This window comes from Miscanthus floridulus, chromosome 6 (assembly GCF_019320115.1).
Source record: "Miscanthus floridulus cultivar M001 chromosome 6, ASM1932011v1, whole genome shotgun sequence".
Classification (NCBI taxonomy): domain Eukaryota; kingdom Viridiplantae; phylum Streptophyta; class Magnoliopsida; order Poales; family Poaceae; genus Miscanthus; species Miscanthus floridulus.
This window is the reverse complement of record NC_089585.1, coordinates 118,045,394-118,117,482: the sequence shown is the minus strand read 5'-3', so window position 1 is coordinate 118,117,482 and position 72,089 is coordinate 118,045,394. Positions and strand designations below refer to the sequence as shown.

The 72,089-nt window shown below is 43.8% G+C and overlaps 4 protein-coding genes across 4 annotated transcripts; 3 read left to right on the top strand and 1 right to left on the bottom strand.

Annotated features, from left to right (window-relative positions):
* Positions 1-28,714: 28,714 nt before the first annotated feature.
* Positions 28,715-30,644, top strand: LOC136459277 (probable sugar phosphate/phosphate translocator At2g25520). Its single transcript, XM_066459149.1, has 2 exons — positions 28,715-30,004; positions 30,437-30,644. Exon 1 carries the CDS (start codon positions 28,875-28,877, stop codon positions 29,958-29,960), a length of 1,086 nt encoding a protein of 361 aa, XP_066315246.1. The 5' UTR covers positions 28,715-28,874; the 3' UTR covers positions 29,961-30,004; positions 30,437-30,644.
* Positions 30,645-39,080: 8,436 nt separating this feature from the next.
* Positions 39,081-42,222, top strand: LOC136459276 (probable auxin efflux carrier component 9). The gene is made up of 5 exons (XM_066459148.1): positions 39,081-40,179; positions 40,317-40,402; positions 40,684-40,841; positions 41,600-41,676; positions 41,822-42,222. The coding sequence occupies exons 1-5, from the start codon at positions 39,242-39,244 to the stop codon at positions 41,886-41,888; spliced, it is 1,326 nt and encodes a 441-aa protein (XP_066315245.1). The 5' UTR covers positions 39,081-39,241; the 3' UTR covers positions 41,889-42,222.
* A 6,195-nt stretch (positions 42,223-48,417) lies between these two features.
* Positions 48,418-50,939, top strand: LOC136459274 (probable auxin efflux carrier component 9). The gene is made up of 5 exons (XM_066459147.1): positions 48,418-49,343; positions 49,481-49,566; positions 49,827-49,984; positions 50,629-50,705; positions 50,850-50,939. The coding sequence occupies exons 1-5, from the start codon at positions 48,418-48,420 to the stop codon at positions 50,914-50,916; spliced, it is 1,314 nt and encodes a 437-aa protein (XP_066315244.1). The 3' UTR covers positions 50,917-50,939.
* A 7,041-nt stretch (positions 50,940-57,980) lies between these two features.
* Positions 57,981-59,587, bottom strand: LOC136461096 (early nodulin-like protein 4). The gene is made up of 3 exons (XM_066460544.1): positions 59,326-59,587; positions 58,116-58,207; positions 57,981-58,025 (listed from the first exon to the last, which is right to left on the bottom strand). Exons 1-3 carry the CDS (start codon positions 59,585-59,587, stop codon positions 57,981-57,983), a joined length of 399 nt encoding a protein of 132 aa, XP_066316641.1.
* Positions 59,588-72,089: the final 12,502 nt, after the last annotated feature.

Here is a 72,089-nt window from a genome sequence, read left to right as displayed (position 1 = left end):
GTCTATCTCCTACTAGAACGTAGTTTTTGCTTCTGCGAACAACTTGGGTGGCTTCTGCTTTTTCTACTAGCAATTTATTTTCTTTGATATAGTCGATGAAAACTTAGCTCCATGAAGTGTTGATTACCAAGATCTGAACGCCTTTAGCCTGAATTTCAGGGGTTGTCTCACCGGGTTGTTTGATAGAGGGAACTGATAGCTCTTCTATGAATACGTTGGGTGGAACCTTCGCTCTGTCTGATCCAAGCTTGGCGAGGACATCTACTGCAATGTTGGAATCACGCAGGACGTGTAAAATTTCTAATCCTTGGAAATGTTTTTCAAGTTTCCATATTTTAGCACAGTAAGCACCCATGTTTTCTTTGGTGCAATCCCAATCTTTGTTGACTTGGTTGATGACTACTGCTGAATCACCGTATATGAGTAATCTCTTTATTCCGAGGGTAATTGCCACTCGTAGCCCATGGATGAGGGCTTCATATTCTGCTTCGTTATTTGTAGCTTGCCATAATATCTGAAGGACGTACTTGAGTTGTTTTCCTTCTAGAGAAATGAGGAGAACACCTGCACCGGCTCCGCCTAGTTTGAGTGACCCATCAAAGTACATCTTCCAGTAGTCAAGGATTGTATCTGATAAAGGCTGTTGAATCTCTGTCCACTCATCCACAAAATCGGCAAGGGCTTGAGATTTGATTGCTTTCCGTGGGGTGAAATCGATGTTAAGAGCTCCGAGTTCGACTACACACTTTGATATGCGTCCCGTCGCATCTCTGTTGTGTAAGATGTCTCCGAGCGGGAAGTCTGTCACCACTGTGATCTGGTGGCTTTCAAAATAGTGGCGAAGCTTGCGTGAAGTGATTAATAGGGCGTAGAGTAGTTTTTGTACATGTGGGTACCGTATTTTTGATTCATATAATACTTCGCTGATGTAGTATACGGGTCGTTGTACTTTATACACGCGTTCTTCTTCTTCTCTTTCTACGACTATTGTCGTGCTGACCACAACAGTAGTCGCCGCAATGTATAGCATCATATCTTCATCTTTCCTTGGGGGTGTGAGAATTGGTGAGGATGTGAGGTATGCCTTAAGTTTCTTAAAGGCTTCGTCGGCCTCCTTTGTCCACTTAAACTTATCTGTCTTCTTTAGTAGTTTAAAGAAAGGTAACCCCTTTTCGCCGAGTCTTGATATGAAATGGTTGAGGACCGCCATGCATCCTGTTAGTTTCTGCACATCTTTGATACTTCTAGGTGGGCCCATTTCTGTTATAGCTCGAATTTGCTTGGTGCTGGCTTCAATCCCGCGCTGACTGACCAAAAATCTGAGTAGTTGTCCTAAAGGAACTCCGAATACACATTTATTTGGGTTCAACTTCCATCTCCATCTCTTCAAGTTTTCGAATGTTTGCTTTAAATCTTCAATCATAGTGTATGGGTTCTTTGTTTTCACCACTACATCATCCACGTATGCCTCCACATTTTCACCGATTTGATCCCCAAGGCAAGTTTGGATAGCTCTTTGGTATGTGGCACCGGCGTTCTTTAGTACAAATGACATGGTCTTGTAACAGTAAGCACCGAATGGAGTAATGAAAGACGTCTTGCTCTAGTCTTGTTCTATTAATGTGATCTGGTGATACCCTGAATAGCAATCGAGAAAGGATAATAGTGCAGACCCTGCTGTTGAGTCGACTATCTGGTCAATGCGTGGTAGCCCGAACAGATCTTTTGGGCAATGTTTGTTGAGATCTGTGTAGTCAACGCACATGCGCCACTCGTCCGTGTTCTTCTTCTGCACAAGGACCGGGTTTGCTAGCCAGTCTGGATGAAGGATTTCTCTGATGAATCCGGCTGCCATCAGTTTTGTGATTTCCTTTTTAATCGTTGCCTTTTTATTGGGTGAGAATCATCGTAGCCATTGCTTTACAGGCTTGGAGCTTTTATTAACATCAATTCTGTGCTCAGCCAACTCTCTTGGGATACCTGGCATGTCGGCTGGCTTTCAAGCGAAGATATCTTTGTTGTCCTAAAGAAAGTTGGTGAGCGTGAGTTCCTATTTTGTCGAGAGGTGAGCACTGATGGTTGCTGTCTTGGAGGTATCGCCAGTGCCCAAGTCGATTTGCTTGACGTCAGCTTCTTTTAGTGGTGTGATGATCCTGGGCTTTTTAGCCGGTATTTCTAATTCTTGTGGCAGAACCTCCTAAGTTATAGGGCCCACATGCACCTGTCACTGTCCGACGACCTTTGACATTTATGCATATGTTTCCAATAACTTAAAAAGACTATCGGGTGTCCTCGGGGAACCCCGAATCATCCATGATTTCCGAGCAGGATCATGTTACAGAGTCATTGCAGTATTACAACATTTATTCAAATATCAAAACCAGAGTAAAAACAGCGGAAGTCTTACGATAACATAGTTTACAAACCAGTTGTTTCAAACCTTACAAACTAAGTTCGATGATTATTACAAACCATAGTAGTAGTGGAGTGGCATAAATAATATAGACATATCACACAAAATAAACATCCTGCCCAAGGATCACACATTTACTTCTCATCGTTAGAACGAACGATAGTCATGCAGCACGATCCAAAATAGATCTGCTCATGAAGCTCACCTGCAACAAGGGGTCAACGAACCCTGAGTACAAAAGTACTCAACAAGACTTAACCGAAATATTAACTGATAAACTCAGTAATACAGGCTTAGGGATTCAAGGTATAGCTTTAACAATGATCAAAGTTCTTTTGCGTAAAAGCTCTTTTAACAACATTCTTTATATAGAAAACTTCTCAAGAATTATATACAAAGCTGACACGATCTGCACTGAGATCATGAAACTTCATATCCAACACCTTCACAAGCCTTATTCAAGTTCCGGTTATTAATTCTACGATGATGAACAGTGAGTTGAGTCTCCTTAACCGAGGAGCAACGACGATTCGAACCGATTAAACCCAGCTGGGGATTCCAGACCACACGACATATGCAGGTCCCCGACTCACATATATCAACCTACCCTCGGATCCTCTAAAACAAGAACGGGTCCGCGCCACCCGAGAATACAGCACACCTTAAATCCGGCCACATTCCAGCCACGAGGGTACATGCTATTCCTGCTATCTCTCCACTCCCAGTGCGCGAGTAGCTATTCTCGTAATAGAATTGCCAAGTTTAGGCTTACCGGAGTATGTGGTTAGTACTACAAATTCTCACCTCATGCAATTCAACAACGGACGTGCCTTAATCGACACAGGCGAAAAGACTTCGCTCACAAGACCTCCATGTCTTGTGGCTCACACACACCGAGTCCGCCCGGTCTAGATTTATTACTCCACATTTCTATATCACATGCTAACAATATTGACCAATGTCCCATTTAAAACTTGCAGGTGGCAGGGGGTCACCTGACTTTCATCGTTCTACGCATAGCTAAGCAAAACTAGGCATATACGAGTTTAAAACTGGTAATATGGTAAATATGGAATAACAAGGGTGGTAATGCACCAATTAGGCTCTTACTTAACTCCTAATCACTTAATGCAGTAACAGAAAGCAAAAGCGAAATTAATTTGTAAAACACAAGGTAGGGTTGTATGCATCTAGGGCTTGCCTTCGTTGATGGAAAAGTCCGGTTCCTGCGACGTTTCACAAGGATTCGATCCGACCTCAACAGATGGATTAACCTCCTCAACAGCTTGATTAACTACCACGTTTTCACCTTCGTTCACTACACGTAATAACAATGCCATGTTTAACATGATGTGGAATATGAAACATGATGCTCTATGATGGATGCAAAATTAATAATTTGAATACAACTTTCCTTCGTGGTATAGTTGCAAGTCAACCAACTAAATCCTTTTTCATAACACATACATCAATTGCCAAGGATCATCATCAACTAAGGACCCAAGGTCATCACTCAATCCAAAAGTCCAAACAAAAACCTAAATCATTAAAGGTTACTATTTGCTTTTATGAATTAATTATTTAATTCAAAATTATGAAATAAATCAACTTATTCTAATTGAGCTCAAAATTTTAGTACATGTTCATTACATGTTAACTAAGTGGCAAAACAAATTTCATAATTTTTGGATAAATAAATAAGCCTAGAAAAATCATGGAAATCCATTTATGAATTAATTGAGCAATTTTTACCACATTTAAAAATTACTGAAAAACATTATTTCATATTTTTCTTAAATACTATACATCACAGAGAAGTCACTAAAAATTTTTCATAATTTTTGGAGTTCTAAATAAATCTACACAAAAATAACAAAAATAGACACTATTTATTCAAATCTGAAAATAGAAAAAATACATTTGAACGCTAAGTCACTAACAACGGGTCCCACATGTCATCTTCAACCTCCGACGTTGACTACGGCAACGACGGCTCTGACCAGCGATTTCTCGCCGACGGTGAGATCAACGGCGATGGCCAACGTACCAAAATGATCACCAAGTCTAGGCGCATCGATTGGCGTCCCTATCAGCACGGATTACGGCCCTACACTAGCTCGTCATCGGCCATGGCGGACGCGGTGACACGGCAGTGCTACGCCAGCGAAACGAAGCTGAAAACGGGGAAACAGAGGGCATGGAATGGTCCAGTAGCTCACCACGAACACGTTGGAGCAAAGAATGGGACCTGATGAGCTACGATGACACGGGTCGACGTTGACAGGGTTCATGGCGGAGCGATCTTCAACGATGGCGATGCTCCGGTAGCTGTGGTGGTCAAAATGAGAAACCAATGGGTCACAAAGCACTACATCATTGCAGCGAAGCCGAAGCAAGACTCGGCAAGGGCAGGGACTCACCTTAGCGCGCTGGCCACAGCGACGCGGGCTCGACGGCGGGGCTGCCGGTCGTGGAGAAGAAACACGACGAGCGGTGGTTCCCAGCGAAATTAAGCTGAATTGATGGGTTGGCTGAGCGCGTAAGGCTAAAGCGGAGCTGGGACTAGCTTATCAGCGACGGTGGAGCACGACAACGACGGCACGGGCTCGTCGGAGTGGAGCAGCGGCGACGGGAAAACAGAGCAAGGAAGAAGGGCAACGACGATGGTGGCTCAGGCTTAAAAGGATGGCCAGGAAGCTCAAGGAAGCCACGACGAAGCCTTCAGCATGCCAACGCGACGCCCAGACGGCCACGCGCGCGACTGGAAGCAAGCCGAAGCTCGCCAGCGGTGTAGCGCAAGCGGTGAACACTGTTCATCGAAATTACAAGTTTGCCATTCGCCAAAATTCACAAATTACTCCCAAATTTTCATAACAACTCAAAAATCTCCAAAAATAAAAGTTGTTCAAAATCAAAAGTTCTACAACTTTGCTTTTATAACCATTTCCTAATTCGGTCTAGATTTTGAAATGAACTTTTGAATTCAAATAGGGAAATTTAACGAATTACGCCTTTTTGAATTACTCAAAATTTTTCTAAACAACTTGAAAAACTCCAAAAATAAACTTTGTATAACTTGTCAAGCTCTACACTTTTGCTTTTGGGCCCAACCCCAAAATATGCTTAGATTTTGAAATGGATTTTCAGGGTAGGATTTAAATGTTGAAAAGCGGGGTTTTCTCGAAAAATTCAAAATCCAAACAAACATTGAACTTGAGTCAAATAATACATTGCAACACATACCACATAAATATAAACTTGTATTAGTGTATGCATCTCAAAGTTTTTACCAAATGCCAAATGTTTTGCAATGCATATGATGACATGTTAGATTTTAATGTTTAAACACCCGAGGTGTTACAATCCTTCCCCCTAAAAGAAATCTCGCCCCGAGATTCAAAGCCATAGGGTAAGTAATGGAAAAGGAAATGTGTCGCGAGAACACATACAAACTCTATTCATAAAACAGCTGAGGTCCCTTTACAAAACACAATTTGTACTACCGAACTCAACTTACATTACTCTATTCTATATTGACGCTAGAAATTCTGGAAACTTTTCTAACAAGTAATCTTCTGATTCCCAAGTAGCTTCCTCTTCTGAATATTGATTCCATTGTATCTTATAGAACTTGATTGTCCGTCTTCAAGTAATACGATCTTTCTGATCTAACACTCGGATAGGATATTCGGAATAAGTTAAATCCGGTTCTAGTTCCACTCCTTCAACTTTAACATGCTGTTCCGGCACTCGGAGACACTTCTTCAATTGAGAAACATGGAACACATCATGCACAGCTGTAAGATGTTCAGGTAATTTCAAGCGATATGCCACTTTTCCATACCTCTCCAAAATTTGATATGGTCCAATGTATCGGGGTGCCAACTTTCCTTTAACACCAAAACGGTTAACTCCCTTCATTGGTGATACTTTTAGATATACAAAATCTCCTTTGTTGAATACCAATGGTCTCCGTTGTCTATCCGCATAACTCTTTTGGTGGGACTGAGCTATCTTCAGATTACTCTGTATTTGTCTAACCTTGTCTTCTGTTTCTTTCACAAGGTCAACTCCAAAGAATCTTCTCTCTCCTGGCTCAGACCAACTCAACGATGTTCTGCACCTACGACCATAGAGTGCTTCAAATGGAGCTATTCTAATGCTTTCCTGATAACTATTGTTGTATGAGAACTCGGCCAAAGGTAAGCATTCGTCCCACTTATTGGAATAGTTAAGGACACAACACCTTAACATGTCTTCAAGTACTTGATTAACCCTTTCAGTCTGTCCATCAGTCTGCGGATGATAAGCTGTACTATACAGAAGTTTGGTACCCAATGAAGAATGCAATTGTTTCCAAAAGTTGGAGACAAACTGTGTACCCCTATCTGACACAATAGTCTTGGGTACTCCATGGAGACTCATGATTCTTGCTAAATACATCTTGGCATATTGGATCGTAGGATATATTGTCTTGACTGAAAGAAAATGTGCTGACTTAGTGAGTCGATCTACAATAACCCATACTGAGTCAAATCCCTTTGATGTCTTGGGTAGACCAACAATAAAGTCCATACTTATGTCCTCCCACTTCCAAGATGGAATAGGTAATGGTTGTAACTCACCAGCAGACCTCAAATGTATAGCTTTCACCTTTTGACAAGTATCACACTTTGCTATGTATCTAGCAATCTCTATTTTCATTTTAGTCCACCAGAATCTTTGCTTCAAGTCATGGTACATCTTGTTACTTCCTGGATGGATTGATAACCTAGTAGCATGTGCCTCATCTAGAATTGACTGCCACAACTCAAGAACTTTTGGTACCACCAGGCGATCCTTGAACCACAACACATCTTTATTGTCAATACTAAAGCATTCCGCTTTTCCATTCTTGACTCTTTCCTTGATATGGGCTATACCCTTGTTTTCCTTCTGAGCAGCAATAACTTGATCTCGAATAGTGGCTTCAACAATTATGTTGGTCAAACTTCCTTGTTGAATTACTTCTACATTCAGCTTTTCCATTTCTTGACATAAATTCAAACCCATTGTTCTCACTGTTAGACAATTGCAATAACTTTTGCGACTGAGGGCATCTGCAACCACATTTGCTTTACCGGGGTGATAATGTACTTCCAAATCATAATCCTTAATCAGTTCTAACCATCTTCTTTGTCGCATGTTCAACTCTGACTGAGTAAAGATATACTTTAAGCTCTTGTGGTCTGTATACATATGACACGTATTACCAAGCAGGTAATGCCGCCAAATCTTCAGAGCATGAACCACAGCTGCTAACTCCAAATCATGAGTCGGATAGTGTTCTTCATGTTGCTTAAGTTGCCGGGACGCATAAGCAATGACTCGGCCTTCTTGCATCAACACACATCCAATACTAATACCTGAAGCATCACAATAAACATCAAACGGCTTCTCGATGTCAGGTTGGGCTAATACTGGTGCAGTGGTTAACAGTCTCTTCAAAGTCTGGAAAGCCTCCTCACAATCTGATGACCAGACAAACTTAACTTGGTTCTTCAATAATTCAGTTATAGACTTTGATATCTTCGAGAAATCTGGAATAAACCGACGGTAATACCCCGTCAAACCCAGAAAACTCCGAACTTGATGAACTATGGTTGGCGGTTTCCAATCAAGCACATCCTTCACTTTGCTTGGATCAACTGCAACTCCTTCGGCTGACAAGACATGTCCAAGAAATTGCACTTCCTTAAGCCAAAAATCACACTTGCTGAACTTGGCATATAGTTGATGTTCTCTCAAGCGGGTCAGAACAATTCTGAGATGTTCCGCATGTTCTTTCTTATTCTTGGAATATACTAAAATATCATCAATAAACACCACTACAAACTTGTCTAGCTCAGGCATGAATACTGAGTTCATTAGATACATGAAATGAGCTGGAGCATTTGTCAAACCAAAAGACATTACTAAGTATTCATATAATCCATATCTTGTGGTAAATGCCGTTTTGGGAATATCTTCAGGCTTTATCTTGATTTAGTGATATCCTGACCTTAAATCTATCTTGGAGAAAACTTTAGCTCCGGCCAATTGATCAAAAAGCAGATCTATCCGAGGTAATGGATACTTATTCTTGATGGTCACTTCATTCAATGGACGATAGTCGACACATAACCTCAAAGTCTCATCTTTCTTTTTGACAAAAATTGCCGGACATCCCCAAGGTGAAGAACTAGGTTGGATAAACCCTTTCTCAATCAATTCTTGTAACTGAGTCTTCAACTCGGCCAATTCCTTAGGTGGCATCCTATAAGCTCTCTGAGAAATCGGAGCTATTCCAGGTTGTAACTCTATATTGAACTATACATCCCTATCAGGTGGTAGACCGGGTAAATCTTCAGGAAACACATCCAGAAATTCACACACTACCGGAATATCTCTAATCTCTTTGACAGCAGTTGCACAAATCTTGCCCACTGATCTTCTTAGGGTTGGAAGTTGGATAAGAAGTTGAGAATTACTATCAGGCAAACTTACTCTTAAAGTCCTATTCAAAATATCTATAAGAGCCTTATGCTGATACATCCAATTCATTCCCAAGATTACATCTATATCCTGATCCTTAAGGATAATCATGGTAGTGGGAAAAATATACCCACCTAGGTTTACGAGTACCTGGTATACCATTTCCTTAGTACATAGACGTCTCCCGGGTGACTCTATAAAGAAACTTTCCTTTGTTGCCCCAATTGAAATTTCATGCTTCACGACAAATGTTCTATTGATGAATGAATGCGATGCGCCAGAATCAAAAAGTATAACTGCAGGGTGATTGGCAACAGGAAACATACCCATCATCACTGGCTCCCCTTCCAGAATTTCTCTAGCTTGAATATAGAACATCCGTCCTGTCTTCCTCTCATCTTTGCCCTTCTGAGCATTCTGATTGGGGTTCTTGTTTGGTGCCTAACCCTGTTGTTGATTAGCAGGGGCCTTCTGATAATTTTGATTAGCCTGCCTAGGATATGGACATTCCCTGGAGAAATGACCAGTCCTTCCACAATTATAGCACGGATAGTTGTGACCTTGGGATGTTGGAGCATTGCCACCAGGAGTATTGGTTGACTGTGAACTCGAATAGGTTATAGCAAGATGAACATTTAACTGTTGCCCGGCTTGGAACTGTGGCGGACGATAAGGAGGACGATTATGCTATACTGGATGATAAATCACCCTCTGCCTCTTCTGATTTCCCCCAAAAGATCCAGACGGCACATTCTTTTTCTTTTTGAGCTCCTTATGCTGCTGATACTTTGATTCTGAAGCAATTGCAATATTTACTACCTCATGGTAAGTGACATTGGTGCAAGTGGTCATCATAGTCTGCAACTTGGTATTCAGGCCTCTCATAAACCACCTCTTCTTCTTGGCATCGGTATTGACATGTTCGGATGCATATTGGGACAGATGATTAGATCTCCCCACATACTACATCATGCTTAGATCTCCTTATTTCAAATCAAGGAATTCATCTAGCTTCATAGCCATCACTCCTTCGGGAATATAATGGGCTCTGAAGGCTGTACGGAACTCAGCCCAAGTTATTGGAATGCCAGCTGGTTGTATAGCCACTAAGTTTGCCCACCAAGCACTTGCTGCTCCTCTAAGTTGTTGGGTGGCAAACGTAGGTTTCTGATACTCCATGCATGGGATAAGGTCAAATTTCTATTCCATGGTTCGAAGCCAGTCATCAGCCTCCAATGGTTCATCTGCCTTGGTGAACACCGGGGGTCTTGTGTCTGTAAAATCAACATATGTAGCCTCCTGTCGGTTATGGTGGCGTCCACGGTTTCCATACATCTGATTCTGATTACTCTGAGCCATCTCATGAAGCAAACGAGAATTTTCAACCGTCACATTGACAAGTGCAGTTATAGCATCAGCTAAATTGGTTGGAACTGGTGGCAGATCTGGAATATTGTCCCCATCTTGTGAAGTTCCTGGAATAAACGAACCTCGTGTACGACGCATCTGCTCATAACAAACCAAACTTTATTCACATATCTTTATTGAATTGTACCAAAGCTTACTCTAGACACCTTACATAGAGTTTACTAATGTACAAACAAACCCACGAGTACAAAAACAGAACTACATAACTTAGCTAGAGCTACTATTATACAACTCTACTCTTTTCCTCAATTTCTTCAAACTTCAGGCTCGATATCCATTCCGGAATTATTACCGCCTTCATCATCACTTTCATCAATCATTACTAATTCTTCAGGATCTTCTTCTTCTTCCTCTCTTGATTCATCATCATCGGTAAGGATGACACCGGGGTCCATGGCATCCGCTTGAGGCTCATGATTTGGATTTAGTAGATTGCTAAGCCTATGAACCTCCTCATGTAGATACGTATTATGTTCTTCTAAATCTTCTACATAGAATTCTAGCTCATGAGTTCTAGCTCTAGCTACATTTTCCCTGTGCCAAGCTTCATTTCTTCCTTCCACCATACGAACTAACATGCTTTCGTAGTTCCTATGCGCGGTGGTGAGCTGCCTCAATTGACCTTGTAATTCTCCTATTTGTATAACATCCAAAGCCCTATCTCTCGTAGATTATGCTAACTCCATAGAAACCCTCAGTATCTCTGCCTAGGGATCAGGCCTAGAGCTGCTACTGCTAGCACCATCATTTCTAGGGGCAAGTTGGTGACGAGGAACTCCTTTGGGTCCGGTGGACTTACGGGGCGTCATCTTGGCACGAGCCATACTGTAGGAAGCCAATTTAATCCAAGTAAGACCATTTGATCAAAATCCAAAAAGTAGCTAAGATAGATTACATTCCTCCAACCAGACTCACTACTTAATTCCAGACTAAGAGGTGAAGGAAGTAACGAGTGAATTATTCCTGATGCATGAATCGTTCTTACGAACAAAAACAACAAAGTTTATAATACACATAAACAACATTTGTTTTTATATAGGGCATAGTATGATTACTACTCCACCACACAAAACCTTTTTAATCCAATAGGGAATGGTGAGAAAGAAATAAGATAAGTCAGAAGCAATTTGGACCAAATTAACAAGTTAAATTTAGTCATCCAAATCATTTTAAAGTTTTTGTAAAACAATACAACAAAAACCTTGTAACGATCGCTCTGATACCATTCTGTGGTAGAACCTCCTAAGTTATAGGGCCCACATGCACCTATCACTGTCCGACGACCTTTGACATTTATGCAAATGTTTCCAATAACTTAAAAAGACTGTTGGGTGTCCTCGAGGAACCCCGAATCATCCACGATTTCTGAGCAGGATCACGTTACAGAGTCATTGCAGTATTACAACATTTATTCAAATATCAAAACCAGAGTAAAAACAGCGGAAGTCTTACGATAACATAGTTTACAAACCAGTTGTTTCAAACCTTACAAACTAAGTTCGATGATTATTACAAACCATAGTAGTAGTGGAGTGGCATAAATAATATAGACATATCACACAAAATAAACATCCTGCCCAAGGATCACACATTTACTTCTCATCGTCAGAACGAATGATAGTCATGCAGCACGATCTAAAACAGATCTGCTCATGAAGCTCACCTGCAACAAGGGGTCAACGAACCCTGAGTACAAAAGTACTCAACAAGACTTAACCAAAATATTAACTGATAAACTCAGTAGTACAGGCTCAGGGATTCAAGGTATAGCTTTAACAATGATCAAAGTTCTTTTGCGTAAAAGCTCTTTTAACAACATTCTTTATATAGAAAACTTCTCAAGAATTATATACAAAGCTGACACGATCCGCACTGAGATCATGAAACTTCATATCCAACACCTTCACAAGCCTTATTCAAGTTCCGGTTATTAATTCTATGATAATGAATAGTGAGTTGAGTCTCCTTAACCGAGGAGCAACGACGATTCGAACCGATTAAACCCAGCTGGGGATTCCAGACCACACGACATATGCAGGTCCCCGACTCACATATATCAACCTACCCTCGGATCCTCTAAAACAAGAACGGGTCCGCGCCACCCGAGAATACAGCACACCTCAAATCTGGCCACATTCCAGCCACGAGGGTACACGCTATTCCCGCCATCTCTCCACTCCCAGTGCGCGAGTAGCCATTCTCGTAATAGAATTGCCAAGTTCAGGCTTACCGGAGTATGTGGTTAGTACTACAAATTCTCACCTCATGCAATTCAACAACGGACGTGCCTTAATCGACACAGGCGGAAAGACCTCGCTCATAAGACCTCCATGTCTTGTGGCTCACACACACCGAGTCCGCCCGGTCTAGATTTATTACTCCACATTCCCATATCACATGCTAACAATATTGACCAATGTCCCATTTAAAACTTACAGGTGGCAGGGGGTCACCCGACTTTCATTGTTCTACGCATAGCTAAGCAAAACTAGGCATATACGAGTTTAAAACTGGTAATATGGTAAATATGGAATAACAAGGGTGGTAATGCACCAATTAGGCTCTTACTTAACTCCTAATCACTTAATGCAGTAACGGAAAGCAAAAACGAAATTAATTTGTAAAACACAAGGTAGGGTTGTATGCATCCGGGGCTTGCCTTCGTTGACGGAAAAGTCCGGTTCCTGCGACGTTTCACAAGGATTCGATCTGACCTCAACAGACGGATTAACCTCCTCAATAGCTTGATTAACTACCACGTTTTCACCTTCGTTCACTACACGTAATAACAATGCCATATTTAACATGATGTGGAATATAAAACATGATGCTCTATGATGGATGCAAAATTAATAATTTGAATACAACTTTCCTTCGCGGTATAGTTGCAAGTCAACCAACTAAATCCTTTTTCATAACACATACATCAATTGCTAAGGATCATCATCAACTAAGGACCCAAGGTCATCACTCAATCCAAAAGTCCAAACAAAAACCTAAATCATTAAAGGTTACTATTTGCTTTTATGAATTAATTATTTAATTCAAAATTATGAAATAAATCAACTTATTCTAATTGAGCTCAAAATTTTAGTACATGTTCATTACATGTTAACTAAGTGGCAAAACAAATTTCATAATTTTTGGATAAATAAATAAGCCTAGAAAAATCATGGAAATCCATTTATGAATTAATTGAGCAATTTTTACCACATTTAAAAATTACTGAAAAACATTATTTCATATTTTTCTTAAATACTATACATCACAGAGAAGTCACTAAAATTTTTTTATAATTTTTGGAGTTCTAAATAAATCTACACAAAAATAACAAAAATAGACACTATTCATTCAAATCTGAAAATAGAAAAAATTCATTTGAACGCTGAGTCACTGACAACGGGTCCCACATGTCATCTTCAACCTCCGACGTTGACTACGGCAGCGACGGCTCTGACCAGCGATTTCTCGCCGATGGTGAGATCAACGGCGATGACCAACGTACCAAAATGATCACCAAGTCTAGGCGCATCGATTGACGTCCCTATCAGCACGGATTACGGCCCTACACTAGCTCGTCGTCGGCCATGGCGGACGCGGTGACACGGCAGTGCTACGCCGGCGAAACGAAGCCGAAAACGGGGAAACAGAGGGTATGGGAAGGTCCAGTAGCTCACCACGAACACGTTGGAGCAAAGAATGGGACCGGATGAGCTACGATGACACGGGTCGACGTTGATAGGGTTCACGGTGGAGCGATCTTCAACGACGGCGATGCTCCGGTAGCTGTGGTGGTCAAAATGAGAAACCAATGGGTCACAAAGCACTACATCATTGCAGCGAAGCCGAAGCAAGACTCGGCAAGGGCAGGGACTCACCGTAGCGCGCTAGCCACGGCGACGCGGGCTCGACGGCGGGGCTGCCGGCCGTGGAGAAGAAACACGACGAGCGGTGGTTCCCAGCGAAATTAAGCTGAATTGATGGGTTGGCTGAGCGCGTAAGGCTAAAGTGGAGCTGGGACTAGCTTATCAGCGATGGTGGAGCACGACAACGACGACACGGGCTCGCCGGAGTGGAGCAGCGGCGACGGGAAAACAGAGCAAGGAAGAAGGGCAACGACGATGGCGGCTCAGGCTTAAAAGGATGGCCAGGAAGCTCAAGAAAGCCACGATGAAGCCTTCAGCGCGCCAACACAATGCCCAGACAGCCATGCGCGCGACTGGAAGCAAGCCGAAGCTCGCCGGCGGTGTAGCGCAAGCGGTGAACACTGTTCATCGAAATTACAAGTTTGCCATTCGCCAAAATTCACAAATTACTCCAAAATTTTCATAACAACTCAAAAATCTCCAAAAATAAAAGTTGTTCAAAATCAAAAGTTCTACAACTTTGCTTTTATAACCATTTCCTAATTCGGTCTAGATTTTGAAATGAACTTTTGAATTCAAATAGGGAAATTTAATGAATTACGCCTTTTTGAATTACTCAAAATTTTTCTAAACAACTTGAAAAACTCCAAAAATAAACTTTGTATAACTTGCCAAGCTCTACACTTTTGCTTTTGGGCCCAACCCCAAAATATGCTTAGATTTTGAAATGGATTTTCAGGGTAGGATTTAAATGTTGAAAAGCGGGGTTTTCTCGAAAAATTCAAAATCCAAACAAACATTGAACTTGAGTCAAACAATACATTGTAACACATACCACATAAATATAAACTTGTATTAGTGTATGCATCTCAAAATTTTTACCAAATGCCAAATGCTTTGCAATGCATATGATGACATGTCAGATTTTAATGTTTAAACACCCGAGGTGTTACAATTCTTCTTGGCTCATCTCTGTAGCAATTGTGGCTATTTCTTTTCTTCCATTGTCGGCTTGTGCTTTGGCTACAATTTGGATTGCCTGAACGTCGTAGTCAAAAGCACGCTTCAAATCACTTCGAAGAGAAAGGATACCGTTGGGTCCTGGCATCTTAAGCAGCAAATACGGGTAATGTGGTATCACCATGAATTTTGCTAGTGTCGGTCGTCCGAGAATTGCGTGGTATGATGACTTAAAGTCCGCCACCTCAAATTTGATGAATTCTGTATGGTAGTTTGAGGGTGTTCCAAAAGTGACTGGTAGAGTAATTTGTCTGAGCGGCATGGCTGCTTTGCCGGGCACTATTCCGTAAAAAGGTGTGCTTGTTGGTGTGATCATCCCGACGAGTTATAGTCCCATCTTCCTTAATGTTTCTGAAAAGATGATGTTGAGTCCAGCTCCCCCATTGATTAGTACTTTGGTGACGGTCATATCAGCAATAGTTGGGTCTAGAACTAGTGGGTAATGGCCTGCATTCCCCACGCTAGTCCATTGGTCTTCTCTTGAAAATTGGATTGGATATTGTGAACAATTGAGATATCTTGGTGTAGCCGGTTCTGCTGTCATGATAGTCCATAGTGCTAGTTTTTCTTGATGTTTGCTTCTGCAGTCTGGAGCCCCTGAGAAGATCACTGCTACCGTTCCCCTGGGTTTTTGAAATCCTTTGTCCTCGTGGTTGTCTTCGTCTTTTTTTTATTATCCTCTTTGGTGTTCTCCTTACTATCCTTTCTTGTGTATCGATCATTGAAAGTGTAGCAATTTCTAATGGTGTGTCTCCCATTGGGATGCAATGGGCAATGTATGTTTTCAATGTCATCATATCTTCTGGGTTTGGAAAATTTCTTTGATTTGTTGGCCATTGCTACGGTATTGTCTGGTCTACGTTTTCTTTCTTGATGTCTGCTATTTTGATGATTTTGCTTGTCCGGGTTGTCCTAGTTGCTTCTATCAAGGAACCTCTCTCGTGTTTTTTCTTCTGCAGTAATCATCTTTTCTACTGTTCGTCTGAATTCTTCATTGTTTCTTGGATTTTCTTTGCAGAAGTCTTGAAATTGCCACCTAGCCATTATTCCATGAGAGAAAGCATCAATTACTTCTCGTTCGGTGATGTCGTGCACTTGAGCCCGTAGTTCGCCGAATCATCGATAGTAATTTCTGAGACTTTCGCCTCCCTTTTGCTTGAGTCCTTTTAGTTCTGCATGAGTGATCGGGTGTATGATGATACCCACGAAATTTTCACAGAAAGCTCTTTGCAAGTTCTCCCAATTTCTGATCGATCCTGGGTTCAATTTATCGAACCATTGGAGGGGCATAGTTTCTAGTGCCATGGGAAAGAACAGGGTTTTGATATCGTCGTCTCCTCCGGCTAGTTCAATTGATTGTGAATATATTCTGAGCCATTGCCTTGGTTTAGTTTTGCCATCATACTTGGAGTGGTTAGACGGTTTGAACTTATGAGGTAATCGTATTGATGCAAGCTTGTTCGCGAAACAAGGGAATCTGTCGTGCGTTCCGGCTTCTTTGAATTCGGATTCGGCACCTCCTTCTGGCCAACTGTTGTTTTGATGGGAATAGTTCTATGAGGCTGTCTGGGTAGGCACCCTACTCCTGGTCTTTCTCGGTTGTTCAAATTGGTGGCCCTGATTATGTTCCTTCCTACTTTCTCTATTATGGCTTCTACCTGGCCCAAGTCTTTCAAAAGCGGACTTTCTTTGATTTTGATCTTCTTGCCTATGGGTTGTTGATCTGGCGGGTAGTCTCGATTGGTCTCTCTCTTCATGCGTTCTCGGGATCGCTGACCGGAGCAAGTCTTGGAGCTGTTCATACTTCTCACCAGGATGTGAAGTTGCTCTGAGTTCTTCTAATGCTTCTCGAATCTTATCGTAAGGCATATTTGTCATGCGTCTTCCTTCGACTTCTCATTGTGATTTTCTTCTATCGTATTTAGCCAACTCTAACTCATATCTGATCTAGGCTTCCCTATGCTGCCTAGCACGGTGTTGGCGCCCTTGCTTCAACTTGTTTTTCCTTTCTTTAGCTTGTTTCTGACTCTCGGTTTCTCCATTGTAGCCCTAGGCAAAGGGTGATATGTTGGATTCTGATTCATCTGATGACCTGACATCGGGTGCTTCTGGGGGATTTAATAGTGACCGAGGACGTTGAACCATGAGTACTTCCCATGCGTGAGCCGTTCTGTTATTGGTGCTAGTTTTCATACTGTCGGAGTTGCTGATGACTTTAGTAGATGCCTCGATGTCGCAGATCGAGTCCCCTTCTTGGTAGGGTAGGATTGCTGTTGTTGTTGTGCCGACTAGTTGGGTTCCGCTATCTTTAGGGATGGAACCTGGCCAGTGGATGATACAGTCTTGCGATGTTATCGTTAGCACGAGACCCTCCTGGGCTCCTATCAGTGGTATCCCAAGCATTGGATTGAAGGATCTTCCAAATAGTCCCTGATAGGATTTTGCTATGTTGTCGAGCTCAAATGGAAAAGAATTCGACTTCTTGAAAGAACTCTGAGTGTAATTCGAGTTATTTTGGGTTGTGCTCTAGAATCCTACCGAAAAAACTCGATTTCTTGAAAGAACTCGAATGAAACTTCACCTTGGACACAGAACTTAAATTCGAGTCGGATGCGCGTAGCCGTGAAATCTGATTTGAATCGGATATTATGAGCTGCGCGAATCTTCTGGTGAGCTAATCCGTCGTAGTTGTCGAAATAGGAAATTCTTTATGATGATCCGGATCTTTGAGGAGATGGCCTTGAAGCTTACCGTAGTTGTCCGCCTCGCAGATCCATAAGCCGAAGATGAAAGTTGGTCCCGTCGGGAAGATCATGTTATCGAGGTCCATCGAGCTCTCGGATGCAAAGTCGTTGAAAGTCCCCTACCTGGCGCGCCAGCTGTCGATGTTTTACCACCGATAGCCTGCCACGGGGATACCCGGGGCAGTATGTTCGGGCTTCGGCGTATGCTGAACTCGATGGTTAACGCAAGAGATAGTCGATTTATCCTGGTTCAGGCCCTCGATCGTAGATCGAGTAATAACCCTACGTCCAGTCGGCGTTAGCCTTTACGTTGGATTGATCGTGAAGTGTTGTGTTGTACAATTGCTGTTCTGTTCTCTGTCTTCTTTTCCCCAGGAGCCCTGTCCTCCTTTATATAGTCAGGAGGCCAGAGTCCTAGTCGGTTTATAATGAAAGTTGCTAGTAGGATTACTGAATAGTACTACTACTAAGATTACATGGGAAGAATCCTAGTTGGACTAGATCTTCTCTCTCTCTTGCGGGGTATCCTGTGGGTCCCGCATCGACAGACATCAGCAGCAGATACTGTGGATAGCGTGTCTGTCATGTTGCAGCTGCTGCCTGCCTGCAGCAGTGTATCACTATCACACACAGCAACAACTGCAAAAACTTTTCACGCCGCCTGCGCGCAGGACCCGTAGTCACACAAGAGGCTTTCTTTCCCTCACAGTCACAGGCACTCCCTCCCTTGCAGCTCTGGAAGAAGTCAATGTCACTGGACGATCCACGCTCCTCAGCTACAGTCCTGCGCCGCTCACACTCCTCGTCTTTGAGCTCTCACACTCACTGGCACTGCACATCACTGCCACTGTGGATAGCATGTATGTACATCACTGCACATCTATGGCGTGCCACTGTGTAGCGTGGCACTGCACATCTACGACGCCGAGCTCGACGCCACAGTGACTGGCGCCGAGCTCGGCGGCACAATGACTGGCGCCAAGCCTTCTGGTAGGTCATCCACCGTGCCCAGCAGCTCAGCGCCAGAGACGCTGGCACCTAGCTCGATGTCAGCTCGACGCCACAGTGACTGGCGCCGAGCTCGGCGCCACAATGACTGGCGCCGAGCCTCCTGGTAGGTCATCCACCGTGCCCAGTAGCTCGGCGCCAGAGACGCTGGCGCCTAGCTCGACGTCAGCATCGATGGCGCCGAGCTAAGGGTCTATTTTCTAAATTCTTTCCGTTAGAGATCTATTTGTGAGAAACTAAAAAAAAGGCTAAAAAAGTAAAAAAGACGGGGTGCCCGGACAGTCCAGCAGTTCCAAATGACCAAATCCATTGCACTGTGCGTAGGTCAAGACGATGCATTGATCGTGTGCTGACACGTCACGAGATTCACGAACGCCCCTGCTGGCCTCTTGTAGCTTACTCGTAGATTATTATTATCTTCTTGGTTCGCAATCAGGCGTCGTCAAGTGCTTGGCTGGCTCAGGACCATCACGTACCACATCACTGCACTGTGTCATCTTCTGCTGGCGACTGTGTGAGTTTTTTTTTTTTTTTGATAGTACGTACGTATGACAAGGAAAACGTACAGACACGTTGTGTCAGCACTCGGCAGCATCAATATCAGCATGTGAGGAAGGGGAATACTCCCTTCGGTCCAGAAAAAAAACGCAGTTCTAGAGCAGCGTTAGCAAAGTGCCAAACACATGAAAAGTGTGGCCCAAAGCGCCCAGCTGACAGGTCCACCTCCACAGACAGCCCAAGTAGCTGATGACTGATGTATTTCGCCGAAAGGGCCAGCACCGAGGCGAGCCCACCATCTGTCCTGTCTCCACAACAACAACTACGGTGGCGTTTTGACATCGACGTCCTTCAAAATGCAGGACTTTTTTCTTCTATTTTCTATGTTTTCTGGTAAAATGAATTGATTCTTTTGACATTTTTTTATGACTAATTACTATGAAATTTCTACGTTTCAAGTAGACCCTAATTGAAATGGGAAAGGATCTGAATATAGGTTTTGGATTGGACATCGTTTCACATTCCATCGTTTGGCATCTATGGGCATGGGTTAGGGAAAGGAAATAGAAGGAAAACAACAAAACCATCCTTTCCTAGATGGAATATTCTTTTGCGTAGGAGCATTTTATTCATTTTACAAATCATAATCTGATAGGGTCATGTCTATGCATTGCAATTGAAACAGGAACAAAAAATAACATCATGACACAATTGTTTTTTGCACAAATGTTGTACCATAATAAAAAAAACGATGTTTCGAGTGTGACAGTGACACCCATCCAGATTATATAAATCTTATTCGAATAAAGATCAATTACAACAATAGGTTACGGATTTGATCCTAAACTCCAGATCCCTCGCCATCACCCCTCCTTGGAGCGACGCTCCTGTTGTCTTGTTAGGAAATCTCAGTTGGTAAGGACATATTTAATATTATCATGCAATCTCGGTGGTAGTTCTATCATCGTCCCTACTCCCTAGCCCGCTCCTCTCGGTCTCTAGGTCATGGAAGCAGTAGCCTCAAGATCAGGGTTAGGGATCACCTTGTTGCGGTTTTGGCGGCAATAGTGTCTCGACTCTTGACATATTGGCAACGGTGAGCATGGGGAAAAAATTCTATGCGACATCGTCACACAGCGCCTCCGCGCGACACGACATAATTGTGTGACACGTGTGCCACTTGCTCGATCTGATGATTTGTTTCTCCAGAAAATGGAAATCTAACTACTCGCTTGAAACACGGATCAGCTGACCACATGAGGACCTGTAGACTGCGTGAGGAAACTGGTGATCGTGGCACTGCCTAGTGAGACCCGTAGACCACACGAGACTCTAAGGTGAGGCGTCACATGCGATGCGCTATGCGACGGTGAAGCATAGAATTTTTTCCGTAAGCGACTGGGCGGGCCAATTCATAGTGGGAAGAATGTGTCGCAGTCTTCGGCTCGCTCATGGTCACAAACCAGTCGGTGACAGTTTGTTTGTGGCGGCGTCGTGAGAGGGCAAAGGCGAGAAAAACGAAAACCAGAGCCAGGTCTGGATAATTTGGTTTTCCTCCTCAAATTAGTTTCTCCCTTGAAAAACCAGAGCTAAGACTTTTTTTCCTTTTTTTTGTTCACACGAAGCAATGATATACGTGATTGTCGGGTCCTTGGCCTTCCATTTTTTCTTTTTTATTCGGTTTCCATTATACATGGTTCCCGGGTCCATTTCCTTGTGTTTATTTTCTGGAGAAAATCCAGGTTGCATGGAAGGAATGGATGTGACTGCGGTTTCCAAAATTGTGCGGAAGGTTTCGCCACGGTCAGGTAGACGAATCCATTTGAATCTTTTTAGTTGTAGAGATTTCACCCTCACACTCTAGCCCTAGTGGTGGGATAGAAACAACGAAAACCGATAAGCTTATATCCCTATCCTAAACGAATATCTTTTCCATACCTACAATCCAAACACCGCAAATAAACATAAAAATGAGACCATAGAATATTCAAATATATGTCCAAGTTGTGCGCCTGAAGATAATGAGGTTTTAAATATAATCTGAAACTGATTTCATATTTGTGGGGGTGGGGGGTAACACAAAGTTTATAAGGTTTGGATTGTAAGATATTTACTTGCTTAATTTAAATTGAAACAATATTTGGATATTTTTTTTATAAAAAAATCTGTAGTCTGATTTAGGTTTCTGATAGTCCGATTTATCCCTGCATGGCTGATATGGTGCCACGTAGGAACAAAAATGCTGTCTAAACCGTTTTGGGTGTAAAACAAACGGTTCTAAAAGTTGAAGAAAGGCCAAATTCCTGTTTAAAAATGACGGGGAAAAAATAAAATGACTTTGTTTATCCCACCACCTTCTTAGCGAGGCCCTCACACCTGCGGCCTGCCACGGAAACATCCCCAGCCCAGCCCAGAGTAGCAGGCACGAGCGCCCGGATTAGCCCAGTACCTAGATGTAGCCCGTGGGCACGCACGACACCCGAACCCAGCAGTTGGGCTCGTGTGTTTCCTGGGCTGCTGCAATACGTTCCATCGTAGTTGGGCCATGAATTTGCTGCCAGCTGAATTAGAAGAACACCGGTCGCTGGCTGAGGCTGAATAAAAACGCAGGCTTGGACGTGCGCTCGCCAGTCGCCGCCACCACCCGTCGGGCACCTCCCCACCGGCCGCCGGCGTCAGAGAAGACGCCTGCACTGCACGCCTGAAGGAAGACACCGCCTCATGAATCAAAGTTCTATTCCAGGTCGAAAAGAAAATTTGTTCCGGACAGAAGATGGCAGATGTTCCATACAAAGAAATAAAATGTTCCACCCCATGCAAGGAACACGGCCGGCTTCGGCGAGTGAACTCTAGCCGTGCGCGCACGGTTGAGCTGTCTTGCTCTGTTAGATTCTACTCTACTCGATTTATTTCCTCCACAAACAGGCTTGGATTTGTAGTCAGCGATCACAACAGAGTTGTAGCTTTTGTAGGGTTGTGATGACTGATGAGCATTGACCTGATGGCTGAGGCTGTTGTATGCACTGTGCAGCTTAGCTCGGTGGCACAAACAGAGTTGAGATGACTGATGAGCATTGATCCGTTCGGCTGGCTGGCCAGCCCACTCACGGAAGCACTGTTTATGTGAACAGTATTTTCAGGCAGAACTGTATTCCCTTCCTACGATAATCAGCCGGAACAGTATTTTAGATTATTTTTCAGTTCTGTCGAACAGGCTGTACGGTATCCCAAGCTGCCGCTAGTCTGCTACACTAGATTGACTGACGATGCGCCATCACTTGTTACCTACGCTGCACGGCATAAGGAGGGGGGCTCACTTTTCCTAACAATTCTCGAAAAATTCGGAGAAGAGATAGTAGGACCGATCGCTTTCGTTATGGTTCCATCGTCCCTTTCAGCTCTGTGGACTCAAGAGTCAAGCATCTGACAAATCCACCTAGCTAGTGCGTGCGTGTGTGTCCTTCGGTGAAGGGAAACGATGGGGCAGCGCCATGTTGGTTGCCCCCGTCCTGACGGAAAAATTACTCCCTCGTCGTGGACGTGCGATGTGCATCAGGCAACAGAAACAGGGCATGCGAACTGTTGAGGGAAACTTGCATTGAGTGTTGCAGTTGCAGCGAATCAGCATCAGCAGCAGGTTCTGGGTGGTGGTACACTGGCCTCGTCAAGGCGAAACTGAAAAGAGCTCGGCTGCCCCCCAGGTCTCCATGAAGCTTTGTTATTAATGGATCCATCCATACATAAGCCGGTGGCTGGAACATAACAAAAAGCTCCATCTTGGTGCTCAGCTGCTGTCGACAATTTCATTTCCCTCCTGCGCACGTTACATATCTCGGGCCTTACCACTCACCAGAGACAGACAACGCTTCCTTAACCACACACAGCCTACCGTGCGATTGATCCCTGCATGCCATTTCTCAACACGCACGTCATCTTGTAGTAGTGTTGGATACTTGGATTGGCTGTCCAATGCTAGAAGTGAAGACAAAACAAAAGCTTTCGATCTGTTCACTGCAGCTCCGAATTGAAGCTTCCGACGAAGGACGAACGGGACGGCAGAAAGGTGCAGCTGCCTGGCATCTCTTTTCCAGGGATCGGATTCGGGAAAAGTCTCACTGTCTCACCCAATAATCATGGAAGGGTACCTGGTTCACGTGGGAATATGCCAGCACAAGTGCACAAGCGCCGGAGAAAAAAAGAAAAAACAAGCAGAGAACGATGCCCCGCCCGGGGGTCGTCCGTATGGTCCACCACATGCAATGCAGATCCGCTGAGCTCACCAAACTCGCCACAGGGTCAGTGTCGGTCACCGCCAACCTCGCTCGCCCTACTCAATTCCATCGTTTTCCTGCGCCCAGCTGCGCTGCACCCGCACTGCGCTACGGTCTCGCGGTGGCGGTAGCGGTAGCCGCCAAGGCCGTCGGCGTCACTGTCGCAAGCTCGCCGAACCGCACCAAACAGGGCTCTGTTTTTCCACGCGGACGCGGGCAAGCTCGCTCGGCGCCTTGCCAACACCGCGCGCGTGTCAGTGTGGCTCGTTCTCGTTCGTCGCTGGATGGTCCACTTCCTTGGGTTCGGCACGGTGGGGAGAACGGAGGAGGGATCGTCGTCGTTCGGTCCGGTTTGGTGAGGCGGATCCATGAGGTCCACGCTTAGTGAACGCTTTGGGTGGAAGAAGGGTTCCCGTCTGGAATTAGGCGAGACTGTGAGAGGCGCACACATTTTTTGGAGATCCTGGAAGGTCGGAAGCCTGTCAGCTAATCACATTGGACAGGAGAGGCGTTTGAAGGGCCCATGCTGCTGTTGCGATTCCTACATCCGACTTGCCTCGGCCGGCAGGGCGGGCCCCTGTATTATGGTCTGGACTCTGGAGTCTGGACGGGGGTTTCTGGTTCTCACCGGAAGTTCAATTACCCCTGCGCGGCTGCGCGTCAAGTCAGACCAGGCCAACCAAGGACGTCTGGACGCCAGTTTCGACCGCATGCGCTGAGGAGCCTGTTCGCTGGTTGGTAGAGTTGATAAGTGTGATTAGTGCTGGTTTGTTGTAAGAGAAAAATACTGTTAGTTAGTTGATAAGCTGGCCGAAACTAACAAACGGACCGGCTGAGGGTCGTCTGGTGCGTCATGATTTTGGCGGCATCCATTCTGACCTTCCCATTCCCAAGAGGGCCGGCCAGGGCACACGTACTCCACGCGTGCTGTAGCCCGGTTTCGGTGGCAGGCATCTTGAGTCGACTCCGGCGCTGGGGCTGCCGCACAAACTCTCATGGACGTTGTATGTTCTTGGGCCACGTTTAGTTCGGCGGAGTCAGCGCCGCCCGAATCACTGTAACTATACTGTAGCTGCAGTGACATTTTGTTTTTATTTGGTACTAATTGTCTAATCGTTGACTAATTAGGCTCAAAACGTTCGTCTCGCAAAGTACAACCAAACTGTGCAATTAGTTTTTGATTTCGTCAACATTTAGTACTCCATGCATGTACCGCAAGTTTGATGTGACGAGAAATCTTCTTTTTACGTAGTGCCAAATTCTGGAATTTGGGGAACTAAACACCCTTGGTTGCTCTTGCAATGCCAGCGGGTAGCATGACAGGGTTGCTGATTCACACTGCGAGCGATTGTAATTCCCTGTAAAGAACTTGTGCAAGCATGTTAGTGCCACCGAGGCACTGAGCCGAATTTTGGAAAACTTTTTTTTTTTTAGGAAATACTTCCTCCGTTCCAAATTATAAGTCGCTTTAACTTTTTGATATATCCATTTTGCTATGCATCTAAATTCTATGGGCTTGTTCGCTGGTCCGAGGAAACCAGCCAGCCGGCTGGTTCTCCCTCGCGCGACACTGTTCATCCATCAGTTTCAGCCAAGATTCTGCTAGCCGAACGGGGCCTATGTACCCAAAAAAGTCAAAGCGACTTATAGTCTGGAACGGAGGGAATAGAATACTACACCTAAGTTAACTGGTGTTCAACATTAAACAAGCTACACAACCTAAATGTCAAAGTACCTTTTTTGCGCAAGAAATGTCAAAGTACCTAGGCATCAAGTAATACACTGTAACTTATTCGATTAGTGACCAAAACTTGTCATACCAAAGGTTAGTCATATCACAGTTTTTTCGGCACCTGTTTGGTTACTGTCACAATTATAACGTGCCACACTTTCTTAGCATCATGTCTCACACATCATAAACTCATCTCTGTCCTAAACTTCGTCATAACTGTAGCTTTTCTCGCTACAGTTTCTATGGCAGTCATAGTTTACCACAGATTAGGTGTGACAAACTACGGCACCTACCCAAACAGGCCTAACTACGTCAGCACTAGATAACAGTAGTAAGTCCAAATTAAAGAGGGTGTCTAATGCACGGTTGTATGTGGCTACGATAGGATTTGAAGTGATTTGCTGTCAGGAAGACAAAATGTTTCCATGTTTAACCCTTTTTGAGCAGCTCAGCAGACTCTCTGCACTGCGTTTTGATTAATATAAGAAAACAAAGTAGAAGAAATAGACCGGCATCTTGTCCTTTGTTTAAACAGACTCGTATGTTGTTTTGGATAGGTGCAGGTATATATAGCGATCACACAAAAAGCTAACTGATGTTTTGAAAAGTGAAGCTTCTTATTTTCATAAACAAATGTATATTTAGAAGCATGTCATATATACTTTCTACTATATGGTTAAGGTTGAAAACGAATGTATCCTCTGTCGCTACGAGTAGTCCCAAAAGTTCATGTCTGTTACAGAAATGTAATGGTAGACTGTCCGTCAGTTATAGGGGTATTCTTGTAATTTTCAAACCACCTTGGTTTCCATGCTGGTCTTAAAGGCCTCGTTCGCTGGCCTAAAACTTGGCTGAAACTGACTGAAAAACATTGTTTTTGCTGAATTGTTGTGAGAAAAAAACATTGTTCCAACTGAAAAAAAAGTCGAACAAGCCGAATATAGGATAAGCCAGGCCAAAATCACAGGCTGTTTGAGGAGAGGTTGAGTTTCCCTGCAGCAAGGGTACCAGGACCGCCAGACACAGGTTCACGATAGAGGTAAAAAATCAGCTTACCTGAATAGCCTAGGATTGGGGCCAATGGGGAAAAAATGACTTTTATACATACTCCCTCTGTATATAAAAGACCGTCGTTCTCTGATTCAAACTTTTTCCCAAGAAAGACCTTCGTTCTACAATCCGTATAGCTAACAGAGTAGGGTGACAGCTATATGGGACCCACTCCTGAAACCACCACTCCACATCTAAGGTAAGCGCGTGTCCAGTTCCACCCCAAAATCCCAAAAAGTGCTACAGTAACTATCACATCGAATGTTTACGGTTCATGCATGGAGCATTAAATGTAGACGAAAAAAAACTAATTGCACAGTTTGGTGAGAAATTGCGAGACGAATGTTTTGATCCCTAATTAGTCCATGTTTGAACACTAATTACCAAATAAAAACGAAAGTACTACGGTAACCCAAAATTCCAACTTTCTAGAACTAAACACGCTTTAAGAAAAGGCATCGTAGCCGTAATAAAAGAAAAAAAAAGCACGTACACTTGGACGCTCTCCTCTCCACTTGTTTCATCCCAGCATGTCTCCTCCGTGGCTACGAGTAGTCCCGAACGTTCGTGTCCACTTGCTTGTTACAGAAATGTAATAGTAGACTGTCAGTGTTAGTCAGTTATAGGGTATTCTTGTAATTTTCAAATCACATTTTGGTTTCGTGCTTGGTCTTAGAATCACCGTCTTTTTGAGACGGGGGAGTAGGAGAAAAACCGACGAGAGCTCAAGGTGGTAGCCTGGCACTGGCAGGATGCATGGAGCAGCAATATGGTGTTGGTGGCGCTCTATTGTGAAGCCGTGTGGCGGCCATGGCGGCATGTGCAAATGTTTTTTTTTATTTGGATGCAGGGACGAACATCAGTACAGGGATAGGGTTAGTAGTGTCATCTTTGTGTTCCAAAACCTAGAATGCTAACTTATTTTGGATGGAGGGAGTATATTGTTTCTGCTTTCTAAAGACACTCTTTAAACTTTCTTTGCCTTGAAGTACTACTATAGGGATTTAAAGTGTTAGGATATATCATTCGTAATAAGTTTTTATTATTCCTACGTACTTTAAATCCTTTCTTCCAAAAGGTTGGCGCTTATTGTTTCACTGCAGGGATGCCGAAGAAGCGACGTGCCGTGAAGGAATCGCTTTTGGCCGCACGATGGCCTGATACGCCTATGGTGCTTGAAACTGACTACAGCCCCGTTCGTTTCGCTGAAAAAACAAACCAAAATACTGTTTCGGCTGATTTGTTGTGAGAGAAAAACATTGTTTTAGCTAAAAAAACGGATTATAAGATAAACGAATAGAGCCTATATGGTGATTGCTGATAAACTGAAGAACAATGAGCAGGCCCGATCGGTGGCATAGTCTTTAGTTTCGCGAAGCACGAGTTGAGATGGAGGAGCTCCGTAGTTTGGAGGTGCTTAAGAATAGTATGTGTTATAATAATGTAGCTCTTGAACTTGCCTATTTCGCTATTAGGTCAGGTCGTAGAAGCTTTTTTTTTTTGGCTTCTTTTCCTGAGTTTGCTTTATCCCTATCCTGTAATGACACTACTTGACGGTTAGAAATTTTGGTGCACCGACGGTAAGCCCGTTTCCGTTCCGAGGCCACTTGCCACGGCCCGGCGGCACACCGGTCGACACAGGAAGCTCTCTGCCCGTGAAGTCTGAACCCAAAACCCGACTGGGGCCAGGAAACAAGTCAAAGCAGCCTGATTGTTTGGTTTTTTAGTTTCTAAAATTTATGTCACATCAAATATTTAGATATTAATAAAAAGTATTAAATATAGATTAATTACAAAACCAATTACATAGATGAGGCTAATTTACGAGATGATTTTTTAAGCCTAATTAATATGTCATTAGCACGTGTTCACTGTAGCACCACGTTGTCAAATCATGAACTAATTAGACTTAAAAGATTCATCTTATAAATTAGTCATAAGTTATGTAATTAGTTTCATAATTAATCTATATTTATATATATATATATATATATATATATATATATATATATATATATATATATGTATATATGTCAAACATTCGACGCGACGAGAATTTTAGACGTCACTGCACAAACGAAACACCCCAAAAGCTCCTATAAAAGTTCCATCAAAGCATCAACGCAATTGTCCACGTGGCCAGCATCCCCATCCGCTCCGCCCGAAGTCTGCAAGAACCCCTGCCCGCCCGAAGTCACCTACCTCCGCCCTCCAGTCCCAGATCCGCCTCCTCCTCCCTTCCAGATCTCCCACCCACTCGAGAGTCGAGATCCACCGCCTCCGCGCCCCCTCACCGGAGCAGCGCGAGGAAGCGGGGGGCAGAGGCCAGCTATGGGCAAGGAAGGGGCCAGCGGCGGCGGCGGCGGCGGCGACGGCGGCATGTCAGAGTCGGTGATCCGCAAGGTCCTGATCTCGTATATGTACGTGGCGGTGTGGATCTTCCTCTCCTTCTCCGTGATCGTCTACAACAAGTACATCCTCGACCCCAAGATGTACAACTGGCCCTTCCCCATCTCCCTCACCATGGTGCACATGGCCTTCTGCTCCTCCCTCGCCGTGGCGCTCGTCCGCGTCCTCCGCGTCGTCGACCTCCCGTCCTCGCCCGCCATGACGTCGCAGCTCTACGTCTCCTCCGTGGTGCCCATCGGCGCGCTCTACTCGCTCTCGCTCTGGTTCTCCAACTCCGCCTACATCTACCTCTCCGTCTCCTTCATCCAGATGCTCAAGGCGCTCATGCCCGTCGCCGTCTACTCCATCGGGGTGCTCTTCAAGAAGGAGACCTTCAAGTCCTCCGCCATGCTCAACATGCTCTCCATCTCCTTCGGCGTCGCCATTGCCGCCTACGGCGAGGCCCGCTTCGACGCCCGCGGCGTCGCCCTGCAGCTCGCCGCAGTCGCCTTCGAGGCCACGCGCCTCGTCCTCATCCAGATCCTCCTCACCTCCAAGGGCATCTCCCTCAACCCCATCACCTCGCTCTACTACGTCGCGCCCTGCTGCCTTGCCTTCCTCGTCGTGCCCTGGGTCTTCGTCGAGCTGCCCAGGCTGCGCGCCGTCGGCAGCTTCCAGCCGGACCTCTTCGTCTTCGGCACCAACTCGCTCTGCGCCTTCGCGCTCAACCTCGCCGTCTTCCTGCTCGTCGGCAAGACCTCCGCTCTCACCATGAACGTCGCCGGCGTCGTCAAGGACTGGCTGCTCATCGCCTTCTCCTGGTCCGTCATCCGGGACACCGTCACCCCCATCAACCTCTTCGGCTACGGGATCGCCTTCCTCGGGGTGGGGTACTACAACCACGTCAAGCTGCAGGCGCTCAAGGCCAAGGAGGCACAGAAGAAGGCGGCGCAGGCCGACGAGGAGGCCGGCTCGCTGCTGCAGGAGCGCGACTCGCACGGCGACCGCAAGACTGACAACCAGGCCTAGCGAGTGTGACGGATCTCATGATCCAACCGCCATCGCCCGATTCGGTCGGTTCTGAACCCAGCCCCCCTGCCTAGTGTACTCCAAATGTGTGATCCAAGATCCAACCCTTACAAGTTTGATGCAAAATTTGTTCATTTCTTGTCTTTGACTTGATCTGGTGGTAGCAAGGCAAATAAGCACGGGAAAGATGCAAGCTTTGTGTCGAACATGTGAAAAAAATATATATGAGCACCTTTTTTTATCTTTTTTGGCCAGTTGTAGCTGTTACTACCACTTAAACAGTGAGCAAAATTGTTTGCATTATGTATATTGCTATGATTGGTCGGTTTTGTCTCGTTAATACATAAAAAATTGGACCCATTAGTGCGAAAGGAGTGTAATTTCAGAGAACTGATCACAAGAATCCAAACTTTTATATTCTCAGTGCCGCTGTTAGTTTTTATTGCTCTAATTAATTATCTTGGGACATTGGACAGGAGACCTGGTGCAAACACCATCTGAAAATTGGTGGCTTGATACATGAATGATTTCCACGGAGCCGACGTCGGTTTGGTGCTTTGACGCCTAACCCCATTGGTTGTTCTTGTGGGGTGTCTTGAGGAAATTGTTGTGTAGGGAACATCAGGACGTATATCAGCCTGCTGGACCAGAAGAAACTTGGATCTCACAATGTCACTTTTCTTTTTTTTTGGAGCCAATACTATTGTTTCGCTATTCTTTTTCCATTTTTTGTCCCTTCCGAAAGCCTGTACTGTATTGACTCAATGAAGGGAACTCTACATCAGTACTTCAGAATTCAAATGACAATCACATGGTACTATCTACAACTCCCTCCGTTGCAAATTTTATAGACATTGCTTTTGCTATGCACTTAAATACGCGCTATGTCTAAATATATAACAAAAGAAATATATCTAGAAAAGCCAAAACGTTTTATAATACGGAGGTTGTATCTTCTATAAGGAATGATCTTACTGAAATTCGCAGCTGATCTGTTTCTTCTACATGTCTTGTGTCACGCTTCCTGAATCAGTCCAAAGTGTCTGCACTGAAATTGGACGCTTTGTTCCTTCCCATTGGTTGGATTGAATCCAACGGGGAATCTGAAGAATTGATTGTTTGCGGAGCATCAGCATTCATCCCCTTAATCTACATGCAGGGCTAGAAGAAAGTTGTTTGGTACTCCTTTTTCATTTCATTTCATCCCTTGTTGCCGGGAATCAATCATTCAGTGTAGTGAACTCTATAGGAGTGAAGATGCCAACAGACGTTTGGCAGGCTCTGGATTCTCCTAGCCAAACATACTTTTTTTTTTGTGATTCTCAATCACATTCTTTGAAAATGTTTGGTAGAGATTCTAAATTGGGATTCTCTTAAGAAAAAGAGTGCAAAATGAGAAGGAGACGAATCAGAAACAGACGAAGCACCCTTTTGGGTGATTATCCCTTGTAGTGTCAAAAATGAGGCCCTAAAATGAGGCCCCAACTTATATATATTCGTTCACTCTACTGAGAATTGCAACGGGGTCTGGTTCTTCTGCTCGTCATGTGGTGTGATGCTTCCCAGTAGTCTGTTGACTGTTGCAGTGCTGGTTGTGACTTGTGATGTCGCTATGCCAGTGAAGTCTACGATTTTTTAGGGTAATAAACTCAATACGGTTATATACCACCAACAGACGGTAGGCTACGAATTTTTTAGGGTAATAAACTCATCAATACGTTTATATACCACTACCAACAGACGGTAGGCTTTGACTTTTTTAGGGTAATTAGGTAGCGTGTGCGTGTTTTGCTACGAGATAACTAAATCTTTTGTACTAAAAACACATGGATCGCATGATAAAATAACAATACTGTTAAATTAAATACCGACGTTAAAGTGACATTTAATTCAAAAAATAAAGTTCGTGAAATTAACACAGTCACGGAGAGCGCGGCGTCGCAGGCTCACAAACTCTACTGTATAGATTTTTTCGTGATATAGCTAAGATAATATTTTATATCGGCAGAAAGAATTCTCCGATATCCATATCTTTCATGCGCCAATAAATCTATGAATAAGTTTCGTTGTATCTCCGTATAATCCTGTACACACAGGTTCGAGTATATATGTAAATATTAGTGCCTGTCATATGGATAATACTGCGTGTCATAAAAAATCTCATAAATTTTTAAAACAAAGTATGTTATACTCATTGTATAAATATGTGTGGCTTTAGGACTATTTCACACAAACATATATTGTAGAATAAGGTATCCACTCGAATGTCAGATGTTGAATTAGGTATTGTAATTCTTAATTTCGACATATTTTTCAGGTCAAGGCAACCAATGTTGATACTTTTCTTAGTGGTGCATAATTTTATGGTGCACCTCTTGACTATCTGAGTAAGGACAAATTAGCACTGCAAAGGCTCAGAAAAGCTACTGAGAAGGCCAATGTTGAGTTTTCCTTCACTATACATTCTAAAACCTATGTCCCTATTTATCATTGCCGATACTTTTGATGCAAAGCAATTCAACATTACCATGATCAGATATAAGTATGAATCTCTTGTGAGTAATCTCATAGAGGGACTCTCATTCTTTATGTGATTTGCCTCAAGGATATTGTCAGAACGATGGACCCATGTTGGAATGTTGCACAAAAAAATATCCACGTTTTATCCACGATTTATTTCCCATAAATACATACGGGTACTATGATAACACTAACTACACCAAATGAAAGATTAGAGAGAATTTGCATTGCCTCCAGAATGATTTATTTATTAAGTTCTTTGGACTCTACAGGTAGTTTTGAAATATATATTTGCATGTCTTATCTCGTATCCTAATTCAAAATTTTGTAATTTAATTAGAATATTTAGGTGATTGTATATATATAATATTCAATATAAGAATAATCTATGCATGATCTTCTTGAAAGATTTCTGCAGTGTAAAGACATCTTCGTTTTTCATGCATGCTCGTGCTAACGCTACGGTAAAAATAAAAGAACAACATATCAATTAAAAAATAAAAACAAAAATCATGCTCAAAGTCAAAGAGATAAATTATGGATGCTTGAATTTTGTCATCCATTATCTACCGGCGTGCCTATAAAATAGACTGAATAAACAATTAAATATAAATAGAAAACTAAATTAATGAAAGGATCATTGCAAGACATCAATTATCTCATAGCTTCGGACAATATCGCAAAGCTACTAAAAACTGGAACCATGCTCTCACCTCAAACATTGTCTAGATAAATGGATTACAATGAAAGAAATGGATATCAGAGATTTCTTCTTGTCAATATAAAATATTATCTTAGCCGCATCACGGAAACGTCTATAAAGTAGAGTTTGTGAGCCTGCTACGCCACGCACTCTGTGACTGTGTTAAATTCATAAACTTTGCTTTTTGGATTAAATGTCACTTTAACGTTGGTATTTAATTTTTACAGTATTGTTATCTTATCGTGCGATCCGTGTGTTTTTAGTATAAATTGTTAGTTATCCCGTAGCAACGCACGGGCACGCTACGTAGTATAAATATAAAGAATGAAAAAAACGACAAGAAAGATTGGCATTAGGCCAACTCCTTTTGATTCTTTACAAACACATCTGAAAGTTAACATGTGGACTGTGGGCTGTGGACATCAAATCAAAATAACAAAAAGAACATGGATTCGACCATAAGTAGCATATGCCCTCCTTTTTTTTGAAAAAAAGAAAAGTACTACAGAGTCACATCCCTAACTCGCAACCTAATTAAGAGTAAGTTCTCGCAAGCCTAGCTCCCCAGCCATTATTAAACTGCATGAAGGGCTCCGAAATGATGACCACTATTTGAAAAAAAGAGTAAATGATTATTGTTTCTTTCCATGGATGATTGTTGTTTCCTTCCATGCATGTGGCCCCAGATGATCGATTTGTTTCCTTCAAAACGGACGGGGATCGTAGTGATGGCAGTTTCTTTTTCTATCACGTGGGGTATCGCACGGGGTGGGTAGATGGACGAACCAAAACAAATGTTGCACAAAAAATGTCCACGCTTTATTCTTTTTAGTTATAGGAGATAAACTCAACACAGTTATATATACCACTACCAACAGACGGTAGGCTCACTTGCAGTACCTCCTCTCTGGTTCTCAAGTTTCGGTTGCTTTGAACCTCTGCAGCTGCTGGTTGGTACCAAACTTAGCACAGGACAGTAGTTTAGTCAAGTGATAGTCTGCAGCCTGAATTCCGTCGGAGAACCTTACACAGTACATCTGTTTAACAGTAGTTCGAAGAACGTTCCTGCCGACGCGTTTGGCTAGTGAACACTTTACTCTGATGACAGCAGGAACTCCCGTTGATCTACATTACACTTCGTGCCACGTTTTGATATCTTTAGTTTTTACCTGTTTTTAAGAATCTAACGTTTGGAAACTGGGTGGGATCAAAACAGGCCCATTTTTGTTGTCAGTTACATGGCTGTTTTTGCTGTCAGTTTTTACAAGATTCTTAAAAACATGAAAGCTGGCGATATCCAGTTTTTGCTAGTTTCTTATGACCCAAAGAGGAATAAATGAAGTCAGATTCTTAAAATCTAGGGCCAAACACCCCACCAGTTCTTGCGCAGAATCAAGATTTTAAAAACGAAAGACAAAAACTGGTTTTTAGGAATCCGAAACTGATCTCGGTTAGGTTCGTAGCTTGTTAATTCATGTGGCACATAATCAACAAGATCCCTTAGAATGCAGGAATTCCATTTGTACGTACTCGGAAGCGTAGCTCGGGAAGGCGCTTGCAGTTGCACGGACCCAGCTCACATGATCCGCGTTGTACCCCGTTGCGTTCGGGCCGCAATAATCGAACGCCGCTGCCAGCTTGCCGGACGGTTTGTACAATTGTACAGTCCGTGCGGTTAGACCATGACCACGGCGGAACGGGACGACGCTGCGGGCGGCGGGAGAGAGGAGATCTTGTTGATGCAAATCGAGATCTTGCGTGCACCCCGGGAAAGCATCGTGGTTTTCTTCTGCCTTCGATTTCTCTGCAGGCTTTACGTACCATAGCTGAAGCCTGGAGGCCCATAAAAGATAAGTGGCCCAGAAGGAGGCCAGGTTGCCGTCTGTTCGATCTGGGCCTCCAAACAATGAACCCGAAAGGACACCATGGCCCTGCCTAACTGCTGCCAACAACGCGGCCCGTTCAAGCATGCTGCAGCGTGATGGTAGCAGTAGTAGATTCCATTCCAAACCCGATCGTCAGTTCCAAACCCAAGGGTTCAGTATGGTCACCGACTCTTTTTCTCGAGTATGAATCCATCAGCTCCGTTCAAGGCTCCGCACCTGCATGCCATGGTTCGCTTTGACGAGAAGAGGCAGAGTTCCGTCGAAAGTTCCTTTTACAGAAAGCGTTCTCTTCAGTTTTGCGTACTTGGAATAATGATGATGATGAAGTACTAGCAGCGAGATGCCCAAATAATTTAGTTTTTTTTTTGCTAGCTTTTGCTGTTTGGGGTGCTCCATTCACAAAGCAAAGGTGAAGAGGCAGATGCTGTGAACCGGCTGATGTTTATTTCTTTGGCACTCCCGATTTTTGAGCTCAAAGTGGTCCTGGCAGTGGCAGACCGTAAAAGGTGCGGCACATATGCATCTGGCGGCTGGTTCGCGACGTACGTACTACGGCCGACGGACTGGACCCGTTGCACGCACCCAGCCGCAGCCGGCCATAGTGCCCAAGTGGCCGCCGGCGCCGGCTGACCTCTTATTCCGGCCGGGGAGAAACTGGGGCGCGGCTCGCGAAACAGCTCTCGCGCCAAGGGGAAAAGGCTTAGGCCTGGCCTGGCTTCGCACTTTGGGTTGAAAACACGTCGGCTCGCACCTGCATATGCACGATTCTCTGTTTATTGCAACTCATGTAGTACTGGCGTGCCACTATTAGCAGCAACGGTTGGTCGATCGACGAAGTAGGGTAGTAGTAGCATAATAGTAATGGGCCGGGGAAGTTTCGTGACAAATTCACGGGGGGCATGCAAGACCATTCGGCAGAATCGTTATAGGAAGCCGACACTCCTGGTCACGCAAGAATGATTACAAACTGGAGTACACAAAATTGAAGTTCTAGGCGCTTGCTTTTGCTTTAACTTTTGGAACGGCGATGCACTCGCAATGGCCGGGAGCCTGGGACACACAGTAAAACGCATAACCTGTAGGGTTTTGTGGGAAAAAATTTGGACAACGCATTTTTTTGGTAGGTGACGTACCGGCTTTGTTCGCTCCTGTAAGTGTAACAGTACAGGAGTCCTGTTTGTAGGGAATGAACAGTGCGTCGTTTGCTCTTGACAAGCCCTCTTCTTTAATGTTCGTCTGGTTTATTATTTCCTATACTAATCTAATAATATAACACAACAGACTCTTATCTTCTAAAATATATACTCCCTCTGTCCCTGAATAAATAGATTGCTAGAGTTGTCTTAATTAAGTCAAACTTTTTAAACTTTAACTGAACTTCTTAAAAAAGGTTAAGACTTATGGTATCAAATTAGTATCATTAGATTTACCATAGAATATATTTTCATAGGGTGCTTATTTTATGTCATAGATGTTGTTACTCTTTTCTATAGAGTCGAAATCTAGGAATTGATTTATTTGGAGACGAATGGAGTAGTAACGGATGACAAACATATAAAAAATCAAACCGTTGTTTCTAAGGAAGTTAAAGTCTTGATGTGAGTTTTAGGGTTAGATTTTCGAGAATTGGCGGTTAGATTTGAAGGTTGAGCAACGACAATGAGGGAAGGCCGGTGTGACAATGGATGCAGTATTTAGTGTGCGGGGTAACAAGATAATGGACGCATCGCCAAACAAGGTACCATAGGAAGGCGAATGGTTAGGGTTATGATTGGCGTATCTAGATGACGACCTCGTGGAAGCGTGGTGGCGAGAACCATCAGAGAGACGATTGGAGGGACTTCAACATATGGACGAGGAGGGTGCGGTCGAGTTTCAATAGGAGGGGCAGGGCTGAACAAAGGATGTATGCCAACATAAACGTAGAATTTTAGACTCCACGAGTACCAATTATTGCAACGTAACACGCATGCCTTCGTGCAAGCTTGACCGCTAGCAGAGTAGCAGCTGCCAGCTGGAGCATCTGTGTGTTGCCCCACTTTCCAAATTTCCATCCATTCTTCTGCTCTACTTAAAAACCAAAAAGTAATAATTAGCTCCTTAAATCCAAACAGATCATGTTAATATTTTAACTAGTCCGATTATTAGCTGAATATTCCATTGATTAGACCAAACTTAGCTAATATTAGCTTTGAACTATTTCGTGGCATTGTTTCCAAGACATATAGACCGAAATGAAACTTCGAATGCAAAGTTTTATTTTATAGTTTTATAGGCATTTAATTTCATGACTCATAGAGAGTTGATAATCGTGTCAAGTGAATTTCATATAAATGAAACTCTCTTCTCTCTCTTCTTAAATACATTGTCATATCATCAAAATAGCTATGTGGCAACCTATTTAATGCAAATAAAATCCACATGAAACTCTGAGAATGGCCTAACAAAAGGATAACATTCCACGGCAAGTTGCGTGCATCGCAACATTTCGAGTCAATTTTTCCAACACTTGGTGCGGTGATACAGTATAAGACTCCACAGATGTACTCCCTCCGTCTCAAAATAAGTGTCGATATGATATTCATGCCAGTCAAACTTTCTCAACTTTGACTAGATTTATAAAAAAAATATTAGCAACATTTTTATCTTCAAATGAATTTATTATGAAAATAGATTCAACAATTCTATCTAATAATATTAATTATATACTATAAATATTGTCTTTTACTATTTATCTATTGACATATTTTTTTACTAAATCTGTCAGATTTGGTCACATAAAATCTATCGATAGATAACTAGACACTATCATATATATTAATATTTTCTTGTATATATTTGATCAAAGTTAAAGGCGTTTGACTTTCAGGAAAGAGAGCAACATTTATTTTGCGAAGGAAAGAGCATGAGGTAGTACCAATTAATGCAACAACACACATGGCGTGGTGGGGTTGACCGCTAGCAGCTATTGACGTCTAATTTCTGACTGTCTGCGAAGAAACGAATAAAAACACACCTTGCCACACCACAGAGATGGAAACTAGCGAATTGAAACCGTTGATATAGGTGTTCGCCTACTGTTTCTGCGATATTCGCTTTCTCATGCATGTGATTCAACACGCATCATGCTGCTGCATGTGCCTGGTTGGATCTTTGGTCAGCCTCGGACCCTGCGAATCAAATCGACCTAGACATTCAATTTAGCAGTTAAAATTTCGTCCAAAATTGGATCACCAGTTAAAATGTACGAAGTGATAGCACTTACTCCTACTGAAGTAGGACAGCGCTGTACGCCTGTACCCAGCAGGAGCACACACAACTCACTTTTGTTCACCTGAAACGATCGTTGATTATTATTGTTGGTTGGTTTGGTGTAAGAGAAAAATATTATTCTAACTTATAGTCCATAGTCAACCAAGCGAACACAGGCTTGTTGAGTTGCTAGTGGCGTCAGCACCCAGCTAATTTCCATTAACTAGCTAGCTAGTCCGGCCCAGTGCGCGCGCATGGATGCATTTGTAATTGCAGCTAGCTGGCTTTTTTTTTTTTTAAAGATGGCAAGAGATTTGCCAGATTTTTATTAGACGAAGGAAAAGAGAAAAATCTCTTGCCGTGGCCAGATTTTTACAAAGCACAACGGGAGCACCACCACGGCGCACTGGCCGGCGACCCAACTAGGTGCCCTCAAGGACAACATCTTGAAAAACCTAGGAACAAAAGCAGAAAACGAAAAAAAAGCTCTAGAAACAACAAAGACGAAAAACCACTAATACTCCTGCTGAATACTAGCTGGCTTTTTACTTTGTGGTTTTCCGACGTCCTTTTCCGCGATCCAAAACCATCGGCGAACCTGCGAACCTGGCACCACCATATGCAGATTGCAGTTGCAGAGTCGTCCGTCAAGCACCACCGATCGAATTCCGCGTCAACTCAGCCCGGACACACTTGCCAATCGTCCACTATATATACACGTCCAAGCCAAAACCTAGCATCCCGCACTACATACCACAACACACTTTGCATCGATCGATCAGTCACAAGATCGAGAGAGCAAGAGCAAGCACTACTGCTTCGTTCTGTCTAGTCTAGCTATATATATCGACGAGGGTTTAGTGAGGTTCCTTGGTTGTCGATCTCTAGATTGTTTGCAGCTGGTTTGAAGGGCGACAACCATGATCCCGGGATCCGCGGTGTACCACGTCGTGGAGGCGATGGCGCCGCTGTACACGGCGGCGGTGCTGGGCTACGCGTCGGTGCGGTGGCTCAAGGCCTTCTCCGACGAGCAGTGCGCGGGGATCAACCACTTCGTGGCGCTCTACGCCGTCCCCGTGCTCATCTTCCACATGGTCTCCACCAACGACCCCTACCACATGAACGAGCGGCTCATCGCCGCCGACACGCTGCAGAAGGCCGTCATGCTGCTCGCGCTCACGGCCTGGGCCTTCTGGTCCCACTTCCGCGCCGCCCGTCGCCGCCGCGACGGCGGGAAGCAGGAAGCGTCTTCCTCGTCGTCGCCGATCAAGTGGGTGGTGACCAACTTCTCGGTGGCGTCGCTGCCCAACACCATCATCATGGGCGTGCCGCTCCTGGACGGCATGTACGGGTCCGTGTCGGGCGGGCTCATGAAGCAGATCGTCGTCATGCAGTTCTGCATCTGGTACAACGTCGTCATCTTCCTCTACGAGTTCATGGCGGCGCGGGACGGCACCGCCAAGATCAGCCCCGCCGTGCCGGCGAAAACGGCGGACGAGAATCACGACCGTAGTATGGTCGACGAAAGCGGCGGAAGCAGTATTCATCGTCATGCCGCCGACCGTAGTAGCCATCACCAGGTGGTCGTCAACATTGAGATCACGGAGGTGGCGGCGGCGGCGGCGGTTGCGTCGACGACCACGGCACCAGTCGACGGCGCGGCGGCCGCGAAGGAGCTGGGCGCAGAGGACGATGGAGATGCTAACAAGGTGGCCGTGGATCTCCCGCCGCCAACGCCGGTCCAGCCGCAGGTGCCGTCGGTGATGCACGTCGTGTGGATGGCCACGAAGAAGCTTCTCCAGATTCCGAATACCTATGCCAGCTTCCTTGGCCTCATCTGGTCTCTCATGGCATTCAAGTGCGTCTCCGGTCCCTTCAATCTAGCTAGTACCATATCATATTTTTAGTATCTTATTGCCATTTCATATTTTTACTGTATATCTAAATTTCTCAATCGTGCTCACTAATGATTGCCCTAATCTGTTTCCTCTGCAGGATTGGATTCTCGATGCCAAAAATTGTTGGCGACTCTCTGTTCATCATCTACACAACCGCAGTTGGGCTGAGCATGTTCGCTTCAGGTCCCAATCTCACTAAAAACTAAATCTGGTCACGATTTAATTAAACAACAATTAATTTTTGGATTTTTTTAAACTCACTCTTTCCGTACCAAAATAAATGACGTTTTAGACTTTTAGACTTCTTATTTGACCGTTTATCTTAAATTAAATAAGACGAACGGTCAAACAAGAAGTCTAAAAGTAAAAAAACGTCACTGACTTATTTTGGAATGGAGGGAGTTCATGTTAATTTTGATTTGCTTAGACTTATGCCAACCTATATCACTACGGGTCATTTTCAGGGACGTTCATAGCGCGGCAGTCGCGGTTCGTGCCATGCGGGTACACCATCGCCTCGCTCTCCATGCTCCTCAAGTTCCTGATTGGCCCGGTCATCATGCTGCTCGCCTCGCTGGCCATAGGAATGCACGGCACCCTTCTGCACATTGCTGTCGTACAGGTGAGCCACCAACAGCCCAATACGTACATGAACTGTACACCTCCTTTTTTTTCCCTTACCGTATTTATTTTTGTTCAAACAAACAAAAAATTCAAAATTTAAAGCACGGCACTTCTAGTGCTAGCGAAGAGCAAAAACAAATTTCGATAGTATCGCATCATAACAGGAAAAATCTTTAAAACGGAAACGTGCTTACTTGTGTCCAGTAATATAAGTTGATGACGTCTGCCCAGCCGAGATTTTCCGTTGCATGACAGAAAAGGCATACTCAAATAAATGTGGTGCCGTTACAGACGCCAACCAGTGCTAGTAACGACGACGATACTACGCCGGGCTTGTGACAGAGCAACGGAGCCATGGTAGGCAAGCAAAAGCCAGCTCCAATTGTACCTCTAGGCCTCTAGCTAGAAGTACTTGCTCGTACAACATCGTGTCCACATTCGGTGATCATCTGAACGAATAATGTAATAAGGTTGACCTGAAACTAGTTAATAACCAATTCTTATTACCTTGTTTATTTGGGTACGGAAGAAGAACAGCTACCAGGAAATCAATACTGCTAGGAATAGGATAAATATAATTCGAAAATCAGAGCGAAACAAAAGTTACACCAGTTCCAGGATAACAACAACAAACAGCGTGCACACGGAAGCCTTTTAACTTAAAAAACTTTTTTTTTATTTCACTGCTAGGAGTAGCTGTTGCAGCATGCATATCTGAAAACTCACATTTTGCACATGCGTGTAAATATATTGCAGGCGGCTCTCCCACTGGCCGTGACCTCATTCGTGTATGCGGAGGAGTACAAGGTCCACGCCGACATCATGAGCACTGGGTTTGTACCTTTCACCGCTCACTTCTTACTGTCCTGTTAACAAAACTCTGTGGGATTAATAATAATGCACATTCTATTTACTGGTCTTATTTGCTGAATTCCATCGAATTATTAACCTTGCTGTTGCTGGTCTCGTCTCTCGCAGGGTTATTCTGGGGATATTTATCTCGCTGCCCGTCACAATTGTGTACTACATACTGTTGGGCCTTTGAATTTGTGATGGATTGATTTGGTTAAGAAAAGGTCCCCATCGCATGTGCAAAATCTGAAGCGGGCACATGAATTATATTGGTGGCTACACAGCTCACATGGACGCGAGACGGTGCAAAGGAAATGCTCCTGATGATGCTACCAAAACTCAATAAGATTTGATCACCGTCTGCTAGCTAGCAGTAGACGGTAGCTTACTACTATGACTAGCTGAATTACACGTGTTCTTTTTAGGAATGGTACCTTTATACATGTTCCAAAACATCTCAATGTATATAGAACAGGCATGCAACAGAAACAAATCCTCCGTACGTGTTGCAGAGCTTATGTTCCAAAAAAAACTTCTAATATATGCACCTGGAATTTGTTATTTTTATATGATTTTTTCTACAGATTGGTTTTGAATCTCAAATTTTGAGAAAATGTGTATCCATAGATGCACCGTGGATGTGCAAAGTTTCATTTTTCTTAAACTCCTATGTATGTATTTCTAAGTGTTTTTATGATTGCACCGAGTAGAAGGCTTCTACTGAATATTTTCCCAGATAAGAAAATTAAGTTGTATGGCGAAACTCAATTCTGCTCCTCTTGAAATTGAAGGAATAAATCGTTGGCAAACACATACATAAGAGCATCTCCAAGATAATTGGTATCTAACTTGCTATTGCTTTTTTTTAGCTAAAGATCTAGAAAACTGGCCTCCAACAAACTAGCAAATACAATTGATATCCTATTTGACATGCTATCCCTTGAGCTTCGTCAACAAATTTTGGTTAGCCGATGTGCCTTGCTATCTTGGTATATGTGAGGCTGACAGCTAGTGTCATGTTTGCGTTGCTCCAAACTCTATTCTTTTCTCTTGGATATATAGCTAGTCTGTTGGAATGTCTTAAATTATAGAGAAAGAATCTTTAGGGCTCGTTTGAAAACCCGTGTATTGACGTGGAATAGCCTTCAAACCCAGCCTCCCATGGAACGAGGATAGCTCCCCCGTTCGTCCGAAATGTGCATTTGGCAGTCCGTGTATCGCCGTGTATCACGGTCCGATCCACTCCGACCCACGGGGAGAGAAAAATCTCCAGGCGTGGGACGGTGGAAGGACCGTGCGCTCACGAGTGGCACCCATGGGGGAGAGAAAAATCTCCACACAAGGCGTGGGATGGTGGAAGGACCGTGCGCTCACGAGTGGCGATGCTCGTGCGCGTTCCTTCTCCACCGCCACCGCCATGTCTTCGCTGTCGTTGCCAGTCTCCGTCGCCCTAGCTCCAGGCATCAGCACCTCCACCTCCGCCCGCATCTCCTTGCCACTTGGTAGGGATTCCCGACGTGTTCTCAATGCCCACATCTCCCTCAACCTCCGCAGGTTAGGGTTGCTCGATGTGCATGATTCTTGACGCGTTCCCAATGCCCACATCTCCTTCCACCTCCATCTCAAAAACGTTGTTGACCCAGTCGTGTGTATGCAAAAGGTACTTTCAGCTTTGTACAACGCTATTCATAGAAGACGATGGTAGAACTAATTTGTTGTGCTAGATAGTATGCTAAAACAATCATTTTTGCTCGTGATCATTTCTGAACACAATCTCACAATCATTTATGCGCAAATAGGTTCTGGTTCACTTGCTCCATCAGCTCCATTAGTCCAGCAGAAGGCTTGATATCTATTACAAATAGGTTCTGATTCAATTGCCTTGCAAATTGTACTAGATCTGGATGTCATTTTATATTTTGTCTACATGTTATAACTAATAAGCTTGTCTTTGATATATGAAACTAAACAGACCATTTTCGTTTTGTTTTTAGCAACGGTGAATTTTTTTGCTTGCATTTACGAATTTGACAGTGCTCCATAAAGAAACTTGTCTGACACTTCATTTTAGATGCATCTAAACTTATGGTTGGTAGATAAGAATTACTAGGCTCTCTGCTGTAATATAAGTCGAAAAGATTTGCACTTGGTTTATACCTTGCTAATAAAATGACTATAATTTGCTCTTGAACTAATTTCCATGATGATTCAATGAAGGGCCAAATTTGTATATCGATGTATGTAGAAAGGAATAGGGAGAACACCTTACTACATTAGAAAGGAGTGACTTTCATATATATAGTTGCAAGGACCTCAGCATAATTATAATTAGACCCCTAGTAGATATATAGATACCTAACACCCCTCTGCAGTCGTAGTGGGAGGTTCACGAACGCATAGACTGGGCCGAAAATGAGTAATGGATGCGCGACCGTGGAGTGTAATGGATGCGCGGCCATGGAGCGGCGGTGCAGGGAGGAGAGGCTTAGAGGAGAGGCAGGAAAAGAACCTAGGCGGCTGATACGATGTAGAAAGAAACAGGGAGAACACATCACTCAGTATAATTACAATTAGACCCCTAGATATATAAAGGTCTTATCATCTCCGGTGGCGCTCATCTACAAAACCCTGATGCTTTCCAAGTCCTGGTGCCCACTGCTCAAACTGAAGCTGAAACCAATGGCGGAGGGCATGATCAATCTGTTATCAGCTAATGCCGCGACGCCGATGTAGTCAGCCTTGATTAAAATCCCTTGGGAGTTTCGCGTATTTTGATGTCTGTCTTTTACTCCGTAGTTAAACTGTTGTTGAGGTGGTCTAAGCTTTTGTTGAGATGTTAGTTAGAGTTAAACTCTTGCCATTTGAGGTAGTTGGCAACTCGCTAAGAACCATATTGTAAGCTGGCGTCCCAGCATCGGATCGGGGTGTTCTTTACGCTTTCTAATAAAGCTGGGTGAATACCTTTGATCTAAAAAGTAATAATATAACACAAAAGAACTCCTATTGAAGAAAATATATAGTAGCCGATGGCAAACAGATAAAAACTCAAACCATTGTTTCTAGGGAAGTTAAAATCTTGAGCAATTTTCTTTCTCTAGCTTCTCATTTTCACTACTGTACCAACATCCTTTGTCTATGGCGAGTTCCACCTATCTTCTCCGCCTCTGACCACTAAAGCTTTTCTTGTGAGTTTTAGGGTTAGACGTTCGATAATTGGAGGTTATTTTCTTGTGAGCTTGAGGGTTAGATATTCGAGAATTGGTGGTTAGATTTGAAGGTTGGGCACCGGCAAATATTCTCTATCCTCCGGCTGATGAGGGAAGGCCGGGGTGACCATGGAAGCACTAGTTGGTGGGTGGGGTAACAAGATAATGGACGCATCGCCGAGCAAGGTATGTAGCATAGGAAGGCAAATGGTTAGGGCTATGATTGACATATCTCGATGACGGCCTCAGAAGACACAGGCTAGTGTGGCGGTGAGAACCATCGTCGGAGAGACGTTTGGAGGGACATTAGCATAAGGACGAGGAGGGTGCAGTCGAGTTTCAATAGATGGAGACAACAGACTAAAGATGGCAACGGGGACCCGATACCCGATACCCGACGGGTATTTGATCCATTAGGGGACGGGGATGGGATCATATCTTTACCCACGGGCATCTAGATGGGCAAGAATCCATACCCGACGGGTATAGCGGGTACGGGAACGTTCCCTGTTTACCCGTCCCCGTTACCCGTTGGGGAACCCGACTATTTGAGCTATCATGCGAGTATTAGGCTCAAAGAAGCTCAACATAGGTATTTTGGTCTAAATCTGAATAGTCATATATATAGTTTGTGTGTTCTAGGAACCCTCGCTCAATTTTTCCTCACCATCTCCGTCAGCAGCACAAGCACGCATGTCTTACGAGCGCTCGTGTCCCTCGCTTCCTCAGTTCGGTCTCTCTGCCACATTTGCTCGTCCTCCTCGCAACCTCACTCCTTCTCCTCGGCATCTCCGAGACTCCGACACTTATACCCGGGTGAAGAAGAAACGTCTCCGATTGCAAAGCTGCGACCCCAAGTGTCCTTGTTTATCGGGTATGCAGTACCCGTCGGGTATCTGTTACCCGACCGATACCCGACGGGTACGGGGATGGGCAAGAATCTATACCTGAGACAGTTAATGGGGATGGGGACGGGATAAATTCTCCGTAGCGAGGAAAAGAACGTTCCGGCGATACCCGATGGGTATATACCCGTTGCCATCCTTACAACAGACAAAGGTGGGGCTGAATAAAGGAGGAAGGCAGGAGGCCGAATGGATCAAAATTCTAGGTACTGAGCTTGGGGGGCTAGAAATGGCAAAATGTGCGGTTGGATGTCCCTTTGTCTTCAGTACCATGATGTATGTCAACAGAAGGAAATGTCTAGCCAACAACTGGTTGTTTTAGCCCCTCCCATCTACCAAATTTTTTCATGCACTTACACTGCCTTATAGCTATATTGACACTGCCTTATTACTATATTTACAATGATTGTCTTCAGTGTAATTTATTGGACTGGGTGATGTAATTCAGAAATAACACAAATATATGCCAATTTTTTTAAAAAATTAAAAATTATTTTTATGGATTCCAGACATCAGAGAAATATATGTTAAATTGTCCACAAATTCTTCAGATATTAAAAAAAAACAAAATCCACACCAGGAGGTGAGAGAGGGGAGATTGGCGCGGAGGGGACCAGACCCGGACCTGAGGATGGCCGCCGTCTCGGCGTGCATCCGGCGCGTGACCCATGTCCACACACGTCAAAATTGATGAGAAGTTTGGATGGAATGAATCAAAATTGATGAGAAGTTTGGATGCAATTAATCCAGTCCAAGCAAGCATCCGACCCGCCGTGCCGTACGTACGTGTGTTGACCAAGCAAGCCGCGCGCACCCACGAGACCAGATCACAAACGGCCGGCGGCGTGCCGTGGCGTGCCTAGTGTGTTTTGCTACGGCTGGCTGGCGGTAGATGGAAAAAGGCCTTGGAACCGGGCCTTTTATTTCCGCGCACACGTGCACGCAGATGGTGCGGCGTGACGGGACATCGCACGGCCAAAAAACAGTTGATAACAACCCACAAATCACACCATTAGCATTTCTGCAACAGGAGCATAACATTCCACGGTAAGTTGTGTGCATCGCAACGTTTGGAGTCAATTTTCCCAGCACTTGGTGCGGTGATACGGTATTCACACCACCAGCCGTCACGTTGGGCGGCGGCGAAGCGGAGCTTGGATTACGGCGGCACGGCACACGGTGGAATAATAAGTTCTCACTCACTACAGTTTAGTCCGTATCACATCGAACGTTGGATACTAATTTATAGTATTAAATATAGACTAATTATAAAACTAATTATACATATTGACACTAATTTATAAGACGAATCTATTAAACCTAATTAGTCTATAATTTGACGACGTGGTGCTACAGTAAACATATGCTAATGATGCATTAATTTGGCTTAATAGATTCGTCTCGCAAATTAGTCACAGCTTTTGTAATTAGTTTGATTATTAGTATCCGACCATCTGATGTGACATTGAATACAAACACAAGATTTCAAGAATTAATGAGGTGCCAATTAATGCAACCAACTCGCATGCCATGGTGAGCTTGACCGCTAGCAGCTATTTAGCCTGTTCGTTTGTTGGTTTCAGTCAAAGCTTATCAACTATGATATAGTATTTTTCTTTCACAACAAACTAGCATCAGCCGGATTTATCATCCACCAACCCGCGAACCGGCTGATTGACATCTCATTCCTGATTGTCTGCGAAGAAACGAATAAAAACACACCAGCTGGCCACACCACAGAGATGGAAACTAGCGAATTGAAACCGTCGATACAGGTGTTCGCCTACTGTTTCTGCGATACTGGCATTCTCATGCATGTGATTCAACACGCAGCATGCTGCTGCAATGCTGCATGTGCCTGGCTGGATCATATTGGTCAGGCTCGATCGGACCCTGCAGTCGGGACACCGCGGCGAATCAGATCGACCTAGACGGCTGGACATTCAATTTAGCAGTTAAAACTTCGTCCAAAATTTGGATCACCAGTTTAAACGTACGAGCTGATCGTACTTACTCCTAAGTAGCACAGCGCTGTACCCAGCACGAGCACGCACAACTGACTTTTGTTGAGTTGCTAGTGGCGTCAGCACCCAGCTAATTTCCATTAACTAGCTAGCCAGTCCCAGTGCGTGCGCATGCATGCATTTGTATTTGTAATTGCAGCTAGCTGGCTTTTTACTTGCTGGTTTTCTGACGTCCTTTTCCGCGACCCAAAACCATCGGCGAATTGAACCTGCGAACCCTGGCACCACCATATGCAGATTGCAGTTGCAGAGTCGTCCGTCAAGCACCACCGATCGTCAGTTGCATTCACAACGAGGATTGAGGTACTACCACTGCCCGGAAAAGAATGCAAATACGGATTGACATTCACACGTACTTCCCAATCGTCCACTATATATACACGTCCAAGCCAAAACCTAGCCTGCCGCACTACATACCACAACACACTTTGCATCGATCAGTCACAAGATCGAGAGCAGCAAGCCAGCATTACTGCTTCGTTCTAGCTACCTAGCTAGGACGAAGAACCAGATACCGACGAGGGTTTAGTGAGGGTTCCTTGGTTTATTAAGTACATAAAGTAGTCGATCGCTAGATTGTTGGCACCATGATCCCGGGATCCGCGGTGTACCACGTCGTGGAGGCGATGGCGCCGCTGTACACGGCGGCGGTTCTGGGCTACGCGTCGGTGCGGTGGCTCAAGGCCTTCTCCGACGAGCAGTGCAAGGGGATCAACCACTTCGTGGCGCTCTACGCCGTCCCCGTGCTCATCTTCCACATGGTCTCCACCAACGACCCCTACCACATGAACCAGCGCCTCATCGCCGCCGACACGCTGCAGAAGGCCGTCATGCTGCTCGCGCTCACGGCCTGGGCCTTCTGGTCCCACTTCCGCCGGCGCGGCCGTCGCGACGGCAAGGCTGAGTCGTCGCCGATCAAGTGGGTGGTGACCAACTTCTCGGTGGCGTCGCTGCCCAACACCATCATCATGGGCGTGCCGCTCCTGAACGGCATGTACGGGTCCGTGTCGGGCGGGCTCATGAAGCAGATCGTCGTCATGCAGTTCTGCATCTGGTACAACGTCGTCATCTTCCTCTACGAGTTCATGGCGGCGCGGGACGGCACCGCCAAGATCAGCTCCGCCGTAGTGCCGCAGGCGGCGGCGGACGAGAATCACGACCGTATGGTCGTCGACGAAAACGGCGGAAGCTGTATTCATCGTCATGCCGCCACCGACCGTAGTAGCCATCACCAGATGGTCGTCAACATTGAGATCACGGAGGTGGCGGCAGCGGCGGCGGTTGCGTCGACGACCACCGCACCAGTCGACGGCGCGGCGGCCGCGAAGGAGCTGGGCGCAGAGGACGATGGAGATGCTAACAAGGTGGCCGTGGATCTCCCGCCGCCAACGCCGGTCCAGCCGCAGGTGCCGTCGGTGATGCACGTCGTGTGGATGGCCACGAAGAAGCTTCTCCAGATTCCGAATACCTATGCCAGCTTCCTTGGCCTCATCTGGTCTCTCATGGCATTCAAGTGCGTCTCCGGCCCCTTCAATCTAGCTAGTACCATATCATATTTTTAGTATCTTATTGCCATTTCATGTTTTTACTGTATATCTAAATTTCTCAATCGTGCTCACTAATGATTGCCCTAATCTGTTTCCTCTGCAGGATTGGATTCTCGATGCCAAAAATTGTTGGCGACTCTCTGTTCATCATCTACACAACCGCAGTTGGGCTCAGCATGTTCGCTTCAGGTCCTAATCTCACAAAAAAACTAAATAATCTGGGCAAGATTTAACAATTACTTTTTGGATTTTCTTAAACTCGCTCTTTTTGTACCAAAATAAATGACGTTTTTTACTTTTAGTCTTCTTGTTTGACCGTTCGTCTTGTTCAACAAGAAGCAACGGAAGTATAAAAGCTAAAAATATCATTTATTTTTGAACGGAGAGAGTACACATTAATTTCGATTTGCTTAGACTTACACCAACTTATATGTACGGGTCATTTTCAGGGACGTTCATAGCGCGGCAGTCGCGGTTCGTGCCATGCGGGTACACCATCGCCTCGCTCTCCATGCTCCTCAAGTTCCTGATTGGCCCGGTCATCATGCTGCTCGCCTCGCTGGCCATAGGAATGCACGGCACCCTTCTGCACATTGCTGTCGTACAGGTGAGCCACAAAAAAAAAAACCAATACGAACAGGAACTGCACACCTTCTTTTTTCCTCTTATTTATTTTTGTTGATACAAACAAAAATTAATGCACGGACGAAGAGCAAAAACAAATTTCGATAGTATCGCATCAATTTAACCCGTGCTAGTAAATTTGGTGCCGTTACAAAAAAAGTCATAGCGAAGAGACGCGTAAACCTGGTGCCGTTACGTACGCAAAATTAACCAGTGCTAGTAACGATACGCCGGGCTTGTTAGTAGATGTGACAGAGCAACGGAGCCATGGTAGGCAAGCAAAGTCAGCTCCAAGTATATATCTCTAGCTACGAGTACTTGCTCGTACAACATCGTGTGTCCACATTCGATGATCATCTGAACGAATAATGTAAGGTTGACCTGAAACTAATTAATAACCAATTCTTAATACCCTTGTTTATTTGGGTACGGAAGAAGAACAGCTACCAGGAAATCAAAACCAGTAGGAATAGGATAATATAATTCGAAAATCAGAGAGCGAAGAAGTCTTTTAACTTAACTTAAAAAGCCTTTTTTTTTATTTCACTGCTAGGAGTAGCAGTAGCAGCATGCATGCATGTCTGAAAACTCACATTTTGCACATGCGTACGTGCAAATATATTGCAGGCGGCTCTCCCACTGGCCGTGACCTCATTCGTGTATGCGGAGGAGTACAAGGTCCACGCCGACATCATGAGCACTGGGTTTGTACCTTTCACCACTCGCTTCTTACTGTCCTGTTAATTATTCTGTGGGTTTAATAATGCAGTTTATAAACTCGTTTTGCTGAATTAATTCCATCTCTGACTGATGAATTATAAACCTTGTTTTGGTCTGGTCTCTTTCAGGGTTATTCTCGGGATATTTATCTCGCTGCCCGTCACAATTGTGTACTACATACTGTTGGGCCTTTGAATTTGTGATGGATTGATTCGATTAACAAATGGGCCCGATCGCATGTGCAAAATCTGAAGCGGCCGGGCACATGAATTATATTGGTGGCTACTGGCTACACAGCTCAGATGGAAGCGCAACGGTGCAAGGGAAATATGCTCCTGACGATGCTACCAAAAATCAATAAGATCGATCACCGTCTGCTAGCTAGCAGTAGACGGTAGTTTGCTCTCAGCTCACTCATACAGCAGTTAGCTCTTTACAGTTAATACATGGCCCACTTGTTTCTCTCACAGACTTTCTTGGTTCTTGTGCCCAAGCCGGCTGTAAGCTTACAGCCCGTTTTTCCTCTCTCTCCTCCCCTCTCTCCTCCACTTCAGCATTTAGTCGGCTTACACCCTGCTATTATACTTGCTCTTAGCTTAATTAATTACATGTGTTCTTTTTAGGAATGGTACCTTATACATGTTCCAAAACATCTCAATTAATGTATAGCAGGCATGCAACAGAAACACATCCTACGTGTTGCAGAGCTTATGTTCCAAAAAAAAAACTTCTAGTGTATGCACCTGAAATTTGTTGTTTTTATATGATTGTTCTAGATTGATTTCGAATCTCAAATTTTGAGAAAAATGTATATCCATAGATGCGCTGTGGATATGCATAGTCTCAATTTTTTTTTTTAAAAAAAACTCCTGCGTATGTTTTTCTAAGCGGTTTTTATAATTACGCCGACTAGAAGGTTTGTACTAAAAATTTTCCCTGATAAGAAAATCAAGTTGTTGGGCGAAACTCAATTTTGCTCCTCTTGAAATTGAAGGAATAAATTGTTGGCAAACACGTACACATGGGCAGCCAAAAAACTGCAAGCTCAACTGGGGTGTATGGAGGCCACGTACGGGATGCGCATGGGCGGCCGGAGCTGCCCTCATTTTTTTTAACGAGTCAGAAGACGCTGCGCGCGAGCGTGTTTTGCTGTTTTCTACGAGCGGCTGCACGTTTTCGATGCGACCAAGCACGGAGTCACTGCGGCGGCCGGCAACCGTACCAACGGGGTGCATACGTATATAGGATTGGCTTTGCTGACATGTACGACGGGCCTAGGGGCGGAGCTAGAGAAATATTGACGTGGGTGCGACGGTGTGGGCTTATTTCATAATAATTATTTAGATATATATTCACACGATAGTGTAATTAATAACACTATTAGACCCTTTTCATTTGAGACCTACTAATTAAAAATGATGTATATCAATAATGAAGTAGCTGTAATATGCTTACCATTTACCAAAATATTGTTAGAGGATGCTACAATTACAAACAAAAGATTGGACATTGACAAAGTTCAATCCTCAACCACAAGATCCTCTTTGTGATTTAAAGAAAAAGAGAACAAACTATTCAATTTTATGCAAATAAAGAATGATTCATTGAAAAAAGAAAAATAGATGCATTACGTTATCATTTGTAACTATGTTCAAGCCAATTTCTAAACTCATCGAAGCATTCCGATTCAAACATTTTAGGATTACCTTTTTTCCTATGTTGAGGCAGACCTTTCCATATTTTTTCTAGCATCCATAAGAATATTTAAAATTTTAGTTGCTTCCACTGACATCAATTTTCAAATATCAGAGAAAGAATAAAATAGCCTAACCCTAGAATCTGAACAGATAATGAAGAAGTTAAGAACCACAAACTGAAACCAATTTAAATACTCAGATAGTCAGATTAATGGAAAATTGAAAGTAGAGAATTTTTTAAGTCTTATTTTGCCATTGAATCTTGATCAAGAAGTTAAGAACAAAAGCACGGAAGGGGTAGGGACATAGGGCAGCACTCCTGTCTCCTCTCTGCTGGTGTTTCAGTGCTTCAGAGACTTAGCACCTAAGTGGAGGCAGCTGGCCGCACGGACAGCAATCCTGCAGCGCAAAGTCATGGTAGGCAAGCAAAGTCAGCTCCAAGTTTATATCTCTAGCTAGGAGTACTTGCTCGTACAACATCGTGTGTCCACATTCGATGATCATCTGAACGAATAATGTAAGGTTGACCTGAAACTAATTAATAACCAATTCTTAACACCCTTGTTTATTTGGGTACAGAAGAAGAACAGCTACCAGGAAATCAAAACTAGTAGGAATAGGATAATATAATTCGAAAATCAGTGAGCGAAGAAGTCTTTTAACTTAACTTAAAAAGCCTTTTTTTTATTTCACTGCTAGGAGTAGCAGTAGCAGCATGCATGCATGTCTGAAAACTCACATTTTGCACATGCGTACGTGCAAATATATTGCAGGCGGCTCTCCCCCTGGCCGTGACCTCATTCGTGTATGCGGAGGAGTACAAGGTCCACGCCGACATCATGAGCACTGGGTTTGTACCTTTCACCGCTCACTTCTTACTGTCCTGTTAACATAACTCTGTGGGATTAATAATAATGCACATTCTATTTACTGGTCTTATTTGCTGAATTCCATCGAATTATTAACCTTGCTGTTGCTGGTCTCGTCTCTCGCAGGGTTATTCTGGGGATATTTATCTCGCTGCCCGTCACAATTGTGTACTACATACTGTTGGGCCTTTGAATTTGTGATTGAATTTGTAATGCTACCAAAACTCAATAAGATTTGATCACCGTGTGCTAGCTAGCAGTAGACGGTAGCTTACTACTATGACTAGCTGAATTACACGTGTTCTTTTTAGGAATGGTACCTTATACATGTTCCAAAACATCTCAATGTATATAGAGCAGGCATGCAACAGAAACAAATCCCCCGTACGTGTTGCAGAGCTTATGTTCCAAAAAAAAACTTCTAATATATGCACCTGGAATTTGTTATTTTTATATGATTTTTTCTAGAGATTGGTTTTGAATCTCAAATTTTGAGAAAATGTGTATCCATAGATGCACCGTGGATGTGCAAAGTTTCATTTTTCTTAAACTCCTATGTATGTATTTCTAAGGGGTTTTATGATTGCACCGAGTAGAAGGCTTCTACTGAATATTTTCCCAGATAAGAAAATCAAGTTGTAGGGTGAAACTCAATTCTGCTCCTCTTGAAATTGAAGGAATAAATCGTTGGCAAACACATACATAAGAGCATCTCCAAGATAATTGGTATATAACTTGCTATTGCTTTTTTTTAGCTAAAGATCTAGAAAACTGGCCTCCAACAAACTAGCAAATACAATTGCTATCCTATTTGACATGCTATCCCTTGAGCCTCGGCAGCAAAATTTGGCTAGCCGGTGTGCCTTGCTATCTTGGTATATGTGAGGCTGACAGCTAGTGTAATGTTTGCGTTGCTCCAAACTCTATTCCTTTCTCTTGGATATATGGCTAGTCTGTTGGAATGTCTTAAATTACAGAGAAAGAATCTTTAGGGCTCGTTTGAAAACCCGTGTATTGACGTGGAATAGCCTTCAAACCCAGCCTCCCATGGAACGAGGACAGCTCCCCCGTTTGTCCGAAATGTGCATTTGGCAGTCCGTGTATCGCCGTGTATCACGGTCCGATCCACTCCGACCCACAGGGAGAGAAAAATCTCTAGGCGTGGGGCGGTGGAAGGACCATGCGCTCACGTGTGGCACCCATGGGGGAGAGAAAAATCTCCACACAAGGCGTGGGACGGTGGAAGGACCGTGCGCTCACGAGTGGCACCCATGGGGGAGAGAAAAATCTCCACACAAGGCGTGGGATGGTGGAAGGACCGTGCACTCACGAGTGGCAATGCTCGTGCGCGTTCCTTCTCCACCGCTGCCGCCATGTCTTCGCTGGCGTTGCCACTGTCTCCGTCGCCCTAGCTCAAGGCATCAGCACCTCCACCTCCGCCCGCATCTCCTTGCTCCTTGGTAGGGATTCCCGACGTGTTCTCAATGCCCACATCTCCCTCAACCTCCGTAGGTTAGGGTTGCTCGATGTGCACGATTCTTGACGCGTTCCCAATGCCCACATCTCCTTCCACCTCCATCTCAAAAACGTTGTTGACCCAGTCGTGTGTACGCAAAAGGTTCTGGTTCACTTGCTCCATCAGCTCCATTAGTCCAGCAGAAGGCTTGATATCTATTACAAATAGGTTCTAATTCAATTGCCTTGCAAATTGTACTAGATCTGGATGTCATTTTATATTTTGTCTACATGTTATAACTAATAAGCTTGTGTTTTTTTGGGACAATAACTAATAAGCTTGTCTTTGATATATGAAACTAAGCTGATCATTTTCGTTTTGTTTTTAGCAACAGTGAATTTTTTTTGCTTGCATTTACGAATTTGACAGTGCTCCATAAACAAACTTGTCTCACACTTGATTTTATATGTATCTAAACTTATGGTTGGTAGATAAGAATTACTAGGCTCTCTGCTGTAATATAAGTCGAAAAGATTTGCACTTGGTTTCTACCTTGCTAATAAAATGACTATAATTTGCTCTTGAACTAATTTCCATGATGATTCAATGAAGGGCCAAATTTGTATATCGATGTACGTAGAAAGGAACAGGGAGAACACCTTACTCCATTAGGAAATAGTTTGCCGAGTGTTTTTTATCGCGCACTCGGCAAATAGTTTGCCGAGTGTCAATAAACACTTGGAAAAAATAAACTCCCGGCAAAAAAATGTTAACGGGATGGCACGGTGACGGCGATTTTGCCGAGTGCACGACGGAAAAACACTCAGCGGAAACTTTGCCGAGTGTCAAGACCAAAACACTCGGCAAAGTTTCTAAGCTTTGCCGAGTGTCCAGCCCAAAACACTCGGCAAAGTTTCTAAACTTTGCCGAGTGTCAGGGCCATAACACTCGGCGCCATGTCCAGCTTTGATCTGTCGCATAACCTCGCTTGATCCATTCTAGCCTTAACGTTATCCTTTGTCTTATCAGGAATGTCCATGATTGTACCAAAAATTACCTCGGTGATATTCTTTTAAGTGTGCATTACATCAATGTTATGTGGAAGAAGAAGATCATCAAAATAGGGGAGGTTCCACAAGCACGACTTCTGAGTCTAGGCATGTTGCTCGCCATATCCCACAAAACCATCTTCTTGTTTATTGACCTCGAGAGCGTCTAACTGAGCACGAACCGTGTCTCCTGTCATCATCTGCGGTGCAGGGTCTTTAACTATGACATCTTTCATAAAGTTCTTGATGTCTAGTCTGAATGGATGGTCAGGAGGGAGGAATTGTCGATGTTTGTCGAACGAAGAATACTTGCCACCCTTCGTCAACCAAATGAACATCAGAGAAGCCTTGCATACTGGGCATGGGAACCTCCCATGAACACACCAATAGCAGAAAATCCCATATGCCGGCAAGTCATGCAGGGAGTACTGGTACCAAACATGCATTTTGAAGTTTGTCTTTGTAGCTCGGTCATATGTCCATACCCCTTCCTCCCAAGCACAGACCAAATCATCAATCAGAGACTCCATGTACACACTCATATTATTCCCCGGGTGTTCTGGAATTATCAACGGCAAGAATATGTTCTGTCGTTGAAAGAGGACGCCTGGGGGAAGATTGAGGGGGATAACGAACATGGGCCAACAGGTGTACGGGACAGCTGCCATTCCATAAGGATTGAACCCATCTGTTGCCAGCACAACACGTACATTATGAGCTTCTAGAGCTTTCTCACGATGAATCTCATCAAACCTTGTCCAGGCTTCACCATCGGATGGGTGTACCATCTTCTCAGGATTGTATCGACGTTCATTTTTGTGCCATGTCATCTGTTTCATGGATTCCTCAGTCATGTAAAGCCGTTGGATCATCGGTATGAAAGGAAGGTACAGTAGGATCTTCACGGGGATTGCGAGCTGCCTCTTCTGACCATCACTAGAGTCTACCTTCAGAAACCTAGATGATTCGCACTTCACACAGTACTTTTCTTCTGCATACTCTTTCCTAAATAAGATGCACCCCTTCGGACAAGCATGTATCTGCTCGTATGGCTACTTAAGTGCACGAAGGAGTTTCTGTGCCTCATACATGCTCTTTGGCAAGATGTGACCATCCGGGAGCAGGCTGCCAACAACTGTGAGCATAACATCGAAGGCGTCTCGACTCAAGCTAAACTGGGACTTCATGGTCATTAGGCATGCAATGGCATCCAGTTGAGAAACCTTGGAATATCCGTGAAGGGGTTGCTGTGCCGCAGACAACATGTCATAATACGCCTTTGCAGTAGCCTTTGGCTCCTCCTCCCTACGTCCTTCATCGAAGTGTGCTCCATGATAGTCATTTAACATGTCTCCTACTCCGGCATCTCCATCATATTCCTCGCTGCGTTGTCTCATGACCTCGTCTCTCCCACGATCGGCTTCACCATGGTAGATCCACCTGGTATAGTCTACCATAAATCTATTCTTGCAAAGATGTTTACCCATGACCAGCTTGGTTTGCCGACGCGTGTTTGCACATTTGCTGCAGGGACACCAAGTGACACTAGCTCCTTTAACCCTTGCAAATGCCCGTTCCTAGAAATCATCGGTCTTGTCAATCCATTCTTCGGTCCACGAAGACTGACTAAAGCGGCCCGTGTATATCCACTCACGGTCATCCATCCTCTAGCATATCAGTGAGTAATATAAAAAATCATGTTGTATCTACATGTTCCTATACTATCTAATAGGTTAAGATAGGTCCTAGTCTCACCCGAGGATGTATAGATGGGGTTAGTTTCCATGCTCTACTCCTATCTGAGATAGAATTTCGACAGCACCTCCCCACTGTTCTCCAAATACACGTCCTGGAAGGGAGATTGTGTATCCGGAGAACAACAGGGAGATGCTGCCGAAGCTCTATCACGGATCGGAGTAGAGTATGGAAACTAACCGCATCTACACATCCTCGGGTTATCCAAAAAACGTGGACAATTTGAAACAGATACGGTTATAGATATGCAAAGATCTGCATATTTCCAACCGTATCTCTTTCGAACGGGAGACGCCTAGCTAGGTTACGTGATCTACGAACATGATACAGAAAGAAGGGTCTTTTATGTCTCACCTTGCTGTCCTACAAAGTGACGAGTCAAGGACGTTACAATAGCCTCTCCTGCAATAAAAGGAACATAGTAGTGTCAAATTTAAATTTCGGCAGCACCTCCCCTGCACGGGGAGGCTTCCAAAACCTGCAACAAATAAAACAGCACGATGGCCGACAACCACATCCACACCAAACAAACAGCACGATGGCCGATAACCACATGCACATCTTATACCTTGCAAAAATACGGCAACTCGAAGTTGTGGGGCGGCATGAGGGCAAGGTGGAACCAGGCGGTTGGGCGGGGCAGGGAGCGGCGGCAAAAACCTGCAAGTTGAGACACGCATATAGTCAGTGCATGTTTAGATTGCTAACATTTGCATGTGCACTATCTGTTACAGCTACAAGATAGGTTGTGGCTCAATTTTAGAATAATAAGCATTTGATCATGATATAGCTAATAAATCAGTATTATGGTGACATATAGGCACTTGAAACACCTAACTATATTTATCTGCTAGAGGCATCCTCACTTAATAGTAGAAGTGCTTAGACTGAGCAGGAGCTTAGTAGCTACTTATCACATGTTCACTCTTTAACAATTTTTCTGTACATCCAGTGTATTATTGTTCATGGCAGTGTAACCAAAGCAAGAATATAAGACAGTTATAAGTCCAAGAACAAGAGACAGGGAGACATGATGCCAAAAATGAAGACAACTTTTCTTTTAAAAAAAACGTGTTTCCATTTGTTTTAATGCAAACTGGTGTGGGCTCTGGCGCTCTGCATTTTAACTGAGGTCATGACTGACTTGCTTTTGTCCATGCAATGCTTCGGAAAATTCTTAAAATAAATCAGAGATATTCTTAAGTTGCAATACTGATGAAACCATTCATTGCAAAGAATTATAACATAAATGTGAAATTTCTTAGTATCCGGAGTTCCCTTACAACAGTTTCCTTGATTGGCTTGGAATATTTTTTTTTTGTCCGATGTCACGTTCAAATCAGTTTCCTCACTGCAGCAGCCTTTGTCACTGATTGATAAGGACTAAATTAGCTTGGGCTTAGTGGGGGGACCGATGTTTCTTAAGCTAAAGTTTGGCTCAGAGCTGGAAATAATAACTAGTTCAGTGAGACTCCACCATTGCTTCCATAAGCCAAACACTGGTGTGCCGTTTCTACCATGCCGTGTGAAATCATAGGTGAAAATGGTTTTAGACTAGGGAAACTTATTCCTTTCAGAGAGTGAAAAAGCAAGAAATGCGGAGGCTATCATATGACGTCAAATGACGAATATATATCAAGTAGGTCTTTTTGATAATAGGCCAATCAGCGTTTTTCATTAGTTATTATGCAAGAGAAGTTCTCTTGTTCTTAGACTGAGCAGGAGCCTAGGTATATTATTGTTGTTCATGGCAGTGTATATGAACTAAAAAACCTTACCGGGGCAGAGGGATACTACGGGGAGCCGGAGGCCGGGGGCGGGACGCACCTGGGCGGGCGGCGCCGGTGGCGGGACGCGCCGGGGCGGGAGGCGCCGAGGGCGGGCGGCGCCGGGGGCAGGCGGCACCGGGGGCGGGGCAGCGATGCCGCGCCGGTGGCGGGGCGCGGTGGGGCGGGGAGGTGGCGGGGGGTGGCGGCGTGTGTGTGAAAGGTGTGTTGTGTGCGCGAGGGTGAGGGCCGGGGTGCGGGCTGCTGGAGGCATATGAAGGAGTATGCCGAGTGCCAAGATTGGCGGCACTCGGCAAAGTATAGATATGCCGAGTGCCAAGATCTAGGGCACTCGGTATTATTATTTTTTCATTACGGCCCGATACTATGCAGTGGGGCCGGTCGACGAAGTTGCCGAGTGTCCCCTATATGATACTCGGCAACTATTATTTTCGCCGAGTGTCAGGTATAAAACACTCGGCAAAATAAATTGATATTTCATGCTCCACCGTCCTCCTTCTTCATAGCGTGTTCTACTAAATTTGTTACGATGTAATTTAAAAATACCTTGCCAAATTCACTCAACAATGCATATTTGATTTTTCTATGAATATTAATCCATTATTTCATGCAGTTATAGCTCAAATTCAATTTATATCAATTAAAATTCTATAATTGTAGTTAATAAATTAAAATTATCAAACGGATCCAAAAAATTACCAAAATTTGACGTGAACCAATCTATGTTGTCTATTGCCTATACAAAAACTTTTGAAGTCAAACCTCAATTCAACCGTCACTTTGACTCCAAATCTTACCGATCCTTCTCAACGCTACGATTCTTCTTCGGAGATGCTTCGGTTTGTAAAGGTCGTACGTGATAAATTGTGCGAAACCTTCTCAATTTTTTCCACAGTCTCCACATATGATATCATGAGATTTTGACAAATCTTGTGATTTTCAGACTTCGTTTGCTTTTTTTAGAATTTAAAAACCATTTGGCCACACGTTCGTGGTCATGTTTTCTGAACAAAATGTTCGATTTTTTTTCATTTCTCGAGTAAGGCCCCAAAATGGACTTAATAACATGAATATGATTTCTCCACTCAATTTATTCCATCACTTGAATCACTTGCAGTTCAAATTTGACTTAAACCAAAAAATTCCTCTAAATGCAATAAATTAATTAAATATAGCAAACAGATCGAGAAATATGTCAAATTTTAACATGTAGTACCACATGTTGTATGTGGAGAGTAGAAAAAGTTTAGAGGGCAGGAGAGAAAAAAAATATTATTTTGCCGAGTGCCAATAAAAAATATTCGACAACAACATCATTTTGTCGAGTGTCAAACAAAAACACTCGGCAAAACTTGGCTTTGCCGAGTGTTTCTAACGGACACTCGGTAAAGTTATAACGGTAGGGCGGCGCACCCAACGGCCGTCACATGGCCGCCGCACGCCCAGCGCACGTGCATCTACTTTACCGAGTGTCCGTGTTTGCCGAATGTTTCGTTGTAGTTTGCCGAGTGTTTTTTTATTAGACACTCGGTAAAGTTGGGTTTTGCCGAGTGCTGTAGGTTTGCCGAGTGTTGCATTAAAAACACTCGGTAAATAGAATGTTTGCCGAGTGCCCGATAGAATGCACTCGATAAACCCTCAGGCACTCAGCAATTCTACTGTTTTCGGTAGTGATTAATTTTGATTTGCTTAGACTTACACCAACCTATATGTACGGGTCATTTTCAGGGATGTTCATAGCGCGGCAGTCGCGGTTCGTGCCATGCGGGTACACCATCGCCTCGCTCTCCATGCTCCTCAAGTTCCTGATTGGCCCGGTCATCATGCTGCCCGCCTCGCTGGCCATAGGAATGCACGGCACCCTTCTGCACATTGCTGTCGTACAGGTGAGCCACCAACAGCCCAATACGTGCAGGAACTGTACACCTTCTTTTTTCCCTTACCGTATTTATTTTTGTTGAAACAAACAAAAATTAATGCACGGGCGAAGAGCAAAAACAAATTTCGATAGTATCGCATCATAGTAACAGCAAGAATCTTTAAAACGGGAACGTGCTTACTTGTGTCCAGTAATATAAGCTGATGACGTTTGCCCAGCCGCGATTTCCCGTTGCATGACAGAGAAAGGCATAGGTCATAGCGAAGAGACGCGTAAACCTGGTGCCGTTACGTACGCAAAATTAACCAGTGCTAGTAACGATACGCCGGGCTTGTTAGTAGATGTGACAGAGCAACGGAGCCACGGTAGGCAAGCAAAGTCAGCTCCAAGTATATATCTCTAGCTACGAGTACTTGCCCGTACAACATCGTGTGTCCACATTCGATGATCATCTGAACGAATAATGTAAGGTTGACCTGAAACTAATTAATAACCAATTCTTAATACCCTTGTTTATTTGGGTACGGAAGAAGAACAGCTACCAGGAAATCAAAACCAGTAGGAATAGGATAATATAATTCGAAAATCAGAGAGCGAAGAAGTCTTTTAACTTAACTTAAAAAGCCTTTTTTTTATTTCACTGCTTGGAGTAGCAGTAGCAGCATGCATGCATGTCTGAAAACTCACATTTTGCACATGCGTACGTGCAAATATATTGCAGGCGGCTCTCCCACTGGCCGTGACCTCATTCGTGTATGCGGAGGAGTACAAGGTCCACGCCGACATCATGAGCACTGGGTTTGTACCTTTCACCACTCACTTCTTACTGTCATGTTAATTATTCTGTGGGTTTTAATAATGCAGTTTATAAACTCGTTTTGTTGAATTAATTCCATCTCTGACTGATGAATTATAAACCTTGTTTTGGTCTGGTCTCTTTCAGGGTTATTCTCGGGATATTTATCTCGCTGCCCGTCACAATTGTGTACTACATACTGTTGGGCCTTTGAATTTGTGATGGATTGATTCGATTAAGAAATGGGCCCGATCGCATGTGCAAAATCTGAAGCGGCCGGGCACATGAATTATATTGGTGGCTACTGGCTACACAGCTCAGATGGAAGCGCAACGGTGCAAGGGAAATATGCTCCTGACGATGCTACCAAAAATCAATAAGATCGATCACCGTCTGCTAGCTAGCAGTAGACGGTAGCTTGCTATTAGCTTAATTAATTACATGTGTTCTTTTTAGGAATGGTACCTTATACATGTTCCAAAACATCTCAATTAATGTATAGCAGGCATGCAACAGAAACACATCCTACGTGTTGCAGAGCTTATGTTCCAAAAAAAAAAACTTCTAGTGTATGCACCTGAAATTTGTTGTTTTTATATGATTGTTCTAGATTGATTTCGAATCTCAAATTTTGAGAAAAATGTATATCCATAGATGCGCTGTGGATATGCATAGTCTCAATTTTTTTTTTAAAAAAAAAACTCCTGCGTATGTTTTTCTAAGCGGTTTTTATAATTACGCCGACTAGAAGGTTTGTACTAAAAATTTTCCCTGATAAGAAAATCAAGTTGTTGGGCGAAACTCAATTTTGCTCCTCTTGAAATTGAAGGAATAAATTGTTGGCAAACACGTACACATGGGCAGCCAAAAAACTGCAAGCTCAACTGGGGTGTATGGAGGCCACGTACGGGATGCGCATGGGCGGCCGGAGCTGCCCTCATTTTTTTTAACGAGTCAGAAGACGCTGCGCGCGAGCGTGTTTTGCTGTTTTCTACGAGCGGCTGCACGTTTTCGATGCGACCAAGCACGGAGTCACTGCGGCGGCCGGCAACCGTACCAACGGGGTGCATACGTATATAGGATTGGCTTTGCTGACATGTACGACGGGCCTAGGGGCGGAGCTAGAGAAATATTGACGTGGGTGCGACGGTGTGGGCTTATTTCATAATAATTATTTAGATATATATTCACACGATAGTGTAATTAATAACACTATTAGACCCTTTTCATTTGAGACTTGTTGATGCAAAAGTGGATCTGTAAACACAAAGGGCTAATACCCGAATTGATATCCAAAGCGTGCCAGTCGATTTGACCTGTTAATCGATAAGGATGAAGATACGAGCACTTTGGTCCTGACAACAGCGATACGCCCGGAAGTCACGGCCAAGAGGTACTCACGCGGAACTCGAGAATCGCCGAAGGTTGCACTGTGATGCAACTCGCCGAATCAATGAGAACTCGTAAAAAGAAAAAAAATGTGCAAATTGACGAAGTCGCCGAAAAATAATTAGATGCAAATAGGAGTAAAAATTAGTTTTTATATTGATTGATATATGTTTTACATTGCCCTTCAATCTATATTTATACCCTGATCTAAAGAGACATAACCAAACACAACTAGGACACTAAATCCATACCTAAGAAAATACGTGACTCTTACATGAATCATGTTCTAATAAATACAGAAAAGGAAATCAACTCATATCTATTTCCCTGTCCGCCTCAATTACGATGGAAATCTCACCGACCTCCTTTCCATCGGCATACTTCCTGTTTCATCGGCAGTAGTCTTCAAGCCTTCCCTCATCGGCATCGACAATAACACCTCCAACCTCATCGGCAACGCCCGAGTCTAAATCAACCTTTCCATCGACCACCACCAGTCATCGGCAACCATCTTTACAAGCTGACTTTCATCGGCTGTCAGCGTATACAGTAACTTTCCTCCTACCGATTAGCCCACTCCGATCATTTTGACGCGTGCAAAAAACGGTGTCAACACATGCCCCCCAATTTCAGAGTATAAAACCATTAATGCTCCGAAATTTACTCCAGATAACGTTTGCCTTCGCCCGATTACCGTAACTCATCCTCCAAGCCAAAACTTGATCTATTATCAAATCTAATCCTGATTCACGCACCTCAATAAATATCGCACAATCGCCAACCACTCTTGCCTTGATTATGGTTAAGATACCGAAACAATAATCCATCGGCAAGATCCTGTACAATCCCCTGATTATCGTGCGAACAATTACCATATCCATCCGAACCACCTCAACCTACATGCGCGCAGTATAGAGATAAGTCCAGAATACCCCTACTCCAAGCGGCTTATAAATAGATTCCTCCAGAACGCTCGTCTTCTATCCTCAGACTCCAATCTTTGACATCTTCTCTTTCCGGCGGCGACTCCGACGAACAACTGCGCGACCTCAACCAACAAGAACTCTTCTTCAGCGTTAACCTCAAGTCTCCGGCTCGTGCTCCCATCTTCCTCAAGATAATGACAATCAACTTCGACGTCCCTGCGGTTCGTTCCACTTCCATTACCTTTTACCTCGATTCCCCTAGTTTTTGCAAGTTCATACAGTTGGTGATTTTTCTTTTCTTTTGTTCTCCGGATCCTTTAAACTTAGGAACTGCGCAACAAATTAGTTATTCCAACCGATCAGCCGCATATCCAATGCCTAGGACCAATGGGCAACCTAGATCCAACTGATCTGATTAATGTAGAGGTTAACAGAATCCCCTTTAGAGCCCAAAATTTCTCTCTGAATTTATGGAAAGACACATTTCGATCTTGGCCCAAAACCACCAAAGGGTGGAAAGATTGGTACTTGAGGGTTAATAGATCAATGCAAGTATACTGGGCAGAACGAAAGCTAGACCAATGCATTAGGCTATCTATTGCCGATATGCAGAAGAATGAATCAATGATGATTGCAGCTGCTTACTTCTAGTCAGACACAACAAATACTTTTATGTTTGGACATGGCCCAGCTACTTCCACACTTGCCGATGTATACATGCTCACTGGTTTGGATATTTCAACTGCCGATGAAGGCTCTATCTATGGCAGAAAATCTGAATATAGGGTGAATACCCGTAACATCGGCGGTTAGACAGGATACATCCAAGAATGCCAGAAGACTGGAACAGTTAATCAGAGGGAACATGCCACATTCTTGAATATGTGGTTAGAAAAATTTATCTTCTGTGGTCGATCAGTAGGACCAACCAACGCTTTCCTCCCCGCTGCTGAACTCCTGGCCAATGGTGTAAGATTCCCTCTCGGCCGATACCTTCTGAGCTCCACTTATCATCTTCTTCATCAAGTGTCTCAGAAACTTCTGCTTGGCGAACCCATCGGCAACTTAGGAGGCCCATGGTGGTTCATCAACATGTGGCTGAATACCCATATGCACAAATGGTTGCAATGGGACTTCTTTGCCCAATAATTCCCACGAGAAATTGCTGAAGACCATGTGCTTGGGGATGAGGAATCGGCAACACGCTCACCCCTCAATTTTGGTGAAGCTATAATTGTCCTCCCTGGAACAGAAGCCAATGAAGACCAGATCGGCAGATCCTTTTAAAGCTTCTACAATGGTCTCTCTCGTGATCATAGGGCCTGGGTGCCTTATATTGACGAAGAAAACAGATTCCCCCTTCTTTTCAACTTTGCCGATGACACTCTGAATCAAGATAATGAGCTCATGATGGCTATCATTACTCCCAGGGCAATTCCAGTGAACACATTCGGTAGCGGGAAAAACACCAATATCACATATGAGTTTTACAACCCATCGGCAGTATCTCATCAATTGGCTTTTGGGCAACTGCCAATCAAACTTTGTTTTGCCGATGTGATTAAACCCAGAGAAACAATCACATGCGGAACAGATTGGAACAGGGTAGTGCAACTCTCCCCCGATGCCGATACTACAAATGTCGATATATCCGTCTGGACGCCAGTATCTTTCATCACCAAATCATATAAGCAATGGTGGCGAGAGTGGAGGGAACAACTATTTGCAACATCGGCTCACACATATCGGCACATGATAGACCCTGAATACGCCATTCCTGATGACGCAGTAAGTTCCTTTTAGCTCCCTTCTGCTTTTTCCTTTCATATATCGGTAACTAACTTTCTCGTGGCACGTTAACAACCCAGCACCAACTATGAGCAAAAGTGGGAAACCCTTCGATCTTCGGCCTGTTTCCCCGATATCACCGATCGGCTACAACGCCCCTACCTTAGCCACTTTGACTCACCAGAAGATCCGTACCAAGACCATCACCTCCAAGTCCAAATTGGCTACATCTAGGGCCACTCCATCGGCTGCTGCTACAACCTTGGTCAAGGCATTCAAGGTAACAACCTTGTTTATTTCTACTTTTGCCGATCACAAACTGTACTAACATTAATCATCAGGGGGTAAGAGCCGCTGCTGGATCGTCATCGGCAATTCCTCCGATATCAAGCACCACTTCTTCTGACAAACCTTCAGAGGTATCCCCTTGATTTCACATTTCATCTGTTAAATATCATACCTTACACCTGTTTTGCAGCAACAAATGGGTACATTGGCAAGCGTACCAGATGTCCAAGCTTCACAATCAACAAGTGCCGATGCCCCCCAGCCAACCGTTGCCGATGCCCAAGCAAAGCGCAAAGCCTTGACAAATGTCGAGGCACAGCCAAAACGACAGAAGTCCACGCCGACCGCCACATATGCCCCAATATCATCGGTCATCATACCCCAAGAGCCAACCACCGATGAGGTTGCAGAGGACATCCCATCGGCTAGCTCAGCCGATCCCCCACACGGCATACTCCAGGTTGCTTCCTCCAGTCAAGCACAGGAAATTGCCTTGAAACAGGTAAACCGATTAACCTAGCTGATTTACAATACTCATACTTATCCTTAACTAACCTCCTTTTCTTTTCCTCAGGAACAAGACTCCCCAAACAGCCTATTCTCCTTTGCCATTGACGTCTCTGACGATGATGGAGAGGAAACAAGTTCTTCCCTTGCACTGGAAACAATATCGGCAGAAACTAAGTCCAAGTTGGAAGCTCTCCTGAGCTTGTTACAGCAGGATACCGCCCAACTGGTAGATAACTCGGACCCTGCAAAGGCAATTTTCAAAACAATCCGTGGCTAGGTCCCTGCCGACGTTGAAGAAGTACTCTTCCCAGTAGCCCATTTAGAAAGCCGCCAACTGCAATATCAACGGGCTGCTCAATGTATTGTCGATAGAGCAGCTCAGGCTCAACTCAAAGAGGAGATGCTACAACTGAAACAAATTGCCGATGAGAAGCATAAGGGCATCGGTAACTTGTAGACTTCGGGCGCTGAACTTAAGCAGAAAATCTTAGATTTATCGGCAAAGAAGATGGCTCTATTGGCTGAATTGAAAGAAGTCGAGGCAGCCTTAACTCATGCTCAACAAGAAGAGAGCCAGCTACCCAATGCCATCAAGGCCCTTCAGCAAGAAAGAGACACCCAGGCTCGCAAAGCCTTGGCCATGAAGAAAAAACTCAAGCCTGTGGAAGGTGCTGCCGATGAAGACATCAAAGAAATGAAGGAAGCCGACCAAATTCGCCTGCGTGCGATATTAGCTATCCAATCCTTGTTAAATTTGTAAATCTTGTCTATTGCATCGGCACTTTATGAGACATTGACATCCTTGTATAATTCTAGCCGATAGGACTGTTATCGGCACTTATACTTTTATGCATCCATCCAGATACTAGGGTAATATTTCTTTAAATATTTTCCATTTAACGCTCTGGGAAACACGACCCCTTCGAGGGTTTCTAGAATATATGCGTTACCAGGAACAGACCGATTTATCCGATATGGACCTTCCCAATTAGGAGACCACTTTCCAAACTTTGAACTTTTAGTCCCAATCGGTAAAATCAATTTCTAGACCAGATCTCCATCGACAAACTCTTTTACCTTTACCTTCTTGTCATACCATCTGGCTACTCTTTTCGTATTCTCTTCAATGCTAACTAAAGCCCTTAACCGATGACCCGCCACATCTTCCAACTCATCCTTCATAAGAGTATCATAATCATCGGCTGTCAACTGATTTTGAGAACGTATTCGTCTAGAGCCAATTTTAATTTCCCAAGGCAATACTGCGTCATGTCCATATACTAACTGATAAGGCGTTACTTTGGTTGCACCATGGCATGACATCCGATATGACCACAAAGCTTTATTTAATACTATATGCCACCTCCTAGGATTTTCTTCAATTTTTCGCTTAATGAGTTTGATGATTCCTTTGTTAGAAGCCTCAGCCTGACCATTAGCTTGAGCATAATATGAAGAAGAATTTAAAACTTTAATTCCCATACCCACAGCAAACTCATCAAATTCTCCCGATGTAAACATAGTACCCTGATCGGTAGTGATAGTTTGAGGAATACCAAATCGGTAAACAATATGCTCTTTCACAAAATCGATCATGTTAGCCGATGTCACCTTTTTTAAAGGAATTGCCTCAACCCATTTTGTGAAATAATCGGTAGCAACCAGAATAAATTTATGTCCTTTGCTTGATGGCGGTTAAATCTGACCAATGAGATCAATAGCCCATCCCTAAAACGGCCAAGGTTTAATTATATGGTTCATAACCGACGCAGGCGCTCTTTGAATATTACCAAACTTTTGACACCCCTGACATCCTTTAAAATATTTAAAACAATCTTCAAGAATAGTCGGCCAATAGTATCCATTCCTTCTGATCATCCACTTCATCTTGAAAGCCGATTGATGCGCTCCACACACTCCTTCATGAATTTCACCCATCAAACTTTTCGATTTATCACTGCTAACATATCTGAGTAAAACTCCATCTATAGTTCGATAATATAATTCATCATCGAGGAGCACATACTTGGTAGCTTGGAACCTTATATGCCTTTCAACCTTTTCACATGGATCCTTTAAATAATCGACAATCTCCTTTCTCCAATCATCGGTATCGATTGCCGATGTTAGCACTTCCTGAATAGGCTGATACCCTGAGGCATGCTGAGCTAGTTGATTAGCCTCCTCATTATGCAATTGAGGAATGTGTTCAAGACGAAAATCTCTAAACCCTTTCAACAATTGCAAATATCTTTCATAATACAAAATTAAAACTTCACTTCGGCATTCATAAATCCTAGCCAATTGATTTATAACTAGCATAGAATCACCAAAGATTTCAACAGCATCGACACGTATTTCCTTCAGCAATTCTAACCCTTTTATCAAGGCTTGGTATTCAGCCTGATTGTTTGTCGATGTAGCAACAATTGGCGATGAAAACTCATACTTCCTTCCTTGAGGTGAAATCAACACAATGCTGATACCTACTCCTTCACCACATGTGGACCCATCGAAGAAAAGTGTCCAAGGAGCAACCTCCAGAGAGTCCACTGCATTACAATGCTGAGTGACAAAATCAGCCATAACCTGCCCTTTAACTGCCTTAGTCGATTCGTAACGTAGTTCAAATTCTGATAATGCTAAAATCCACTTACCGATTCTACCACTTAATATCAGCATCTACAGCATATACTTGACTACGTCATCTTTGCATATGACCGTACATTCGGCAGATAACAAATAATGTCTTAATTTGACACAAGAAAAGTATAAGCACAGACATAATTTTTCAATGGCCAAATACCTTGTTTCAGCATCCACTAATCTTCTGCTCAAATAATAAATAACACGTTCTTTCCTTTCAAATTCTTGAATAAGAGCTGAACCGATAACGGTATCATCAGTTGATAAATACAACCTGAAAGGTTTCCCGTGTTGAGGTGGAACTAGCACCGGAGGATTTGTTAAATATTTCTTAATTTCATCCAGGGCTAACTGCTGCTCAGCTCTCCATACAAATTCCTGATCGGCTTTCAATTTAAGTAATGGACTGAAAGCCTTGATCTTACCCGACAGATTAGATATAAATCTTCTGATGAAATTAATCTTACTAATCAAAGATTGTAATTCAGTTTTATTGGCAGGAGCAATCACCTTGTTAATTGCATCAATAGACCTCCTACTGATTTTGATGCCCCGCTGATGCACCATAAAACCCAAGAATTGTCCTGCCGATATACCAAATGCACATTTATTAGGATTCATCTTCAACCCATGCTTCCTTGTGCACTCCAATATCTTTCGTAGATCGGCTAGATGTTTTATGATATCTCCAGACTTAATCACTATGTCATCAATGTAGATCTCCACTAATGTGTCGATGTATTCATGAAAAATAAAGTTCATAGCCCTTTGATAAGTAGCACCGGCATTTTTCAAACCAAACGTCATGACTATCCACTCAAACAGCCCTACATGACCTGGACATCTAAAAGCAGTCTTGGGAATATCTTTTTCAGCCATGAATATTTGATTGTAACCTGCATTACCATCCTGAAGCTGATAATTTGATGTCCGGCTGCAGCATCAATCAATAAATCAGCAATCGACATTGGATAGCCATCCATCGGTGTGGCTTTGTTGAGATTTCTGAAATCAATACAAATACGAAGTTTTCCATTTTTCTTATAAACAGGAACCACATTAGATATCCACTCTGCATATCGACACTGTCGAATAAACTTTGCCTTAATTAATTTAGTTATTTCGGCCTTAATGTCAGGAAGTATATTAGGATTGTATCGACACGCTAGCTGCTGATGTGGCTGAAATCCAGATTTGATAGGTAACCGATGTTCAACTATCGATCGGTCTAATCCAGGCATCTCAGTATAATCCCAAGCAAAACAATCTTTATACTCTTTTAACAAATCAGTCATTTGCTGCTTACACTTGGAATCTAACTTAGCACTAATAAAAGTAGGCCTTGGCCTATCGCCATCACCAATATCTACTTCTACTAAATCATCCGCCGATGTGAACCCTTGACCTAATTTTCCATCATCGGCAAACCTATCCATTAAAATTCTTCTTCAGAACCGACTGCTTGGATCGGTGGAATTTCATAGTCAGCAATCTAAGGAACTCTCTTTCCCAAACTTCTCCTGATATGCATCTGGTTCGCTCATAAGTATCTGATTCTACCGATGCGATGATATAAGAAGAATCACCAGGAACAACCTCAATCTTATCCTCAATCCACTGTACGAGGCATTGATGCATTGTAGAAGGAACACAACAATTAGCATGAATCCAATCCCTCCCAAGAAGCAGATTATATGCACCCTTGCCATTAATAACAAAGAACGTCGCCGGCAAGGTTTTGCTGCCAATGGTCAATTCAACGTAGACTGCCCCTTTAGCCGGTGACACATTGCCTTCAAAATCCTTTAGCATCATATCGGTTTTGGTCAAGTCTTGATCTCCCTTGCCAAGTTTCTGGTACATCATATATAAGGCATAATATTAATCGTAGCCCCTCCGTCAATGAGTATCTTAGATATAGGCTGCCCATCAACTCTGCCTTTCACAAACAAAGCTTTAAGATGTTGTCTCTCATCATTAGTAGGTTTCTCAAAAACAGCCATCATTGGATCTAGTGTCAACTGAGCTATTTGATCAGAGAGAACAACTTCTTTCTCATTATCAGATAGTGCCAAAAACTCCATCGGCAACATGAATACCATATTAACATCTGCCGATGGACCCTTATTTTTGTGTTTTACCTGCCACTGCTGATGACCAGACCTCTCATTGGAGAGATTTTCCTCTCGGTATAAATCCTCCTAATGCTCACGTTGTATCCTCCTTCTCTATGTCTTTGTCAGACCCTCCGGGCACCATCGAGGAAACTTGGTTTTCCAAACCGGCTGATAACAGGTCCTAGTTGATTCTACACGGCGAATATTAGGGTCCCTGTAGAATATTTCCTCATCGAGAACTCTTGCGTTTGCCATCTCCTCAAGCTCCTCTTGATTCCTTGGAAAATATCCAACGCGTTTACCAAGCCTCTCATGTACACTTAGTCTGCCCCCTAGCCAATCATGCACTGATGCTCTGCCTCTGATCGGCTCATTAATAGATAAACCCTGATTACCAGGTTGAAACCTCCTTTCTG

Coding starts and splice junctions, on each gene's coding strand:
- LOC136459277 (XM_066459149.1), top strand. CDS start 28,875: ATGGGCAAGGAAGGGGCCAGCGGCGGCGGCGGCGGCGGCGACGGCGGC.
- LOC136459276 (XM_066459148.1), top strand. CDS start 39,242: ATGATCCCGGGATCCGCGGTGTACCACGTCGTGGAGGCGATGGCGCCG. Junction 40,180..40,316: donor TGGTCTCTCATGGCATTCAA/GTGCGTCTCCGG, acceptor TTTCCTCTGCAG/GATTGGATTCTCGATGCCAA. Junction 40,403..40,683: donor GCTGAGCATGTTCGCTTCAG/GTCCCAATCTCA, acceptor GGTCATTTTCAG/GGACGTTCATAGCGCGGCAG.
- LOC136459274 (XM_066459147.1), top strand. CDS start 48,418: ATGATCCCGGGATCCGCGGTGTACCACGTCGTGGAGGCGATGGCGCCG. Junction 49,567..49,826: donor GCTCAGCATGTTCGCTTCAG/GTCCTAATCTCA, acceptor GGTCATTTTCAG/GGACGTTCATAGCGCGGCAG. Junction 50,706..50,849: donor GCCGACATCATGAGCACTGG/GTTTGTACCTTT, acceptor GGTCTCTTTCAG/GGTTATTCTCGGGATATTTA.
- LOC136461096 (XM_066460544.1), bottom strand. CDS start 59,587: ATGCCTCCAGCAGCCCGCACCCCGGCCCTCACCCTCGCGCACACAACA. Junction 58,208..59,325: donor CGTAGTATCCCTCTGCCCCG/GTAAGGTTTTTT, acceptor CTCAACTTGCAG/GTTTTTGCCGCCGCTCCCTG. Junction 58,026..58,115: donor AGTTGCCGTATTTTTGCAAG/GTATAAGATGTG, acceptor TATTTGTTGCAG/GTTTTGGAAGCCTCCCCGTG.